We start from the raw sequence: 72089 nt of genomic DNA on the forward strand, positions 1-72089 counted from the left end.
AAATCATGACCCATACTCCAAGACCTACAACCCTGGTTGGAGGAATCACCCAAACTTTGGGTGGGGGAATCAACAAGATCAAAGCTAAGATCAGAGACATCACAACCCCAACAACAATGCAACTCACCAACAATTCACACAGAGAACATATCAACACCACCATAACAACACCTCTCCACATCCATATCAAAACCAAAATAACACTCATCATCCTTCTACCTCCAATCCCAACCTACCATCATCTGATGACAGACTCTCAATGATTGAGAACCTGCTTGAAGGCATATGCAAAGAGATTCAAGACAACAAGGTGTTCAAGAAGGAAGTGCGAGCAAATTTTAAGAACCAGGGAGACACTATCAAGAGGTTGGAATCTCAAGTGGGGTATCTCTCTGAGCAGATTCCCAAACCTACAGAAGGATTCCTAAGTGACACAGAGAAAAATCTGAGAGGTGAAACAAAGAAAGTAAGATGGAAAGATTGCAAGATGGTCACTATAAGTGGTAAGGAGACTGAGGACAAGCCAAATAAGCCGTCAGAACAACCTGGAGATACCTCAGCAGAGAAGAAGGAAAAAGATCACCAAGAACTAAAAATCTCAAAACAGAAGCTGCTGAAACTCTATGCACCCTTTCCCCAACTACTCAATGGTGCTGTGGAGAAGAGAATATACTCAAGATTTCTTGACTTGTTTGCATCTCTTCATGTAAACATACCATTCATCAAGACCATCCAACAAATGCCTTCATACATCAAGTATATGAAGGAACTGCTTTCCAGGAAAAGCTCACTCAAGCGAGGCCAAACTATAGTGATGAATAAGGAGTGCAGCGCCCAGGGAGTTGCCTACAAAAAGAAAGGACCCAGGTAGTTTCTACATTCCTTGTGCCATCAGAGAAACCATGTTTGATAAGGGACTCTGCGATTTGGGAGCAAGCATCAACTTAATGCCCTTATCCCTTATGAAGAGGCTGCAGATCAATGAGATAATGCCCACAGATGTAGTGATCAGGCTGGCTGATAAAACTCAAAAACAAGCAATAGGAGTGGTGGAAAATGTGTTGGTAAAGGTTGGGAAATACTTTCTCCCAACAGACTTTGTCATATTGGACATGGAAGAGAGTCACACTCACCCAATCATATTGGGAAGACCATTCCTAGCTACAGCCAGAGCACTCGTAGATGTAGAGCGAGGGGAGCTAATCTTGAGGATCCATGATGAACAACTCAGCTTTAATGTCTTCAAACTCTCACAAGAAACAGATCAAGAGAACAAGGAACCATGGAAGAATCACAGTGAGATACTGAAGGAAGAAACAAGCACTGAAGCACAACCAGCACATCTGGGAACTCCCTTGATTGATGAACAAGGCAAACAGCAATTGCCACAGCTCAAAGAAAATCAGGAGAAACCCAAACCATCAGAATCATATGAGACTAGTAACCACATTTCCTTAGAGGAGGAGGTCACAAAGATTAAGACAACATCACAAGGAACAAAGAAGAAGGTACCAAGGAGGTGGAGGAACAAGAAGATCCCTACCGAGGACTTCTCTCCAGGGGATAAAGTGATCTCAGCTTACTTCCCAAATATCTCCCCTGATCTCCCCATTGTACCATCTCAGTTACCTAAGGTCTTCACTATCAACAGAGTTCTCTCCGTGGAACATGTAGAGATCATTGATACAACCACTGGATATAGGTCTACTGCCAGAGGAGAAGACTTGAAGCATTATCAACCTCCCTGATGAAGGAGAAACGTCAAGCTAGTGACGCTAAAGAAGCGCTTCATGGGAGGCAACCCATGTTTTATATGCTTTTAGAAAATAGTGAATAAGTCAATATTCATGAATTTCAACCCAAACTTGACAAACACTTGGTGAAATCCTTATCAGGCAGTATATAGTGAAGAATAAGTTTGGTGTTCAAAGCATGCTGGGAGAGCTTGAATGCAAACCAGAGCATGCTAATCTTGGAGCCTTGAATAAAACTTTTTCATCACAGTGCTACAAACTAAGTTTGGTGTCACCCAAGGTGCCACCAATGTGCATATAAGGATACACAGTTAGTTAGTTAGTTGATGTTCATGAATAAACAATCTAGTTCTTTTTCTTTATTATTCTAGCCATAAAGTTTAATTTCTCAATGATATTAATTTTTTTTATTTTATTTTTATAAGAAAAGGGAAAGGAGCATTGAAGGGGATTGATTGGACAATTAAATGAGGAAGGTTCGGACACCACAAGAGGAGGGTACTACACACGTGCATCAAGGAGGGATGCATTGGAAAATGTTGCCATGCAACATTGAAAAGAACGAGACCCTTGAAGACCGAACCAAGCCCCCTCATAAAAACGATGATCCTTGTGCCCATCCCCTGCAAAACCCCATCCGTCCATCCAACAACCACCACATCAATCCATACCCTTCATTCCCTCATCATTTCCCTATATAAGTGAGTCATAGTCCGTACTTTCCTTTCATTGCACTCAATCCTAAACAACCAAAAGTCTCCACACCCTTACCACCTTTACACATTAACTCCCATTCATGGCATCTTCGAGTGCTAAAAGAAGGAAGGGAAAGGAACCTATGGAGCAACACCCGTATGATGAAAAGAAATTTAGAAGCTTGCACCATGCATTGCAGTACGGGTGGATGGTTGATAAGGAAATAATTTATGAACTTGGATTTCAAGTCAAAAAGAATGAGTGCCCGTAAATCACGACGAAGGTAGAAAAGAGGCGATGAGAGCTCCTCACTGATCTGGTGGTTAAGGTAAATGCAAATCTTATAAGAGAATTCTATGCAAATGTGGTCCGATATGATAAGGCAGATGAGTTATATACAAGCTTTGTGAGAGGAAAGATTGTGGATTTCAGTCCCATGAGTGTCATAAGAGCATTAAAGCTACGGTCCATACCGTTTGAAGAAGAGAGTTATCATTCAAGAATGGACAACAGCCCCAATTATGACCAGATTGTGCAAGATATTTGTGTACCCAGAGCTGACTGGGAAAGATATGCAGATAGGAGACCAAGGTTCATCAAGAGAGCAGACCTCACTCCGGAAGCAAAGGGGTGGTTCGAAATTGTAAGGAGGTCCATCCTCCCAGCAGAGAACAACTCAGAGGTGAATCTCAAGAGAGCCACAATGGTGCACTGTATACTCAAAGGAGGAGAGATCAAGGTACATGAACTCATAGCCACAGGCATTAGAAAGATGGCAGAGAAAAGCGACTCAAGAGGAAAGTTAAGTTACCCCAGCACTATTTACCGACTATGCAAGAAAGCTGGGGTGGTGTTTGAAGATGAGGACCCCGTGTGGATAAAAGAGGGAATTCCAATAACCGTTCGATGGATGCATGCTGCCGCATCCCCCCTGCCTCAACGGAAGCAAAGGAAGAGGCCAGCCCCTCAAGTAGTAGAAGGACAAATCTTAGAGGGGCAAGTACCAGCCACTTTGGATATGCACCAACTACAGGAAGCCATTGATGGCCTATCTAGACAATATTTGGAAAGCCAAGGAGCACAGGAAGAGCTTCAACTACAGATAATGGGGCAACAAGAGGAATCACACTCAAGATGGATGACTCAACAAGGGGAGTGGCAAAAGCAAATGAGGGAGCAGCAACTGAGTCAAGGATAACAATGGAGTGAAACATTCCACAGGATAGAACAAAGGCAAAATGAACAACAAGAATCTATCCAGAAGCTAATCAACATCCAAGCACATCAAGGTGCACACATACATGAGATGCATCGAAGACAAATAGAACAGGAAGAACTATTGGACGAGCAAAGGACATTCGCAGAAGGAGTTTACATGAGCGAGACTGGGCATCATATAAACACTCAAGCCAGGCTCAGATACTTAGTAGGACAGCTGCCTATATTGCATCCGGGAATCGCAAGGTATGAGGAAATAAAGGATGAATTAGCACGAGAAGAAAGACAAAGGGTGGAAGAGAGTCATGAATCAGTTAGGAAGGCACTTGAGGATTGGAAGCAAGCAAGATTGGCACGGATGCGAGGAAATGCAAGAGGACACAAGGAAGACAAACAAGGAGGGGAGCATGGGCAACCACATGAGTAAAAAGTGGTGGAGTTCCTTCTTTGGTCCATCTTTTTCTATGCTTTAAATAAGGAAGATCTTGTATGAAATAGAACATGCTTCCATGTTAGTTTGAACCTTTTTCAATTCTGTCTTTTAAACTTTTTGTTAATTAGGGCTGTGTTTTCTAGTCTGAATGTCATTATTGCATCGTTTTCTTACTTAATTGTATGCTTGTCCTTTTGAATCAAATGAAAAGAGAATTAGTGTTTTATAAAAGATCAGAGTGGAGTTCATACTATGGAGTAAGTTCCTGAGTTTGTGGTGTGGTCATAAGTTAGCTAAGTTGGTTCAACCACAAGGTGGGAAGACAACTATCTGTCATGAATCATATGCTTGAACACACCCATGAGACTAGCTAAATAACAAGATCCTAATAAGAAAAAGGGAAAGAACAATCAAAGTTGAAGAATAAAAGAAAAATAGCAAGAAAAGAGGCTAGGCACCAAGGGTTTGAGTCTTGAGGGATGACTCTATGGTGTTCCTGTACCAAGGATCTGCTTGGATTACTAAGCTCTCAGGGCTGCTTTATCACCTGGTAACTTGGGTTAACTAACCCGGAATTATCAGTTGAAAGTCCACTATCAAGAGCAATTTTTGCTACAGAACATTTAGTAACCCAAAGAGGTGCTGGACACCAAGACCTCAAGGAAAGAAAATAAACAAACTATGTGCCTGTGGTGTGTATGTATGGGGGAGAGACTTGAGGAAGTAAGTCCTTAGGGGTGCTTCAACACCTAGCACCTTGAACCAACAGGTTCGGGAGTGTTGGCTGAAAGCTTATTCTAAAGAGTTGACCCCTTACAGAGTACTTAGCCTAAGAACACAAATAAGCCCTGAAATGACAACAAAAGGATCAATGAATAAAAGTCTCATGGGATGCAATCAAGTGAGTATTCTAGAATATGATAAAGGTCTGAAAGCCAGTGAAGGAATGAACCTAAGTTGCTATGCATGAAACCACCATAAAACCAGGAACATGACTTCCACAAGAATGACTCATTTCTCTTGGCATTCCATTCATTATTCTCTTGTTCTAGTACTTGCTTAGGGACAAGCAAGCTTTAAGTTTGGTGTTGTGATGCCAGGGCATTTTGGCCAGTTTTATTGACATTTTCTTTACTGTTTTTAAGGTAGTTTCATGCATTTTCTTAGAAAATAAATTAGTTTTGGGTAGATATTCACTTACATCTTGATTGAAGCATACATTGTGCACTTTACATGATTTCATGAGAATTTTGCATGAATTATATGACAAATTGGATGATGCATGACTCATGACTTGAACTAGAACTTTGATGCACTTTGTTGCTTGATTTCAGGACAAAGGAAGCAAAGAAGAACCACGTTAGCAGTCACGTTAGTCCCACTAACGTGACCTCTAACGTGGAATGGGTGCTAACTTGCAAAGTTAATGAGAAAGGTAATCGCCAATAACGCCCTCGAAGCCATCATAAGCCCACGTTAAGAGTCACGTTAACTAAGTTAACGTGAACTCTAACGTGGAAGAAGACAACAAGGCCAACGTTAGTGACACTCTCCTTTGTCACTAACGTTGGACCAAGCTCATAATTGGCCACGTTAGTTGCCACGTTAACTTAGTTAACGTGGAATCTAACGTTAAGAAGCAAAAGAGAAGCCAACATTAGTGACAATCACCTTTGTCACTAACGTTGGCCAAGCCTCCATAAGCCACGTTAACTCCCACGTTAACTTTGTTAACGTGGAAGCTAACGTGGAGAGAGCAATTGATAGCCAACGTTAGTGACACTTACCTTTGTCACTAACGTTGGGGTGAACCACCAAGAGCCACCATGAGCAACGTTAACTCCCACGTTAACTTAGTTAACGTAGAAGCTAACGTGGATAAGGAGATGATGAGCCAATGTTAGTGACACTCACCTTTGTCACTAACGTTGGGGATGGCTAGCATTACTACGTTAGAAGCCATGTTAACCTAGTTACGTGGACTCTAACGTGGGAAAGGGGCACATTGGAACATTAGGGACAAAGGTAAGTGTCACTAACGTTCTCGAAGAATTGGCACTGCTACGTTAGAAGCCACGTTAAACTGGTTAACATGGACTCTAACGTAGGGACAAGGGAGGACTCTCCACGTTACGGGGAAAGGTAAGTCCCAATAACGTGTGCGAAGGACCAAGAGGCAACGTTAGTGGTCACGTTAGTGCCACTAACGTTGAAGTCAACGTGATCATATTTGGGTTAGGAACGTTAGTGAAAAAGATGATTGTCACTAACGTTCTCGAACCCACACTTTCACTTAACGTTGACACCACTAACGTCCTGAGTCAAAGTCCCTGCCTACTTCACCTTTTCTCTCTGCAAGCAAAGCTAGGCCCAATAAAAAAGATAACTGCTTCAAACTCAAGATTCAGAGGCCCATACCCAAGACTTGAAGAGCCAACTAGAAGATTAGAAGAGTAGTACATATAGGAGTAGCTTTGAATTAGTTAGGGAGTTGGAAACTTTAGGGAGCCTTTGGCATAGAACTACTCTCTGTATTTTACTTTCTCTGCACTTCAAGTTTTACTTTCATCATGTATTCTCCATATTGGTTTTCATTTTCCAGAGCTATGAACAACTAAACCCCTTTCATTGGGTTAGGGAGCTCTGTTGTAATTTGATGGATCAATATTAGTTTTCATTCTCCTTCTTCTATCTTCTCTCTTGATTTTACAAGAAAGCTTTCGATCTTCATCCAATTGGGTAGTTATCTTGGAAAAGAAGCTATTCATACTTGGATCTCTTCTGAACCTTGAAAGAGGAATGAAGAGATCATGCTAGAAATGCTTTCTCATGCTAGACCAAATTGGGTTTGGATGGATATGTGACTATAATCCTACCAACACTTGATTTGGGAAATGCATGTGGTATAATCAGTGACCATACTTCATCTCTTCTCATGAGCAATTGACCAAGGAATTGGCTATTGATCAAGATTTGAGAGATTGAATTACCAAGAAATTGGAATTCGATTACTTAAGATTGCCAAGGAGATCAATGAATGCATTGATTGAGGAAGAGATGAAAATGAACTTGATCCGGAGAATGCAACATCTCCTGAGCCCAATGAACTCCCCATTTCTGATCTTACCCATTCTCTTTAATTTCTGCCATTTACTTTTATGAGCAATTACCCCATTCCCGTTTAAGATTCTGTAATTTACTTTCCGCCATTTACATTCAGCTCTTTATTTCTAGCATTTACTGTTTCTGCTATTTACTTTCCCGCCATTTAATTTTCTGTAAATCTCAAATCAAATTCTGGTTCGCTCAACTAGAACATTCATCTAATTAAAGTTGCTTGATCAATCAATCTCTGTGGGATTCGACCTCACTCTATTGTGAGTTTTTACTTGACGTCAAATTCGGTACACTTGCTGAAGAAAATTTGTTGAGAGATAAGTTTTGTGCGTATCATGCATCTGTCCCAATACTGCACCAATTGCATGGTAACTGGCATCACACATTAGTTCGAATGGTAATGTCCAGTCTAGTGCAGAAATGACTGGTGTTGTGACCAGCTTAGCTTTCAGAGTCTCAAACACCTGCAGACACTCTATGTCAAAGATAAATGGCGTGTCAGCAGCTAGCAGATTGCTTAGAGGTTTTGCAATTTTTGAAAAATTCTTTATAAACCTCCTATAGAATCCTGCATGCCCCAGAAAGCTTCTGATTGCTTTAACATTGGTGGGTGGTAGTAACTTTTTTTTTCAGTTTCCTCTACCTTAGCTTGATCCACCTCTATTCTCTTATTCAAAAGTTTGTGCCCAAGGACAATTCCTTTAGTCACCATAAAGTGACATTTCTCCTAGTTTAAAACCAGGTTAGTCTCTTGGCACCTTTTTAGAACAAGTGCTAGATGGTCAAAATAGGAGCTGAATGAGTCTCCAAATACTGAGAAGTCATCCATGAAGACTTCCAGAAATTTCTCTACCATATCAGAGAAAATAGAGAGCATGCACCTCTGAAAGGTTGCAGGTGCATTGCACAGACCAAATGGTATCCTTCTGTAGGCAAATACTCCAGATGGACATGTGAATACTGTTTTCTCTTGGTCCTGAGGATCTACTACAATTTGGTTGTAACCTGAATAGCCATCCAAAAAGCAGTAGTATTTATGGCCTGCTAGTCTTTCTAGCATCTGCTCTCTATGAATGGTAAAGGAAAATGATCCTTTCTGGTGGCTGTATTGAGCCTTCTATAGTCAATACACATACGCCACCCTGTAACTGTTCTTGTAGGAACTAGTTCATTCTTTTCATTATGAACCACCATCATGCCTCCCTTCTTGGGGACAACTTGGACAGGGGTCACCCAGGGGCTGTGGTGCACGAATTGTAAATTACACTTTTCGCAACTCGTACCACTAACCAGCAAGTGCACTGGGTCGTCCAAGTAATACCTTACGTGAGTAAGGGTCGAATCCCACGGAGATTGTTGGCTTGAAGCAATCTATGGTTATTTTGTAATTCTTAGTCAGGATATCAATTATAATTATCAGTTTGGATTGCGAAAAATAAAAGAGCATGAATTAAATACTTGTTATGCAGTAATGGAGAAGATGTTGGAGTTTTGGAGATACTTTGTTTTCTGAATCTCTGCTTTCTCCCTGCTTTCTTCTTCATGCACGCAAGGTTCCTCCTATGGCAAGTTGTATATTGGTAGATCACCGTTGTCAATGGCTACCACCTGTCCTCTCAGTGAAAATGGTCCAGGTGCGCTGTCACCGCACTGCTAAGCATCTGTCGGTTCTCACTCATGTTGGAATAGGATTCATTGATCCTTTTGCGTCTGTCACTACGCCCAACCTTTGTGAGTTTAAAGCTCATCGCAGTCATCCAATCCCCGAATCCTACTCAAAATACCACAGACAAGGTTTAGACATTCCAGATTCTCAAGGATGCTGCCAATGGATTCTAGCTTATACCACGAAGACTCTGATTAAGGAATCCAAGAGATACTCATTCAATCGAAGGTAGAACGGAGGCGGTTGTCAGGCACGCGATCATAGGTTGAGAATGGTGATGAGTGTCACGGATCATCACATCCATCATGTTGAAGTCCGAATGAACATCTTAGATAGAAACAAGCGAGTTTGAATAGAAAACAGAAATAATTGCATTAATTCATCGAGACACAGCAGAGCTCCTCACCCCCAACAATGGAGTTTAGAGACTCATGCCATCAAAGAGTACAAAGTTCAGACTAAATTATCATGAGGTACAAAATAAATCTCTAAAAGTTGTTTAAATACTAAACTAGTAACCTAGGTTTACAAAAAATGAGTAAACTAAGATAGATAGTGCAGAAATCTACTTCTGGGGCCCACTTGGTGTGTGCTGGGGCTGAGACTTGAGCTTTACACGTGCTTAGGCTGTTTCCAGAGTTAAACGCCAGGTTGTAACCTGTTTCTGGCATTTAACTCCAACTTGTAACCTGTTTCTAGCGTTTAACGCCAGAATGCAACATAGAACTGGCGTTGAACGCCAGTTTACGTCGTTTATCCTTTAGAAAAGTATGGACTATTATATATTGCTGGAAAGCCCTGGATGTGTACATTCCAACGCAATTGAGAGCGTGCCATTTGGACTCCTGTAGCTCCAGAAAATCTATTTTGAGTGCAGAGAGGTCAGAATCCAACAGCATCTACAGTCCTTTTTCAGCCTGAATCAGATTTTTGCTCAGCTCCCTCAATTTCAGCCAGAAAATACCTGAAATCATAGAAAAACACAAAAACTCATAGTAAATTCCAGAAATATGAATTTTGCCTAGAAACTAATAAAAATATACTAAAAAGTGACTAAAATATACTAAAAAGTACATGAAATTGACCCCAAAAAGCGTATAAATTATCCGCTCATCAGGCTGTCAGAAATAGGATAAATAATCCCAGCCTCTAGTAACTTAGTGACCTCTTTTTGCACCACCTTCTTTATGGCTGGGTTTAGCCGCCTTTGTGGTTGAACCACTGGCTTAGCATCATCCTCCAATAGGATCTTGTACATGCATCTGGCTGGACTAATGCCCTTAAGATCACTTATGGATGACCCAAGAGCTGTCTTGTCTGTCCTTAGCACCTGAATTAGTGCTTCCTCTTCCTGTGGCTCTAAAGCAGAGCTTATGATCACGGGAAAAGTGTCATCTTCTCCCAGAAATGTATATTTCAGGGATGGTGGTAGTGGTTTGAACTCGGGTTTATGAGGCTTCTCCTCCTCCAGAAGAGTTTTTAGAGGTTCTTCTATTTTCTCTGGTTCCTCCAGATTAGGCTGAACATCTTTAAAAATGTCATCTAGCTCTGATTCGAGACTCTCAGTCATATTGATCTCTTCCACCGGGGAGTCAATAATATCAGCGCTCAGGCAGTCTTTTGATGTGTCTGGATGCTGTATAGCTTTGACAGCATTCAACTTATACTCATCCTCATTGACTCTCAGCGTTATCTCCCCTTTTTGGACGTCAATGAGGGTTCGTCCAGTTGCTAGGAAAGGTCTTCCTTGAATGAGAGTTGCACTCTTGTGCTCTTCCATTTCCAACACTACACAGTCAGTAGGAAAGACAAATGGCCCAACCTTGACAATCATGTCCTCAATTACGCCTGATGGGATTTTAATGGAGCCATCAGCAAGTTGGAGGCATATCCAGGTTGGTTTAACTTCATCAGTCAAACCAAGCTTTTTGATAGTGGATGCAGGTATTAGGTTAAAACTTGCCCCAAGATCACATAGAGCTGTTTTGGTAGAAGCATCCTCTAATGTACATGGTATCATGAAGCTTCCGAGATCTTTAAGCTTCTCTGGTAAGTGGTGCACGAAATTGTGATCATCAATGGCGCCAACAACTTGGTACGCACAATTGTAATCTCAACTCTTTGTCACAACTCCGCACAACTAACCAGCAAGTGCACTAGGTCGTCCAAGTAATAAACCTTACGTGAGTAAGGGGTCGATCCTACGGAGATTGTCGGCTTGAAGTAAGCTATGGTCATCTTGTAAATCTCAGTCAGGTGGATTCAAATGGTTATGGAGAATTGATAATTAAAAGATGAATAAAATATAAATAGGATAGAGATACTTATGTAATTCATTGGTGAAAATTTCAGATAAGCGTATGAAGATGCTTTGTTCCTTCTGAACCTCTGCTTTCCTATTGCCTTCTTCCAATTATTCATACTCCTTTCCATGGCAAGCTTATGTTGGGTTTCACCGTTGTCAATGGCTACCTCCCGTCCTCTCAGTGAAAATGGTCCAAATGCACTGTCACCGTACGGCTAATCAGCTGTTGGTTCTCGATCATGTTGGAATAGGATCCATTGATCATTTTGCGTCTGTCACTACGCCCAACACTCGCGAGTTTGAAGCTCGTCACAGTCATCCCTTCTCAGATCCTACTCCGAATACCACAGACAAGGTTTAGACTTTCCGAATCTCAGGAATGCTGCCAATTGATTCTAGCCTATACCATGAAGACTCTGATCTCATGGAATAGAAGGCTCAGTTGTCAAGCGAGGCAACCATGCGTCATGAACCAGAAGGCTAAGAGATACACACTCAAGCTATTGCAAGTAGAATAGAAGTGGTTGTCAGGCACGCGTTCATAGGTGAGAATGATGATGAGTGTCATGAATCATCACATTCGTCAGGTTGAAGAACGAGTGTATATCTTAGAGAAGAAATAGGCTTGAGTTGAATAGAAAAACAATAGTACTTTGCATTAATTCATGAGGAACAGCGGAGCTCCACACCTTAATGTACGGTGTGTAGAAACTCCACCGTTGAAAATACATAAGAACAAAAGGTCTAGGCATGGCTGAATGGCCAGCCTCCCAAAGAGGGTTCAATCATCAAAACATGATTCAAAGATGATCAAAAGATGAATTGAAAGATGAAAATACAATAGCAAAAGGTCCTATTTATAGAAAACTAGTAGCCTAGGGTTACAGAAATAGGTAATTGATGTAGAAATCTTCTTCCGGGCCCACTTGGTGTGTGCTTGGGCTGAGCATTGAAGCTTTAACATGTAGAGACTTTTCTTGGAGTTAAACGCCACCTTTTGTGCCAGTTTGGGCGTTTAACTCCAGCTTTTATGCCAGTTCTGGCGTTTTGACGCCAGAATTTCTATGTTAATATGGAACGCCGATTTGGGCCATCAAATCTTGAAAAAAGCATGGACTATTATATATTACTGGAAAGCCCAGAATGTCTACGTTCCAACGCAATTGAGAGCGCGCGAATGGACTTCTGTAGCTCCAGAAAATCCACTTCGAGTGCAGGGAGGTCAGAATCCAACAGCATCTGCAGTCCTTTTTCAGCCTCTGAATCAGATTTTTGCTCAGGTCTCTCAATTTCAGCCAGAAAATACCTGAAATCATAGAAAAATACACAAACTCATAGTAAAGTCCAGAAATGTGATTTTTATTTAAAAGCTAATAAAAATATAATAAAAACTAACTAAAATATACTAAAAACATACTAAAAATAATGCCAAAAAGCGTATAAATTATCCGCTCATCACAACTCCAAACTTAAATTGTTGGTTGTCCCCAAGCAACTAAAAACAAAGTAGGATAAAAAGAAGAGAATATATAATGAATTCCAAAAACATCTATGAAGATCAGTCTTAGTTAGATGAGCGGGGCTATTAGCTTTTTGCTTCCGAACAGTTTTGGCATCTCACTTTATCCTTTGAAGTTCAGAATGATTGGTATCCATAGGAACTCAGAATTCAGATAGTGTTATTGATTCTCCTAGTTAAGTATGTTGATTCTTGAACACAGTTACTTTATTAGTCTTGGCCGTGACCCAAAGCATTTTGTTTTCCAATATTATCACCGGATACATAAATGCCACAGACACATAACTGGGTGAACCTTTTCAGATTGTGACTTAGCTTTACTAGAGTCCCCAATTAGAGGTGTCCAGAGCTCTTAAGCACACTCTTTTTGCTTTGGACCACGACTTTAACAGCTCAGTCTCAAGCCTTTCACTTGACACCTTCACGCCATAAGCACATGGTTAGGGACAGCTTGATTTAGCCGTTTAGGCTAGGATTTTATTCCTGTGGGCTCTCCTATCCACTGATGCTCAAAGCCTTGGATCATTTTTATTTTACCCTTGCCTTTTGGTTTAAAGGGCTATTGGCTTTTTCTGCTTGCTTTTTTCTTTTTCTTTCTTTTTCTTTTCTTCTTTTTTTCTTTTTTTTCGCCATTTTTTTTCTTTTTATTTTCGCAAGCTTTTCACTGCTTTTTCTTGCTTCAAGAATCATTTTTATGATTTTTCAGATCATCAACTAACATTTCTCCTTTTTCATCATTCTTTCAAGAGCCAACAATTTTAACATTCATGAACAACAAATTCAAAAATATGCACTGTTCAATCATTCATTCAGAAAAACAAAAAGTATTGCCACCACATCAAAATAATTAATCTGTTTTAAAATTCAAAATTCATCCACTTCTTTTTCTTTTTCAATTAAAAATATTTTTCTTTTAAGAAAGGTGATGGATTCATAGGACATTCATAACTTTAAGACATAGACACTAAGACACTAATGATCATGTAATAAAGACACAAACATAGATAAACCTAAAGCATAATTTTCGAAAAAAAGAGAAAAATAAAGAACAAGGAAATTAAAGAACGGGTCCACCTTATTGATGGCGGCTTGTTCTTCCTCTTGAAGATCTTATGGAGTGCTTGAGCTCCGTTATGTCTTTTCCTTGCCTTTATTGCTCCTCTCTCATGACTCTTTGGTCTTCTCTAATTTCATGGAGGAGGATGGAATGCTCTTGGTGCTCCACCCTTAGTTGTCCCATATTGGAACTCAATTCTCATAGGGAGGTGTTAATTTGCTCCCAATAATTTTGTGATGGAAAGTGCATCCCTTGAGGAATCTCGGGGATTTCATGATGAGGAATTTCCTTCATGCTCTTGACCATGAGTGGGATCTCTTGTTTGCTCCATCCTTTTCTTAGTGATGGGCTTGTCCTCATCAATGAGGATGTCTTCCTCTATGTCAATTCCAGCTGAATTGCAAAGGTGACAAATGAGACGAGGGAAGGCTAACCTTGCCAAAGTAGAGGACTTGTCCGCCACCTTGTAGAGTTCTAGGGATATAGTCTCATGAACTTCTACTTCCTCTCCAATCATGATGCTATGGATCATGATGGCCCGGTCTATAGTAACTTCAGACCGGTTGCTAGTGGGAATGATTGAGCGTTGGATGAACTCCAACCATCCCCTAGCAACAGACTTGAGGTCATGCCTTCTTAGTTAAACCGGATTCCCTCTTGAATCTCTCTTCCATTAAGCGCCATCTTCACAAATGTCTATGAGGACTTGGTCCAACCTTTGATCAAAGTTGACCCTTCTAGTGTAGGGATGTGCATCTCTTTACATCATGGGCGAGTTGAATGTCAACCTTACATTTTCCGGACTGAAATCTAAGCATTTCCCGCGAACCATTGTAAGCCAATTCTTAGGGTCCGGGTTCACACTTTGATAATGGTTCTTGGTGATCCATGCATTGGCATAGAACTCTTGAACCATTAAGATCTCGACTTGTTGAATGGGGTTGGTGAGAATTTTCCAACCTCTTCTTCGAATCTCATGTCAGATCTCCGGTTATTCACCCTTTTTGAGCTTGAAAGGGGCTTCAGGGATCACCTTTTTCTTGGCCACAACTTCGTAGAAGTGGTCTTGATGCACCCTTGAGATGAATCTCTCCATCTCCCATGACTTGGAGGTGAAAGCTTTTGCCTTCCCTTTTCTCTTTCTAGAGGTTTCTCCGGTCTTTAGTGCCATAAATGGTTATGAAATAACAAAAAGTAATGCTTTTACCACACCAAACTTAGAAGATTTGCTCGCCCTCGAGCAAAAGAAGAAAGAAAAGAGTAGAAGAAGAAAATGGAGGAGATGGAGGGGATTTTGTGGTTCAGTCAAGGGGGAGAAGTAGTGTGTATGATCACTACAAGAATATGGCCGATTAGCTACCACAAAAAGAGTCGTAAAATCATCGCTAATCTGACACAAAATATAATTTGCGATGGATTAGCTACCACTTAGCAACTAATGCTTTCCTCGCTAATTACAAGTCGCAGATCAGTGAGGCAAACACAACAGTCGCTAATTCATCGGAAAGTTTTTTAGCTACCGATTAGATAGTCGCAAATCAATCACTAAAGTAAAAGCTAATTCCATAGAAGAAATGGACTAAACGGTAGTCGCTAATTAGCGATAAACTCTACTATAGCAGACTCATCGCTAAATGCAAGGTAACTTCGTAGACAAAATAGAAAGATTAGTTGACGCTAATTAGCGAGGAATTTTGTTGAACCTAACTCGTCGCAAGTTGTCCGCTAATATGGTCGCAAATCTGTCACATTTTAAAGCAAATCTATAGCTAATCTTTGAAAATCTTTAATCAAATTTGTAGGAATTTTGTCGCTAAACCAAAGCTATTTGAAATGATAAAGTAGAGTTATGAAATAGTCGCTAATTTGCTAGGAAATTATATATAGTCAATTAGTTGCAATACTATCGCAAAATGTCATCGCAAATTCCTTTTAAAATAGTAACAAACCAATAGGTATCTCACAAATATTTCAATCGCAATAGATTCTTTAATTTGCCACCATCATCAATAACGAGTATGTCGCTATACTAAAATAAACCTCATATTTTTTTATTTTAGTCATTAAACTAAAAAAATTATATCACATACAGAATAAACGAGTTTATCAAAATTATACATTTAAAAAAGTTCAAACCATGTTTCAAGAAATTATGTATTGAAGCTTAACCTAATAATAACCAAGCTTTTGGGTCTTGATCAAATGCCTACTCTATCTTTTCAATAGCTCTCAATAACATAATTAGTAAACTAACAAAGAAAAAAACTCACTTATAATATAATGTAAAAGTAAGTATTCACTCACATTTTTAGAGATGTTTCAATCTGGCTACACAAATGTGTTCCTGCTTCTATAAAATTTATTATACATTACACATCTCAGTTCCTCATTGCACACTGAAAATTAAATAAAAAAATAAAAAATACAAACACCTAAGACTTGGCATATCAATTGCACAAAGAACATGTCCACTAATTTCACCTTCAGTTTTACCAATATTGTCATTTATACTGGGATCAAACTGCAAAATACCACAGAAAAATAACGGTAAATAATAGCACATCAGTTAATCAAAATAAAAATAGAATAATAATAAATTAAACGCAAAAAATAGTAGCTATCAGAACAGCAATGAAGATGAAAAAAATTAAAATCAAGAACAAAAAATAATAGAACCATTAAATTAAAATAAAAAACTAACAAATTATAAAAAATAACAATAAAAGCAACCAACAGTGAAGAACAACAAATTAAAAATTAACAAATAAAAAGTTAGCAACAACAAAAAACAACAAATTAAGAACAGAAAATCAAGAACAAGCAAACAATAGCAAGAAGCCAAGAACAACAAATAAATAGCAGTAAAGAACAACAAACTATAGCAAGAACAGAGAAAATCAATAATAGAAAGAAATCAATTGTCTTGAATTAATAATTAATTGATTAATTAATCAATAAAGACCCAATACTCAAGCTAAAGTCAAAATCAAATGAAATCACTATACCCCTAATAATAATCAAGCTAAGTTAAAAAAAAAGTAAATAATTTAATTTCCATTTAAAATTACAAACCTTGCTACATCATAGGCATGTAGAACTTCTGGAGTCTGCCTTGTCTCTAGAGTCATTTTAGCGAGATTAAGGAATAGCTCTGCAGGTTCAACCTAGGATAACTTATTTTCTTAGGTTTTTCTATTGCCAGTGAAACATTAAAGATAAGAGCACAACAAAGGAGAACTTACTTTATAACCAGGATGCTTATCCAATTTAAGGAGAGCATAATAGTCTCAAAACTCTTTTTCGGTAGGCACAAGTATTCCTTTCTTTCTGTGATCATCATACATCTGAAACAATTCAACCGAAGTTATGTTCATATGTTCAATATTGAAGTGAGCATGAAATTCCGCAGAAAATCCTTCTCCTTTTGTGTATTCACATAATTCATTCATTGCAATAATGTGTAATTGGATCTGAAATCACAAAAATCAATAGCTTCATGAGTTTTAAACTTTTAACCATCACTAGATATTGTTCTTACAAACATCATCAAGCAGATGCAGGTTCTTGATAAAAGGCATCAGAACCTTTAGAAAATTATTTTACCAACAAATAAATATGAAACTACTGTATCTGTAAGTAGCCACATTATATATTTGTATTGAGCCTTAATCAATATAGCATATAAAAAACTTGCAGAAAAAATAGATATTATTTCCACTTCAATAAGAGAAAAATCAGGTTTTATTATACTTTTGTTAAAAATAAAAAAATACCATCTGTTCAAGCATAGAATAGCCCCTTGATAAAAAATGTGCTGCATTCTCAAGTCCATTCTAATTGCTCTAATCCTATTCCACAAGAAACCTCTCAACATAGGGCTGATGTAGCAGAAAAAGTAGATAATCAATTGTCTTCTGAATTATGGGCATTGGTAGAATCAAGCTTGCTTCCCTCTCTGCTGTCCTAGTATATTGCCATGAAACATGATAAGTGTTACTAATGAGAAGTGATAATAGTATTTATGAAAAAAAAAGTATAGTTTACTATTAGTAATATGACAATCACTTTAACTGGTCAAGATTGCTGGTTATATTTCTATCCCCATCCAAGCGTTCATACTGGTCAAAATCCCCTTTTTTCCTTTCACGCTCTCACTACTCAGTCTCTAAAATACAGAAATCTCAAGTATTTTTATGCAAAGATCAAGTTCTTTATGCAATAAATTTGTTTAGACTTTAGACATATCTTTCAGTATATATATATATATATATAAAAGACTAGGAAGGGAATTGAATTTGTGTCAAGCATACCTGCAGTACACGCAGAGCAGTACACGCAGAATTCACAGAACCAGCAAAATAAATAAATAAAACCAATTTGAATTGAATCATCTGATTGTTGTGATTTCTTTGTATTTTACAGAACATTGACAACCAATCTAAAAATTATGCACAAACCTTTCATAACCACCAAATCCCCAGCTGCACAAATGGATAATCTTAAGTTATAACTTATTTTACAGAGCTAAGATACTGAACTAAGAAAGTAAAGAATTACTCACAAGTAGACAAAGCCATTCTTATCCACCGCCACTAAACATTCAAAAAGAAATAATGAGTAGATGAACGAAAAGATTAAATAATTGAGATCAAGAATGGAAAAAATAAGGACCTGTGTGATTTGTCCCACATGCCACTATGACAATTGTTTTCCAAGACAGAGAAGCAATTGCCCGAGGATGTGGCTGGGGTACATACACCAATTTCACAGAGCTATCCTTGAAATTATACTGCAAGCAAATGCAAAATATGTGAAGCTTTCTGTTCTTTGTTGCACCTTTCGTGCAAACATTTACTAGGATAACATAATAAAACAAAGCAGAGCCACAACACGAACAATTAAAATACAATAAAAAATTACGCAGCAGCAACAACAAACTTTTCCAAAGATTAACAAGGATTATCAAAATTTCAAGCTTTGAGGACAATTTCAGTCTCAATTTTTTTCAGCAAAGCACAATACAACTGCAGTGAGCAGAGCTAATCATTCAAAGAAAGAACACAGAACAATACAAAGAACAAAAATAGGACTAAAATGAATCAACTAATTAGTAATCATTCAATCCAAAAAATAGCTAATCATTCAATGATTCAAATTTCAATTAGTAGCACTAGCAGAATCTCTAAAAAAATCAATGTTTTGATCAGAACAAAGAACGAATAGTCATTACGGTGTCCAAATCCTCATATCAAGTCTTCTACCACTAGCAAACCCTTAACTCAAAAACACAATAAACAAAACTTTTGATTCTAAAATTAATAAATCTCCAAAAAAATCTAGACCGATTTAAATACTCACTATTTTCAACAAAAACTAAGGCATATCAACCCTTAAATTCACATAAGTTCAACATTTTAGATAGATAAAAAAATTCTAATAAACATGAAAAATCTTAATTCGTTATTTTTTGTTGATCGAGCTAAGACTATAGATTAAATTCGAAATATCTATTTCTTAATAAATCAAGAACCAAGCAATGGAACCTCTCAAATTCATTCTTTTTCTAAATCATATTTTAAAACAGGATCTTAATTTTCATAAAAATTCAGCAGCATCTCCCCTAAAACTTGGACCTTCCCAACTAAACCTTTCCGCAACCCCTTTCTAATGGGTTCAAGACCAAATCAGTTTTCAGTAAGACCAAATTCAAACTTTCAAATATTAAAGATCATTTCAAATCAAAACAATTAGAAATCTCCATTTAACAAAGTCAGACATTATTTCAATTCAACAGACAACCAGATTCATCCAAGACAAATCAGATAATGCATAAGACTTACATAATCACCAGAAATACATTTAGCAAGTCATATCTATTTATAACATTTCCAATTTAAAATAAATTAGTTTGTATAAAAAGCCCCTACCTCGATCGCGACACAACTACGCGGCAAAACTCTATTTTCTTTCGGCCCGCAACGGCGGCATTGCAGCAACCGCAACCTCAGCTCCAAACCACTTTCGCAGCAATCACAGCAACTCTAATCGCAACATACAACCTCGATAATTCAATCCTAAATCATAAATGTCGCGAAAATCCTAAATAACACATAACAGAATACTACCGGCAAGAGTTCCAAACCCGAGATACTTACGGTAATAGCAGAACGAAGCAGCAGCAACTCCAAACTGTCCCGGCAACAGCTCTGGTGATGGCAACAGCTCTGGTGATGGCGAAAAACCTCAGCGGCAGCTGCAATAACATCGCAGTGATAACAATACCTAGAAATTGAAAGAACGGAAACCGAAAGCAAGAATACTCTCTACCAACGGTGGTGGCGGCGACTAGGAACTCCGACAGCGGCAGCAACAGCTCCGGAGTGGCTCTGTCGGTTCAGCAGCAGCAGTGACTCCCTTTCCTCTCTTCCGTCTACGTTTCTGTTTCCCTCTCCTCGCGTCGGATCCTAGTGGTGGCTTGACGGCTTCAGAACAGCGATGGCAGTGGGTGACCCAACGGCGGCAGAAGGTTCCAACTCCAACCGCGATGCCGTTCCTCTCCTCCGCATGCGACAGCTTCGACCTACCTCTCGCACGCGTCCTTCTCTCGAGTCTTGACGGAAGAGCGGCGGCACAGTCGCGTCTTTCCTCCCTCGCGTCGAGCTCCTCTTCCCGATGAACCTCCATTGATGGCGACGACGGAAACTGGGCGCAGCTCCTCCAGCTCGACGCGACCTTTCCTCTCATCTGCCCGATCTCTCTCTCCTCTTCTGGTGTGCGACGATGGCGTGGGAAATGACGACGACGACGATGGGCTCTGCGGCGGCGACACGGCGGTGAACGATAGTGGCTCTGCCGGCGTGCTCTTCCCCCTCTCCTTTCTCTCCTCTTTCTTCTTCCTGTTTCTCTCACTCCCCGATCTCCATTTCCCTTTTCTTCCTTTCTTCAAATCTGTGTGTGAAAGGTGGTGTGTCACTACAAGAGAACCGGGAAATAGCGGCGGTTCCTAGAGTGATTTGCGGCGGTTTTAAACCGCCGCGAAACGGGATTCCAGCGGTTCGTTAAGCGTCGCCTATTAGGGGGTGGTTATATGATTTTGCGGCGGTTCTCAAGAACCGCTGGCACAACCGCCGCAAAATCCAAGATTAGCGTCGCAATGTTTAGCGGGGGTTTAAAATCGCCGCAATCTGGAAATCTGTAGTCGACACGAAATGTTCGGCGGTTTCAAACCGCCGCCGTTTAATGGCCACGGTTTAAAGACTAATGCATTTACCGGCGGTTTGAAAGCGTCGCGGTTTAACGGCCAATATTTTTTGAAATGTAACTGGCGGCGGTTTAAAACCGCCGCTATCTCCTAACCCGAATTTTCAAATTCCTAACGGCTAGTTCGCAACCGCCACTATTTTTCAGTTATATGGCCGCAAAAATACTGTTTTGTACACTGGCAATCACGCTTTTTTTTATTTCAATGTACATTTTTTTCGTTTTTTTTTAATTGTTCTTAATATTAGTAAGTTAAATTATTTAAAATCCCGAAAAATAAATTGCAGGGTAAACGACAATAGCAAAACCATTAACTTAATTAAAAAATTTATCCGAATATCAACTAAGTGTACTCCTTACTAAGAGTTGCATAATCAACAAAATAAAAGTGTATATCTGAAAGAATAAAAGGTTCCACAATCCCAAGAACTACTTTCTAATCTGTCCCTCCAACGCACTCATCCATGTGGCGACGTCTGATGGCAGCTCCCTACCTTGCCCTTGAAGTAGACATATCAAAGCACTCTCCATTGCCTGCATCCTGACCTTCCCAGCTGCTACTTCATCCTCCACTGCCTGTCTTCTGGTCTTTTCGGCTGCTACTTCATCCTCCACTGCCTTCCTTTTCAATTTTTCTGCTGCCAACTCTGCTTGCAGTTCAAGCAGCACCCTTTGGGTCTCCTCCCTTTCAAAACTATTGTTCGGCTGATGGGAATTCATACCAAAGACTTGACTAGAAGTTGGTCCCAACCCCATGCCACGCACCCTACCCGGGCGCTCTTTTCCGAGAGCTTGAGCAAGCGAATCATTCTGGGATAACAGTCTAGAAGATTCATCGCCTTGCTCAATAGCCTCAATTCTTTCCTACACACATAGATAAGCAATTAAGAGCATTTATTAGCTAGTCACTAACCGCACAGACTTCCAATAAAATTTAAAAAACTAAAAACACATTACTTACTTCAATAGCGCGAGCCGCATCATGGATATAGGAGCCATCATCTCTTTTGTGCGTTAAGAGATACAACTCTCCTCTACTAACTCTCCTCCCTTGTCGTTCCGACTGTACCAATAATGACGACAAAGTGAATAAGGTAGAGGAACAAATAATTCTAAAATATTCTCAAAATTAGATTACCTCTTCTTCTCCGAGCCTTGCGAAGCTTTTCGATCCGCCGGTGTGGGTGTAAAGCTGCTTTGATCGATTCTCGGCATTTTTCTTACACTTCTCCTGTCATGCCATCAAATTAAGAGTTACTAGACACTAGTTCTAACGAACTAATTGTAATATAAATAGACTTTGTCTGATATGAAACTAAAACTATATTACCTGTGTCTCTTCGCTATTGCGATAATCGAGAAACTTTCTCCAATGTTCCGCAGTAATTCCATCTGGGCGGTTTTCAATATTTTCTGCAAGTGAAAGTTCTGCGTCATAGTAGCGATGGTATAATCTACTTCTCGTTTCCTTCCAAGCCCTTCCCAGCATCTTGAATATTATAGACTTTATAATTCCTCTACTATCTTCTTCAAAATGGAACATTTCCTGAAACATTAGAATTAAGCTGTGAGTAGTGTTCAAACTATGAGTTTGGAATGGTACGAAGAAATAAAAATAACATTTTACCTTTACTATTTCATTATAGACCTTGTCCCTGGTGCGAACCTTTCTCCAGTCCCTCTCGCTGATTGGGAATTTGGTGTAGTCAGATCCTAGCAGTCCCATAACGCCGCTCAGTAAACCTGCTTCATCCCCAACTGGTTGCAGTGCACTGTTAAACCTGAGTACCACCTTTCTTCCGTTAGGTGGCTTCATAGCTTCCTTCACACTCAGTTTGACTTGTTTGATTGTGCCATCGGATTCTGTAAAAATATTAATAATTAGTTAGCTACCATTGGAGTCAAGCTGCAAATAAATCATAGAAAAATGGAGCAATAAAATGTAGAATTAAATAAGTTTTCTTATACCAATTGTTTTAACATCCCAAAATTCTGTGGTCTTGCGTCCCTTGCGCTTCTGAGCATCCTGTGCAGCTAAAAGGTTATCAACATGTTGGTCAAAAGAATCTACCTCATCTGCCTCGGCGTTCGGCTCCGAGTTTTCAACATCATTCATGGAAGCCTGTGGAGCAGGCAGTGGTTCGGTTCGGGGCGGACGAAAGGGGCGTAAAGACGAGGATGTGGGGGCACTACTGCCAATCGGTGGCGGAATTGGGCAGTCCGCTCTCTGCGAAGTTGAAGCCGCATGACCTCCCACTTGAGGCTGCTGACATGCTGTGTCTACACAGGCTTTCTTCGTGAAACGACCTACCCGAGGCATCTTTCCCAACTGCATTTGAATTATAACGAAGTAATAACAATTAATGTATACATAATAATATAAATTAACATGCAAAAAGGACACCGGCATACCCCAGTTACATGAGGACATGTGTACATGAGTACATGAGTTGAGATAGCATGTTAACAAAGAAATCAAATATGTGGGGCATTAAAAAAATTGATATATTCATAATTTATTCAATTATTTATGTTAAATATAATTAATCCTGTATCATTTTTATCATCATGAATATAACAATTAAAGTGTACATCATAATATAAATTATCAGAGGTCCCAACTGCATTCGATAAATACGAGAGTACATGAGTTTGTCAATTAAAAGAGTATATTAACAAGGAACTCAAATATGTTAGACATAAAACTAACATTGACGTACTTCCAATTTCTCTATAATGCCTAGAACCATAAGAATGTGGTGTACTATTGGAATAGAATTGCAAAAAAGTCTAACTATTAGATTAGTACACATAAAATTCGGGTTCCTCCAAATGTACTCAAAATAGTACAATAATAATACTCAATTTAAAATAGAAAATAGAACTTCAATGTAGAATTGTAGTAAATTCTTGAAGAAGCTTAATTAATTAATCATATTAAAAGAAAATAAATCTAACTAGACATTGCAACGTATGAATGTAAAAGGGACACTTATTCGCATGGTGCAGGGCGGCTCTTCATTAATGAGAGAAATTATGAAAAACCAATAATCGGGGGTGAGAGGGAATCAGAAAGGATATCATTAGCCAAGACGAGAGTAAGATTATGCTGTTTCTTTAATTTTATCCAGGATTAATCGTGCTTACCTCCAGCGGGATGACTGGTTTGAGGGTAAGAGAGGAACCACCGGGGATCGGACAGCGAGAGAAGGGGCTCCAGGACGCTGGCACACCGCAGAAACGGACGTGGAGGAGAGGTACTGGACGAAGCAAGCTCCAATAAGGATTATTGGTATTAGGAAAAAAAATAAGGATTTAAGGGGCGATGACTTATCTAATTTAAAATTTAAATTTGTGTTTTTCAGTTTTTTGTATCTTTTTTAAAAGTATTAGTAGGTATTAAAAGAAAAATTACAATTAAAAAAATAAGTACTTAACGATTATATTAATTTGTTATCTATATATTTATAAACAAATATATATGTTAATTTTATTCTCCGAGCTCGTTAGGTTTATTTTTTTAATTTTATAATATACGCTAATAGTTTTTGTTTAAATATATGCTTTTTATAAATTTATATTTTATTCTTCATCGTTCCTATTATGAAATTAATTTTTTTAAAAAATTAAATTAATAAAAAAATAATCTATTGTGTTATATTTTTAACACTCATTTTCAAACAAATGCCCTTTTTAGATTTATTTAATTTTTCATAATTTTTCTGTTTTTTATTTGTTTTATGTTATTTTTTATTTTTAAAATTTATTAAAGATCGATTTCTAAATTATTTAGATATAAAATTCTAATATCATATCATAATATTATTTCTTTCAAAATTTAAACTAATAAAAAAAACATAAATACTTAACGAACAAATTATTGTGTTCTGTATATATTAATTTTTTAGAAGTATTCGAGACTATTTTGGTTACATATTTGAAGTAATCTATTGTGTTCTTCTTCTCTCTTTTTTTTTTACTTTTATATTTATTAATCATGAGTAGTGTAAACTTGAGCAGATGATGAATTAAGTGAATTGATAAGAAAGGCCTATTGGCTATTTCAAGAAGCCATTCAAATCGAGCTTTTTACTTTTGCTGATTATAATATTCTGACTAGTAAAACTAAGAAATTGATAAATGTTCCACGTATTGGAGTCAATGATTCTCCAGCTTTCAAGAAAATCATTGAAGAATTATATGTGTCTTTGGAATCACCGTTCGTATATTTATAAAAAATGTTTACTATCAAATCATTAACCATTTTTAAATAACTCTATGCTCACTTAATATTTTAATTTCCCCTGCTTCATATATTATTATTATTTCATTTATGTTTATTCAGTGAGATGAAGGAGAAAGGAGGCAGACATATATCGTTGATTATATTGATTCAATCAAAATGTTTATCAAAGTTAAATAATATATTGTTAGCAATATAACTATTCTGTAGTCTTTTTCTACAAGTTAAAAATTTTGGAAAAAATAAATTTATGACATGATATCAAAACTTCATATCTAAAAGGTCTAGAATTTGATCACTGATAAATTTCAAAGTGAAAAACAGAAAGTAGATAAAAAATAAAATCAGATAAACAATAAAATAAAAATATAAACTTATGCATGCAAAACTTAAATAAATCTAATGTTAGATATATAGTAATTTGAGATTAATCTATTCCAAATTCATTATCATTTCATCGAATTCAACAGGCAAATGAATGATCACAAATAGTCACTTTGTTCAGTTCAGTCCTAATATTTCGTGAGATAAGGCAGACTAATAATAAAGAGAGCAGTCAGCAAATATCATTCTCCTCTGGAGTTTTATTGAGGTCAAAGGTTATGATGGAAGGTTGGTGTCCTTTAGAGACAACCTCATCAGAACTATCTGGCGCAACGTCATCTTCGAGCATTGAATCTTGAACTACCTCGCCAGTCTCTTCCGAAACTTCTAGAATCTTTTCCCGAGACAAACCTGACGGATACACCATAGGCAAACAAGTTATTAGAAGTCACAAATTTTCCAAAAATCAAAGCACAAAATAGCGCCATGTTATAAACTGCTGGTTTGGCTTACGTTCCCATAGTTTCGTAAGACGTCTTTCTATAAGAGTGAATTCCTCCCGAGATGCCGTTTCAAGTTCAACTTGCAGACTATTCTGATATCGTGCCTGCACAAGAACATGCCAAAATCAGCCAGACCAATCAGAAATATAGTTAAGTAATGGACATGCTTGACAAATTTGAATTGACATGGTGGTATAGATCAGAAATATAGGTCAGAAATATATACCAAGCTGTTCCTTCATTTCTTTCTTTCTTTCTTTAAATAATATCACTGAAAGTCATACTTAGGAGCGTCCAAGGAAAAGACATGGTATAATACTAGAGTGGTGATTTCTTAGTCGTCACATCAAACCAAATGATGAACTAATTAATTGGTCCTTTGAAACTAACTAACAATTTCAAAAATACAAGAGAGGCTCAATCTGTGACGTCAAATTATTTTAACTAAAAACACTAAACAAGCTTACTTTTCTTAGCGCGAATAAACAATCACAAAATAATTGTGCCTAACAAGTAACAAACATGTTTAGTAACTCAATCATGAAGTCGTCACAATCAAATGGGAAAATGATGGGAAGGAAGATGGTAAACACCTCCCCCTCAAAAGTAACCTACTTCCTCCTCCATTCTTTAATTGGATGAAGAAACAACAAATAAAAATAGATTTCTGAATTCAAGGCACACCCATAATCACGTAGACAACATGTTCAAGAGTTTGAGAATTTTTTTCTTAGGAGGAAAATAAATATACTTATCAACATACAAAAATGCATAAAGAATTATTACTGTAATCTTACAAACTATAGGGTTTTAGGATTGAGTTAACTAGTTGCACTCAATTATGAGTTGTTGTTAATAATCAATAATATGATGATGTCACCAGCATCCCCAACAGAGTCACAAGTCTTCAACCCAATTTCATTCACAACCCCATTCTTCTTCCTAACTCATCGGACAAAATTATTATAATCCCACTCACACTATTTGCTTCTCTTCTCATTCAATTACTCCCTTATTATTATTTTTATTTATTTTCCTTAAATCATACAATCACGTGTTAAAAAGATTAAAAACGGTACCTGCACCTCCTCCAGTATTTGTTGCGAAAGGCGCAGGTTCGTGCTAGTCACGAACCCGAAGCCGAATTTCTTGCGGTACTCTGGTAGGTATTGAAGCAATCCCTGCAATGTCCATTTTTTCAGACAAATGTTAGCCCCTTTCGAAGGTGCCTTTTAATTAAAGACAATAAAACATCTAGATTTGCTACGGCAGGTTGAAATAAAGCCAAGCAGCCTTTAGGCGAGCAGACACATGACAACTTACCATCCTAATATCCCCACGCGCAAAAGTAATAGCATCTGATAAGTGCCTGTGTGCTGAGAATGTGTCCAGCCATGACTGAATGGGCAACGTGTTGAACCACAAGTTTCTTGCGAATGAAATTGCGTGCTCTAGTGAAGAGAACGGGGAGGCCTCGATCATTGCATTGCAAAACAAGATGCTAGAGGCACAAAGAAAGAGGTCCATCTCTTCCAATTTCCCTGGCAAAAAAGATCATGTCAGTCAATATATAGTGTCAATTACAATCTAATAACATCTTACTTGGTTAAATAAATTGAGCCACACATATGTTTAAAAAATCACATTCTCCAGGTAAATTAATTATAAATAAATAGGAATATACATCAGGTGTAACCAAGTTCTAAGAACCTATTACATGCTAGATGCCAATATAATATTTATGCGATCTTATAACCCTCAACAGTGATATACACTACAAAAATAACGCCTATGTCCAGAATTAGTCTCCGAAGACATCTATATATAGGCAGCCTCGTCGCAGTTATCAATGGCATCAGTGGTTGGTTCCTCCAAATCGTCGTCCCGTCTCAATGACAAACCTTCGACGTCAAACTCAGCCAACCCAGTCAGAATCGGTTGGGGAGAAAATTCGAAGTTACACTGTCCTATATCTTCACCCATTTCAAACATGTCCCTTGGGTTCACATGGATTACCACACTCCATTCTTTATCAGCATCATCCTCGACATAGTACACTAGGCGAGCCTCGGATGCAAGAATATACGGTTCATCATCTTCTCGATCACCGGTATGAATTGGATGAGAGAAGTTAACCACTGTGTGTCCCAAAGAGTCCTTTTTTATACCTCTGCCAGATGTGGTGTTTGCCCAGATACATCTAAACAAGACGACTGTGAATTGACCACTGTAATTTAACTCAATGATGTCCACTAGTTTTCCGTAATACGAGACGCTACCAACGGCAACATTACTATCGCGCTTGCTTGCGTAACTCCTAGTGTCAGAAGTGACATACACCCCACTATTTTGGGTTTTCAACCCTTCCTCTCTCGATAGGGTTCTGAACTTAAATCCATTTACGTTGTATGATGTATATTGGCTAACTTGAACATTGGGCCCACATGCAAGCCACTGCAATTCGTTTGGGTGCATGCTGCTTCCCAATGTAACCTGAAAGTGAACAAATTGACTTTTCATTATATTGGGATACGAATAATATGACACCATTTATTAATATGTATGTGTATAAATGAAAAAACGTTTCACCTTACGCTTGAACCAATCGGAAAATTCTCTGTGCACAACACTGTCTATGTGAGACTCTGACCTTGTCCTACTTCGTAACTTTCTCTTTGTGATCGCCCTAAACTCACTACAAACATCACAAAAATGTCACGTCAGGTTCTCCAACCGTCCAAAATCATACGAAGTAGATACTTTCAAATGCACTTACTCAAGATATTTTTCCACGGCCAGGCAATTGACCAATACGTGACGGTGAGCTTGTAATTTTTCAGCTGGTGTGAGGGTGTAAAAAGAAGCAGCCCCGACCGCCTTTCCAACCTCTGGGAACATGGTTGCACTCTCATCAGGCATGACTTCACGCGGTCGATCGTCAACACGGGATGGTCGATTAATCCTACTCTCGACACTATCTAAGTACCTTGAACAGAATACGAGAATCTCCTCGGATAAGTATCCCTCTGCAATTGAGCCCTCTGGTTGTGATCTATTACGCACGTACTGCTTGAGACGGCATAGGTACCTTTGGGAATATAACACGTGTCATAAGCACTAATTAATGGCAAAAATTAATAATTTTGTTTGATAATTACCGTTCAATTGGGTACATCCACCGATAATGCACTGGGCCACCTAGACGCACCTCCTCGACCAGATGCACTGTCAAGTGAACCATCACTGTGAAGAAAGAAGGAGGGAAAATCGTCTCCATGCGACACAGAGTATGAACCACATGACTCTGAAGGAGAGGAAGTTGTTGAGGGTCTATAGATTTGCTGCATAATCGACGAAAAAAGGATGACAAATCCGCCAGGACAGAAGACACTTGGAGAGGCAATGCATTCCTTAACGCGATTGGAAGTAGATATTCCATTAGAATGTGACAGTCGTGGCTTTTCAGCCCCGACAACTTGCGCTGTCGTAAATCCACGCAGCGGGAAATGTTGCTAGCGTATCCATCTGGAAAGACTACGTTCTTGATAGTCCGCAGAAAGAGCTCCTTCTGTGGATTGGTCACAGTAAAGATGGCAGATGGGTACTTTCCATCTTCCCGTGGCCACAAATCATGCTTGATTCCCATCGACTGGAGGTCTCTTCGAGCTTTAATGTGGTCTTTAGACCTACCTTTCTCGTTCATTATGGTGAATACTATGTTGTCACAGACATTCTTCTCTATGTGCATGACATCAAGGTTGTGACGCAATTCATTGTTCTCCCAATATGGCAGCTCAAAGAATATACTCCTCTTCTTCCAAGGAGACTCGTCTTGCATGGGAGTTTGCTGTCCGCGTGTCCTTTTCCCCGTAACCGATTGCACCTTGCCAAATTGGACATGCACACCCTCTAACTGCCCGAGAATGTCTCTACCGGAGACTCTAATAGGCGGACCTCTATCCTCTAACTTTCCATCAAAGGAGTACCGGTCTTTTCTGTATTTGTGGCCATGATTCAGAAAGCGACGATGACCCATGAAACACCATTTCTAGCTGTGTGTAAGGCGTTTAGTTTCAGCATCCAAATTGCACGCAGGACAAGCTCTCCCACCGTACGTGTTCCACCCAGATAAGTTCCCCAAGCCTGGAAAATCACTGATTGTCCACATCAACGCAGCTTGCATCTTGAAGGTTTTTTTCTCGACTGCATCATAAGTTTCAACACCCCTCCATAATTGCTTCAACTCGTTGATTAACGGCTCTAGGTAGACGTCTATGTCATTTTCAGGCATTTTAGGACCAGCAATAATCATAGAGAGGATGAACGAAGTGGGTTTCATGCGAATCCAGGGCGGCATGTTATACGGGATAAGAACCACTGGCCAAATTGAGTACTTCGAGCTCATGTTCCCAAAAGGGTTAAAGCCATCGCTGGCTAATGCTAGGCGAACACTACGCGGATCACGAGAGAAGTCGGGATATCGTACGTCAAATGACTTCCATGCCTCGGCGTCCCTTGGATGCCTATACATACCATCAGAGTTAGGACCTCTCTTATGCCACAGCATGTCAACGGCTGTCTTACTAGACATATATAACCTCTGCAATCGTGGAATAAGGGGGAAGTAACGAAGAATCTTCGCCGCTTGTGGTTTGCCGTTCTTCTTGACAACCATTTTGATCCTCACCCTAGAGTTCTTCTTAGTCTTATGCTTCCATCTCGATGTCCCACACTGCTTGCATTTGGTCAGCTCTTGGTCGTTGCCCTGGTATAGCATGCAGTCATTTGGACATGCATCTATCTTCTTGTACTCGAGACCGAGTCTTCTTATGACTTTTTTGGCATCGTGCACAGTGGATGGAATCCGGGCATGCTCAAACGCATCCGCGAGCAACTCCAATATCATTCCGAAGGCCTTATCGCTCACTCCGCACATGGACTTAATGTGATAGAGCCTCACCAAGAAAGATAACTTAGAGAACTTTGAACATCCTGGGTATAACTCCTGCTCCCCGTCTTCGAGTAGGCACTGAAAGTTGCGGGACTCTCGACTAGGTTCATTGTATAAGTTAGGCAACTCATCCATAGCGCCGCCGTCCGGTTCATTCTCCGAGCCTTCTTCGGGACCGGGAAGTCCTGAGAAGTTGAATGCATCGTGGACCATATCAAGAATCGGGGCGTTAAAATGTTGTTCAGATTGATCTTCTTGTCCGTCGGAAGAGGGCTCGACCCCGCGTCTCTCACCGTGATGGATCCAAAATGTGTAAGTAGACGGGAAAGGGTTGATCACCAAGTGATCGAACGCATCCTCTCTATTTTGTAAGAGGCGGAAACCACACTTCGGACATGGACAACGTATCATCCCATCAGATGATGCATTGGCAAATGCAAAATCTAGGAATCTGGTCAAACCGTCCCTATATTCTGCACCAACTCGTGATTTTGAAATCCAGCTCTTATCGATATCTAGTTTATTGAGAAAATTGGAACGACGACAAATCGAAAAATAAAGTCGGACCACGAGAAAAAAGTAAGTAATTAACACTTGATATAGAATTGGCGATTGATTGTTAAACCGAATAATAAAACCTTTAATTACTAGCATACAGGATAATACACAGGCACCAGAAATGTAGGAGAAATTTGCTTACTCATTGAAAAATGCTGCACTTTCAAAAAAAAAATACTGGAAGAAAGAAACTCTGGGTCCGATGCCAAATATTTGAAATGGAAAATAAAATTCCTTCCTTAAAAAAGAAAAAGAGGAATATTATATTAATATGAGAAATAAAAAAATGAGAAATTAGTATAGCATTAAAATATACTGTATGAGTTGGTGAAGGCACTAATATAAAAATGGAAAGGGGTAAGTCAAAATGGTAAACAACCATTCATCAACCAATTGAGTTGCGTATATAATGTGGTCAACAAGACAACCGCAAATGTTACTTGATCATTACTCACTCAAGTCTAATCAAGACATACACATGATTTTAATAGCTCCCCTAAATTAAAATGACATTGCAGCATCATCACATGAGTTCTAACTAAATAGCCACTCATTCTATTTTTGGTCATGAGTCTTCATCCTCTAAATTAAAACATTAAAATTATATTTGTTTTCCTATGCATCTAAAAGAACCACTAAATCACCTGGATCCTGATTCTAAGTTACCATAAAAATTAAACCCTCTTTAATATAGTAATATCTATTTCTCCATCTATAACATGATCACAAAATTATTTTTGTAAAAATATTTCCTCAACAGAGTCGCTTTTTAAGCTTTGAAGCATGAATACTGTTTTATTTGTTTTGTATTTAATATTTTTTCTAAAATAATGATCAAATTTCAGATTTTTTTTAAATATTATATTATGATACTATGTCATAAAATTATTTATTTTAAAAAATTATTTTTTAAGTAAAAATATATAAATAATTATATATCTAATAAATACAAATAACAATTATATAGTTAATGAAGTTACATATTCTTTTCAAGAGACTTGAGCTTCACAATTTACGCTAAACTTTGTTTTTTTACAGAGAAATAGAGGAAAAATAGAGTTGAGAAGAAAAAAAACTTTGAAAACCTTCTTTTATAAATTAGTGGTAATGACAACGGGAAAACCATAAAAAGGAAAAAGGTCAAAGTATGATCCAGAGTTTACAACACTGACAACGACATATGGATATTAGCATTCAAGGGTGATAACTAATAACTGACCTGCTTGTCTGCTCTTTTAGTTCTAAGTTCTTCCACAACCTCTAAAGCACGAATGTTGAGATCTGTCTTGCCTTCAAAATCTGCATCCAAAATCATTTACACGATGGAAAGATAAAAAAGACTTCAGTTTTCCTCATGGAATACACGTATCAAATAATAACATCTCATATAACCATGCATGTCAAAAGGGGGGAATATAAAAATATCAAGCGTACACAGCTGTCACAAAAAGAACCAAAACAACTCACTCAGAATAAAAAATGAATATTATTCAAAAACTGAAAACTACTTGATTTTGGCATTCAATCAAATAAGAAACAACTCTCTCAGATTGCTAGCAGCAAAAAAATATAAAATACAGTTCACGTACAAATCTGATGCAAAATAAAAAAATAAAATAAAATAGACTAAAAAGAAATGCTGAACACGAGTATACACAATTTTCACATTTAACTAAAATCAAATAACTAAGTAATTCGCTTGATATGCAAAACACAGCAAAATTGGATCAAAGCTATGCACCACAACACAGTTCAACGCAGCATCCATACGCTAACCAGCAAACTCGCAAAAGAATCTGAGTAGTACAAAATACGAATACATAATTAAAGGATGGATAGAAACGAGGGATACAACAGGCCTTTTCACATTCAACTTGTAACAACTAACAGTAATGGAAGTATGGAACCAAATCCACTATTCACTATAACACTCTCCGAGACAAACTATAGTGTCATTTTACAGATACTAATCACCCATTCAACAAAATCCTGATGCCTAGCCTAAGGGGAAAAAATGCAAAAAAAAAAATTAAAAATAATACAACAAAATCCTCCAATTCAACTAAAAACAAAATATATCAAATAAAAATATAAAAATTAATACTTAATAAATTCCCCAAAAGACTTTGTGCAAGACTTATTGGTTCTACTCTATTGATAATACCTGTCACAGCTACAGGTACAGGAATACACCCCAAGTAAATTATTTCAGAGCTCCGATATACCCGCTCGTCCGAGAACCTGATTCAATGCAAATAAATTAAGTTCAGAGAAAGTCAGAATTTAACTCCGAGAATTAGAGGAAACATTTAACAATGGTAACCAAGATATTGATAAGCTGATGAGAGATCTTGAGATTAAAACCATGGAAAATAAACATTCATAACAGATATCAAACTATCAAATATAAACCACTTTACTGCAAAATAAACTCTAGCACTAGCCAAATGTGACGAGGCCTTGGCACATGGTAAACAAAAATGAAAAAAAAAGATTAGAGACAGTCCAACCCATTTGAGAAAAAAAATGAAAAAAAGAGGTCTAGCCAAATCAAACACACTGCACAACGAATATGCATATTTTTTCTTGCAATACCTAAACCATTATTGAAATGCTGTCAACATCTTTGAAAGGACTGGTTAGTGCTTATGGGAAATGGGTTTCATCTTGAGACTAAAGATGTAGGGCTAATGGTGTTGTTATACAAGCACATATTGTAAAGATATTTGTTGTCTAACCATGGAAAGTAAAAGCCAACCAAACGCATCATATCAAAGCCTTGTGTATGCATTCATTGTCACTGTATAGTACCACTACTCAGCATGAACAAAAACACAAATTCTCCAAATGCATGTGAATACACACGTCAAAGTCACCATCACTATCTCTTTTTAATAAGATATAATCAAAGAAATGAATAATTTGTTCTTGAAAAATTGAACACAAACTACTCCTAAACATGTCCCTTTCCTTACATGGTCAATTGAGGTGTTTTACCAAGAAGTCATTTTAGATTGAACAGTTTTTGCACTTTAATTTTTATGTTCTTTCTCTATAGATTCCAAATCTACGACTCCAATAAAAATAAAACTTAAATTCAATATAGCAATCATGTAACATGCAAGAGGATCTATCCATCAACATGAAAATATACCTGCCCATTTTATAGTTACTTTCAAGCAATAATGCAGTCAAACAACAAAGTATGTGGTAAAAAGTTAAAAAAGGAAGAAAAGAAAGACAATAAGAAGTTGAACTTTTTTTGTTACATGAATCAAGCACATAACCGCAATAGCATTGCTTAGTACTACTACTTTGATATGTCTTAGCAGATATATTTTTAGCTTGAAGGTGAACCACTGGTATGTTTCCCAAGATTTGACGGCTGCGGACTAGGAGTTTGCTACAACTTTACCTCCTTATCTTTTTCATTGATGAGCTCAAAAACACAAACATGGAGTGACAAAACAAGAAATAAAATTAAAATACTTAGTACATACATATATAAACCTGCTCCAAACCAAATATAAAAGTTTGATTATGCAGAAAAGGAAAAAAAAGGTGATGCATCTCCGCGTAATTAACCTTATTTAAGAATTAAAAGCTCTTAGTTCCTGAAGTTATAATACATTACCCTAGCATTGGGCTCTACAAATATGAACATCAAACAGATCTTTTTCATTGGTGAGTTCAAAAACACATACATCTCCAACTTCGAAACATGAAGACTATTCAGAGTATGGAAAAAATTAAAGGATTGTAAAATAAATTCAGATAGACAGTGCATGGGTCTTGATACGAAAGAAAGCAATCACAGGTTCCACGCAAAGCAAGCAGGTTTTTCAGCATTTAACAAGTAAATCAACTAACTCCTAAAAACACATCAAGACTCAGGGTTCAGATATTGGGAAAAAATTCAATCTGAGTGTTAAATTGAAGAAAAATTTGGCCAAAATTAATCAACATACGTTGTTCAGACCAAAATTAATGAAGCATAAAGATTAATTGATGCTCGAATAGTTTTCTCAAGAGCCCCGAAACATAAATTGGGACGAGGGAGAGGAACTTACCACTGAGAGGGGAGTCTATTGCAATCGGCAACGCGAAGCACCGCCAAAGGGGAGAAGGCTGCCAAGAATGACACAGGGACGGATGGATTGGGATGACGCCGACGACTTCACACGCATGCACAGCAGAAGGAGAAGACTCCGACGACCCCTTCTACTTCACCTTCGTGCACGGGAGCTACACGGATGAGGGAGGAGCCTGGTGACCGGAACAACGATGGAGCGGACTCGGTTGGATCTGACAGAGGGAAGGGTAAGGACGGCGGGGAAGGAGCCTTGTTGATTGCTATACCTTGGCTCTGAATAAAGGGTTCTCGCGCCAAATACTTGAAGGTTGTGGCGCGAAATCAATTTGCTCTGGGTATTTTAGTGAGGCAAAATCCCCTTCCCCCCAATGTCATCTGCTGCGGTGAGGGCCCATTACCGCCTCCGTTCAGTTTATTTGGAGTGGGGGAGTATTCACGCAGCAGGAATCACAACAAAATAGAGCAATCTGGAGCGGTTGGGGAGAACGGCCAGCAATTTGGGCCGGCAATAAGGTTCTTAGATGCGGACCTTCAAACCGCATGACGAACGGCAGCAGCTCCCTCGAACAGCAGCGCTCTGGAAAAGGGGCTGGTGTTTTAGCGCAGCTAACACCCGGTTCTCTTGTAGTGTGTGGGTGCCGTTGGAGAGGGTAAGGGAGATGAGGGTGTGTGCGGCTGATAGTGAGAGGTGAGTGAGTGTTGTGGTGTGTATCAGGGGAGCGGGTGTGGCGGTGGCTAGTGAATATCAGGGTCAGGGTTGTTTTGGGGGGATATAGGGTTTTGATTTGAAAATTAGAGTTTTATACTTTTACGTATGAAATTTGGAATTTTGGGTTAATATGAAATATAATTAAATCACTAAAATTATTTTAAAATATTATTTATTGTGTCAAAATATTAATTAATTTGAAATCAAATATTTTAATTAAAATTATAAGGTAATATAATTAATTTTTTTATTTATAAAAATATTAGTGTTAAATTCCAAAATCTCACTCATTTAAATCAAATCATATAAAATTCTTATTATTTTACATTTGCTAAGTTTTATAATTTAAATATAGAAAATAATTTGATAATTATAAAATTAAATAAAACCTTAAATTACTTTAAACTCAATTAATCAAAATTTGTTTTAATTATCTTTAATAAAATAATTTTTGAAATTAAAGTACTTAATGAATAATTAAGTCAAAATTAGCTCTTAATAAGTTTTTCTGAAATTTTTGGGTCTTACAATAATAACATTTTATATTATTTAAATTTGATTTAATTAAATTATATGTAAATTATGATATAATCCATACTTTTATATAATACATAAAATAATGAGCAAATATAATAAAAAATCTACTAGTGGCACATATAAAATAATATGGTATATATAATTATAAGCATTACATAAAATAAGATGGGAATTTTTACTCACTCTCAGGTTCAAGGATTGAACCTTAAAAAATCACATTTTGAAGGGGATTTAAATAGATGCTTTTACAGTGATTCACACCCCGCTGGTCTATGTGTGGAGTGTGCGGATCAAGGAGGAAGTGCGGGTCAACTGCCTAAACCAAGTCCGATTCGCAACAAAACTGTCCGATTTCAACTTTTGACCGCCATTGATTGAGTTAATTGCAAGTCCGATCTTAATAATGAACCGAATCGGATAGGACATCAATTCACTGTTTTTTCAGTCAAACCGGTCCGATCCGATCTGATTCGGTTCTAATAATTATGGCAAAGTCATTTAGACTTGCATTTTTTACAAGTTTGATTTTAGAGTCAAATATCCATCTTTTACTCATTCTTAGGTTCAAGGATTGAACCTTAGAGACGCCACTTTTGAATGGGATTCAAATAGATGCTCCTACAGTGATCCACACCCCACTAGTCTACGTGTGGAGCACGCGGGTCAAGGAGGAAGTGCGGGTCATCAACTGCCTAAATTGAGTCCGATTCGTGACAAAATCATCTGGTTTTTAACTATTTGACCGCTATTGACCGAGTCAATTGCAGGTCTGGTCTTAATAATGAACCAAACCGGATAGGACATCGGTTTACTAGTTTTCTGGTCGTACTGGCTGGCCAGTCTAGTTCTGATAACTATGGCTAAGTTGTTTACACTTGCATTTTTACGAGATTGATTTTAGAGTTAAATATCCATCTATTTAAGTCAAGTAAACAAGCTAGTCCGACAAATTTAGCTCATTTTGGGTAAAATACTTAAATAAACAAAATGCATACAAATATTACCAAAATCATCCAAACCAAGAAATGGTATGTGAATCGCCCAAAGGCATTTTGTATAGAAATCGAATTAGGATAATTAGATTTACAAATTTTAGTAGTAAATTGAATTAGACTAAATAGATTTACTAGGTGAGCTTTAACTACACACAAATCGAAACAGATAATATCGATTCACACATTCATATGTTTCCAAGTAAATCTAACCAGCCTAATTCGATTTATATAGTATGGAGAACTTTATATAAATCTAGCTGTCCTGTCTCGATTTACATGCCATTGATTTATTAGGGTGATTTGTCCTACTAATAATAATAATAATAATAATAATAATAATAATAATATTATTATTATTATTATTATTATTATTATTATTATTATTATTAGGATTAGTTTTCTTCTCTGTTTTATTATTATTATTATTATTAGGATTAGTTTCCTTCTCTGTTTTCTTTTTTTCTCGTGAGTGAGAGTTAAAGGGTTGGGTGAGAGTGTGTGCAGCTGAGTGAAAGATGACTATGGATGAGTGAAAAAAGAAGTTTAATGTAAAAATTTTTATAAAATTAGAGGTAGAATAGGAATTTTTTTTTACGATATATGGTCATTTTAATCGAAATGTTTTAATTAATATGGAAGATAGATGATTTTATTGGGCGATTTTAATTTAAGTCATATAATTTAAACTGTCCATTTAAACACATAATTTGAAACGGTCAATTTAATATTAAAAATTTTGTAAGGTTATTTTTATATTCTATTATTTGAAATGTTCAAATTATATCGTTCAAATTATATTAAAATTTTTAAATTTAAATTATATATCATTTAAGTTTTGTTTATCAAAATTTTTAAATTTTTTATAATTTTATTTTTTTGAGTACTAATAGATGATTTCTAAAAAAATAATGTGATGACAGTTTTAAATTACGTGATCGATCACTACAGTTTAAATAGACAGTTTTAAATTACGCATTTAAATGGACAGTTTTAAATTATGTGACTTGAATTAAAACAGCCCATTAAAACTGCCTATCTCTCATGTTAACTGAAACCGTTACCATATTAATTTGAAACGTTTCCATATATAGAAATGAATAATGAATTATTATAAAATATTATTTATGATTATTTTAAAAGAGTACTATATTTAATAAAATTATTGTCTTTTAAGTATTATTGTGTGATATTATTAGATTAATTTTATATTGTATAAATACCATGTTACCAATTAACCCCATCAAACTGGCTAATCTGATTCAGTTTTCAGAACATTGTATATCATAAAAATTAATTTTTATGTTTTTTAAATCATACATTTGAGATAAAAAAAAATTTGTAAATAATACATTATTAATAAATAAAAATAAAAATAAAAAATTTATGAGTTATTTAATTTTTTTTAATGTATAGAATAATAAAATTTGAATTAATTTAAGTATAATATTAAAAACATTACGTTATTATTATAGATAACAATCAAGATAAAAAATTTATAAATGTTTGTTTATTTGTTATTTTTTCAATTTTATTTAATTTGAAGCGGATATAAAAATTTAAATTTAAAGAATTTTTTTTGCATAATTTTAATTGTTAAATTTTTTTTAATTTTATATTTAATATCTTACATCATCCTTAGTTTCATTATTCATTCAAATTTTTTAATTTTTATTTTCATTATATTTTTTTTATCATTCTCCGTACACATATCTATCATTATTTTTTTCACTAAGCATAAGAAAGATAGAAAAGAGTACTACATATACTCAGCAGAATAAGAAAAAAAGCAACAAGAATAGAAGTTATGTGTAAAATAAAAAAAAAAAAGTAACTGTAAGAAGAAGGAAAGAAAATTAACTGATAATTATATTTTTGACCAATTTTTAAGATGACAGTTATATTAATCAGAGACAATAATAATTATACATGTATAAAGAAAAATAAGAAAAAATAATAGTGTATAATATGATGAGATGATATAATAAAAATAAAAATTAATAATTTTAAAAAATAATAAAATCAAAGAAAATTAAATATGTTCAAGATAAGATTGAAAAAATATATTTTTTTAGCTATTAGAATTATGGATGGAGATAAAGAATAATTTGGATATAAATTTTTAAATGTGTTTCTAATTAAACAGGATTGAGAAAATAAATAAATTTAATAATATTTATAAATCACTAATCTTTATATAATATTAGTAAGTGTTTATATTGATTTTGTTACACATAATAACAACAAAATATTTTTTTAATCTTGTTTTTTAATTTAATTTTATTTATTTTATACATTTTACATGTTAAATAATTTAAGGTATTTTATCTTTTTTATAATTTATTTTTAATTATTAATATTAAATTTATAATTTTAAAAATAAAAATATAAAATTAATTTCTTAAACTCAATAGAAAAGTGGCTAAACAAGCACGTGAACCACTAGTTAAAGTAGTGACGAAATAAAGACTAACGTGTTTCCTCACAAATTAGTAGCAACTTGAAATAAGTGAGGAAAGTCTATCAGTTGTTAAGCGGTCGCTAATTCCTCACTAAATAAGCTTTTGATTAGTGACTCAATTGCGACGAGTTACTTCTAACATTTTCTTGGTTAGCTTTGGATTTGTTATAACTTTGCGACGAATTTCCAACGAGATTAGCGAGTAATTTGCTACAAAATAGGTAGGATATAGCTTTTGCTTTGCGACAATATTGCCGTTGCCAAGTCGCTCGCTAAATTAAACTTGCGACAACTTAGCGACAAATGTATTTCGCTCGCTAATCAGCGACTTGAAATCAGCGAACGAAGTGTGTCGGTTGTTAAACGGTCGCAAATTTCTCACTACTTAGGTCCTAGGCATTCAATATCTGTATTTCCCTTTAGCGACTAATTAGCAAGGAACACTTCCCTAGCTGAATGATTTTCCGTTGCGACGGGTTAGCGACGACTGTTTTCTGTCGCTACCCTAATTTTGAATTTTTACAATATTATGCGACAAATTAGCGAGAAACTAGTTGCTCGCTAAAAATAAAAACTTTGGTGACAAATTAGCTAGGAATTTGTCCATCGCAAAATGCATTTCAAGTCTTTGTGACGGATTAGCTAGTAACATTGTTCTTCACTAATTAGCCTTTTCGCACAAAATTTATTTAGCGACGAACTAGTGTGTGAATTATTTCTCGCTAATTGTATATCAAACACTTGCGACGGAATAGTGACAATAATATCCCTCGCTATTTTTCTTTTATTCTATTGAACTTCTAAGTGACTAATTTGCTAGAACATTGTCACTCGCTAATTATTTTGTGACAAATTAGCGAGGAAATTTTTCTCGCTCTTTTTTAGCTACGAAACTGAATTTGCGAGAAATAAACTTACTCGTAAATCTCTCGCTAATCAGTCACTTTTCTCAAGTTCGGACATTTTGTGATCGCTCATTAATTTTGTCGTTAGTGCGTCACTATTTTCTCGCAAGTTAGTGACGGATTAGTGATAAAAAATATTTCTCGCAAAAATTCGTCGCTAATTTATCAAATTCTTGCAGTGGATGTGTGAAAATGAAGGAGTGAAGATGGGTTTATATAAGAGTGGAGAGAGGGGTAGGGTTTGGCCATGTATGGGTGGGTTTGGGAGGAAAAGTGGTTTGAATTTGAATGGTGAGGTAGGTGGGGTTTTATGATGGATGGATGTGGATTGGTGAAGAGATTATGGAGAAGAGGGTAAGATTTGATAGGTGAGGGGTATTTGGGGAAGAGGTATTGAGGTGATTGGTGGAGGGTATTTGGGGAAGGTTGTTATGGAGTGGTGTGAAGAAGAGAGAGAGAGATGAAGTAGGTGGGGATCCTGTGGGGTCCACAGATCCTGAGGTGTCAAGGATTTCTCATCCCTGCACCATGTGGCGTGTAAACGCCCCCTTGATTGCCAATCCTGGCGTTCAACGCCAAGTTGCTACCCATTTCTAGCATTTAACGCCAGCTTTGTGCCCCTTTCTGGCGTTAAACGCCCAGAATGGTGCCAGACTGGGTGTTTAATGCCCATTCTGCTACCTTTACTGGTGTTTAAACGCCAATAAGCTTCTCCTCCAGGGTGTGCTATTTTTAATACTATTTTTCATTATGTTTTTGCTTTTTCAGCTATTTTTGTGACTTCACATGATCATCAACCTGCAGAAAACATAAAATAACAATGGAAAATAAATGGATATGATTAAATAAAATTGGGTTGCCTCCCAACAAGCACTTCTTTAATGTCAATAGCTTGACAGTGGGCTCTCATGGAGCCTCACAGATACTCAGAGCATGATGATGGCCTCCTAACACCAAACTTAGAGTTTGAATGTAGGGGCTCTATTTGACTCTGCACTGAGAAAAGCTTTTCATGCTTCCTCTCCATGGTTACAGAGGGATATCCTTGAGCTTTAAACACAAGGGAGTCCTCATTCACTTGAATGACCAATTCTCCTCTGTCAACATCAATCACAGCTTTTGCTGTGGCTAGGAAGGGTCTGCCAAGGGTGATGGATTCATCCATACACTTCCCAGTGTCTAGGATTATGAAATCAGCAGGGATGTAGTGGCCTTCAACCTTTACCAAAACATCCTCTACAAGTCCATAAGCCTATTTCCTTGAATTATCTGCCATCTCTAGTGATATTATTGTAGCTTGTACCTTACGGATCCCTAGCTTCTCTATCACATAGAGTGGCATGAGGTTTATACTTGACCTCAGGTCACATAGAGCCTTCTCAAAGGTCATGGTGCCTATGGTACAAGGTATTGAGAACTTTCCAAGATCCTGTCTCTTCTGAGGTAATCTCTGCCTAGTCAAGTCATCCAGTTCTTTGGTGAGCAAGGGGGGTTCATCCTCCCAAGTCTCATTACCAAATAACTTGGCATTTAATTTCATGATTGCTCCAAGGTACTTAGCAACTTGCTCTTCAGTAACATCTTCATCCTCTTCAGAGGAAGAATACTCATCAGAGCTCATGAATGGCAGAAGTAAATTTAATGGAATCTCTATGGTCTCTGTATGATCCTCAGATTCCCATGGTTCCTCATTAGGGAACTCCTTGGAGGCCAGTGGACGTCCATTGAGGTCTTCCTCAGTGGAAATCACTGCCTCTTCCTCCTCTCCAAGTTTGGCCGAGTGGGTAATGTTGATGGCCTTGCACTCTCTTTTTGGATTCTCTTCTTTATTGCTTGGGAGAGTACTAGGAGGGAGTTCAGTAATTTTCTTACTCAGCTGACCCACTTGTGCCTCCAAATTTCTAATGGAGGATCTTGTTTCAGTCATGAAACTTTGAGTGGTTTTAATTAAATCAGAGACTATGGTTGCTAAGTTAGAATGGCTCTTCTTAGAATTCTTTGTCTGTTGCTGAGAAGATGATGAAAAAGGCTTGCTATTGTTAAACCTATTTCTTCTACCATTACTGTTGTTGAAGCCTTGTTGAGGCCTCTGTTGGTCCTTCCATGAGAGATTTGGGTGATTTCTCCATGAAGGATTATAGGTGTTCCCATAAGGTTCTCCCATGTAATTCACCTCTTCCATTGCTGGGTTCTCAGGATCATAAGCTTCTTCTTCAGATGAAGCTTCTTTGGTACTGCCTGTTGCTGCTTGCATTCCAGACAGACTCTGAGAAATCATATTGACTTGCTGAGTCAATATTTTGTTTTGAGCCAATATGTCATTCAGAGTGTCAATCTCAAGAACTCCTTTCTTCTGATTCGTCCCATTATTAACAGGATTCCTTTCAGAAGTGTACATGAATTGGTTATTTGCAACCATTTCAATGAGTTTCTGAGCTTCTGCAGGCGTCTTCTTCAGATGAAGAGATCCTCCAGTAGAGCTGTCCAATGACATCTTGGACAGTTCAGGCAGACCATCATAGAAGATACCTATGATGCTCCACTCTGAAAGCATGTCAGAAGGACACCTTCTGATCAATTGCTTGTATCTTTCCCAAGCTTCATAGAGGGATTCACCTTCCTTCTGTCTGAAGGTCTGGACTTCAACTCTAAGCTTACTCAATTTTTGAAGTGGAAAGAATTTGGCCAGAAAAGCATTGACCAGCTTTTTCCAAGAGTTCAGGCTTTCCTTAGGTTGTGAATCTATCCATATTCTAGCTTTGTCTCTTACAGCAAAGGGAAAAAGCATAAGCCTCTAGACCTCGGGATCAACCCCATTGGTCTTGACAGTGCCACATATTTGCAAGAATTCAGCCAAGTTCTGATTTGGGTTTTCCAATGGAAGTCCATGAAACTTGCAATTTTGTTGCATCAGAGAAACTAATTGAGGCTTAAGCTCAAAGTTGTTTGCTCCAATGGCTGGGATAGAGATGCTTCTCCCATAGAAGTCGGGAGTAGGTGCAGCAAAGTCACCAAGTACCTTCCTTGCATTGTTGGCATTGTTGTTGTTTTCGGCTGCCATGGCTTCTTCTTGTTTGAAAATTTCTGTTAGGTCCTCTACAGAGAGTTGTGCTTTAACTTCTCTTAGCTTTCTCTTTAAGGTCCTTTTAGGTTCAGGATTAGCTTCAACAAGAATGCCTTTGTCCTTGCTCCTGCTCATATGAAAGAGAGGAGAAGAAACTATGGAATCCTCTATGTCACAATATAGAGATTCCTTGAGGTGTCAGAGGAAAAGAACAATAGAAGGATAAGGTAGAGAATTCGAACTTATAGAGAGAGAGTCCGAATTGCTGCTAGTGGAGGAGTGTTAGTCCTTAAAAAGAAGGATGTGAGAAGAGGGGAAGAATTTTCGAAAACAAATTAAAAAGATTTTGAAATAATTAAAATAAATTTTAAAAATTTGGTTGATGATTTTTGAAAATTGAAATTGATGTAATAGTTAATTGATTTTGAAAAAGATTTTGAAATTAGAAATAAAAGAGATATGATTGAAAATTATTTTGAAAAAGATGTGATTGAGAAGATATGATTGAGAATCAAATTAAAAAAAGGAAAGTTTTAAAATTAAAGTTGATTACTTGACTAACAAGAAATTAAAAGATATGATTCTAGAATTTAAAATTTGATCCTTTCTTAATAGGCAAGTAACAACTTGAAAATTTTGAATTAAATCATTAATTGTAGCAAGGATTTTCGAAAATAGTAAAAAAATATAAAATGGAAAGAAATTGATTTTGAAAGGATATGATTGAAAAGATATTATTTGAAAAAGATTTGATTTTGAAAAATTATGAAAATTTGCAAAAGATTTGAATTAAAAACAAAATCTTACCTCTTGTGCGATCCTGGCGTTAAACGCCCAGAATGGTATCTATTCTGGCATTTAACGCCCAAAATTCTACCCTTTTGGGCGTTTAACGCCCAGCCAGGTACCCTGGCTGGCGTTTAAACGCCAGTTTTCCTTCCTCACTGGGCGTTTTGAACGCCCAGCTTTTTCTGTGTAATTCCTCTGCTGAATGTTCTGAATCTTCAATTCTCTGTATTATTGACTTGAAAACACATAATTTTGAAATTTTTTTGAATGTTTAATGATGAGAAACAACCAAAATGCAACTAATCATGGAAAACTAAGATCAAACAAACAATGCATGCAAGACACCAAACTTAGAAATTTTCATATTAGAGACACTAACAACTTGAGAATGTTTATGAAAAATAACAAAACACACAAAACAAGAGAGTTTAAAGATCGGAACAAGGAAATCATCAAGAACAACTTGAAGATTAATGAAAAACAAAATTCATATATTCAAAAATTGCAAGAAAATTAAAAATATGCAAGACACCAAACTTAAAAATAGACACTAGACTCAAACAAGAAACACAAATTATTTTTTATTTTTATAATTTTATTTATTTTTTTTGTAATTTTTTCAAAAATTAATTGGAGAAAGAGAAAATAAGGAATTCAAAATTCTTAATGAGAATTCCAAGAATCATGCAATGTTAGACTAAAACTCCGGTCCAGGAATTAGACATGGCTTACTAGCCAGCCAAGCTTTCAATGAAAGCTTCGGTCCAAAACACTAGACATGGCCAATGGCCAGCCAAGCTTTACAATAAGAAAACCCTCGAAAACCCTAGAAAACCCTAAGAAAACCATAGAAAACCCTAGAAAATCCTAGAAAATCTTAGAAAACCTGAGAAAAATCCTAAAAACCCTAGCAAATCTTAGAAAACCTTAGAAAATTCTAGAAAAACCTAAGAAACCCAAAGAAAACCTTAGAAAATACTAAAAAACCCTAGAAAACCCGAGAAAAACCCCTAGAAAACCATAAAAAAAACCCTCGAAAATCCTAGAAAATAGTAATAAAACCATAGAAAACCCTAGAAATTCTTAGAAATCCCTAGAAAAATCGAGAAAAACCTAGCTAGGAAACCCAAGAAAAATTCTAAAAAACCCTCAACAGCAAGATTGATAGAAATCAACAAGCTCTTGTGATGATAAGTTGAAACCTCGGTCCAAAACTTTAGACATGGTTTCACAACCAGCCAGACTTCAACAAATCATCATGAAACTCTAGAATTCATTCTTAAAAACTCTGAAGAACATAGAATAATTTATTTTTTTGAAATTTTTTGAAAATAAAAAATAAAAAGCTTAAACATAAAATAAAGTTACCTAATATGAGCAACAAGATGAACCGTCAGTTGTCCAAACTCGAACAATCCCCGGCAAAACGGCGCCAAAAATTTGGTGCACGAAATTGTGATCATCAATGGCGCCAACAACTTGGTACGCACAATTGTAATCTCAACTTTTTGTCACAACTCCGCACAACTAACCAGCAAGTGCACTGGGTCGTCCAAGGAATAAACCTTACGTGAGTAAGGGTCGATCCTACGGAGATTGTCGGCTTGAAGTAAGCTATGGTCATCTTGTAAATCTCAGTCAGGCAGATTCAAATGGTTATGGAGATTTGATAATTAAAAGATGAATAAAATATAAAATAGGATAGAGATACTTATGTAATTCATTGGTGAGAATTTCAGATAAGCGTATGAAGATGCTTTGTTCCTTCTGAACCTCTGCTTTCCTATTTCCTTCTTCCAATCATTCATACTCCTTTCCATGGCAAGCTTATGTTGGGTTTCACTGTTGTCAATGGCTACCTCCCATCCTCTCAGTGAAAATGGTCCAAATGCGCTGTCACCGCACGGCTAATCAGCTGTTGGTTTTCGATCATGAGGGAATAGGATCCATTGATCCTTTTGCGTCTGTCACTACGCCCAACACTCGCGAGTTTGAAGCTCGTCACAGTCATCCCTTCCCAGATCCTACTCGGAATACCATAGACAAGGTTTTGACTTTTCGGATCTCAGGAATGCTGCCAATTGATTCTAGCCTATACCACGAAGACTCTGATCTCATAGAATGGAAGGCTCGGTTGTTAGGTGAGGCAACCATGCGTCATGAACCAGAAGGCTAAGAGATACGCACTCAAGCTATTGCAAGTAGAACAGAAGTGGTTGTCAGGCACGCGTTCATAGATGAGAATGATGATGAGTGTCACGGATCATTACATTCGTTAGGTTGAAGAACGAGTGTATATCTTAGAGAAGAAATAGGCTTGAGTTGAATAGAAAAACAATAGTACTTTGCATTAATTCATGAGGAACAGCAGAGCTCCACACCTTAATCTATGGTGTGTAGAAACTCCACTGTTGAAAATACATAAGAACAAAAGGTCTAGGCATGGCCGAATGGCCAGCCTCCCAAAGAGGGTTCAATCATCAAAACATGATTCAAAGATGATCAAAAGATGAATTGAAAGATGAAAATACAATAGCAAAAGGTCCAATTTATAGAAAACTAGTAGCCTAGGGTTACAGAAATAGGTAATTAATGCAGAAATCTTCTTCCGGGCCCACTTGTTTTGTGCTTGGGCTTAGCATTGAAGCTTTCACATGTAGAGACTTTTCTTGGAGTTAAACGCCAGCTTTTGTGCCAGTTTGGGCGTTTAACTCCAGCTTTTATGCCAGTTTTGGCGTTTTGACGCTAGAATTTCTATGCTGACATGGAACGCCAGTTTGGGCCATCAAATCTTGGGCAAAGTATAGACTATTATATATTGCTGGAATGCCCAGAATGTCTACTTTCCAACGCAATTGAGAGCGCGCTAATGGGGCTTCTGTAGCTCCAGAAAATTCACTTCGAGTGCAGGGAGGTCAGAATCCAACAACATCTGCAGTCCTTTTTCAGCCTCTGAATCAGATTTTTGCTCAGGTCCCTCAATTTCAGCCAGAAAATACCTGAAATCACAGAAAAATACACAAACTCATAGTAAAGTCCAGAAATGTGATTTTTATTTAAAAACTAATAAAAATATAATAAAAACTAACTAAAATATACTAAAAACATACTAAAAACAATGTCAAAAAGCGTATAAATTATCCGCACATCAGTAAGCTTTTCAGAATGACTGCACTGCATTCTTCAGTGAGGAAAACTTTTTCAGTTTCTCTCCAATCTTTCTTATGACTTAAGATCTCTTTCATGAACTTGGCATAAGAGGGTATTTGCTCAAGTGCCTCTGCAAATGGAATCTTTATTTCAAGAGTCCTGCGATAGTCTACAAAGCGGGCAAATTGTTTATCCTGTTCCGCTTGGTAGAGTTTTTTAGGATAAGGCATCTTGGCTTTATATTCTTCAACCTTAGTTGCTGCAGGTTTACTTCCTACAGAAATGGTTGGAGAGGTCTGCCTAAGGGGGTTGTTATCAGCACTTGCAGGTGTCTGATCCCTTATTGGTGTTTGAATGCCAGAATTGGGTGCTGCATGGGCGTTTAACGCCAGATTGCCACCCTTTTCTGGCATTTAGACACCAGAATTGGCCATCCCTTGTGCGTTTAACGCCACTTTTTCACCCTTTTTTGGCGTTTGAAAGCCAGAATCATTCCTTTCTGGGCTCTTACTGTCCTCAGAGGGGTTTTATGCAGTGGGTTGGTCATCCTCTGTTAGTTGTTCCTTTTTTGGCTTTCTGCTGCTTTGAGTTGAAACATTCAATGTCTTCCCACTCCTTAAATGAACAATTTGGCACTCTTCTGTTATCTGTTTAGATAATTGATGTTTGGTCTTATTCAATTGTGCTTCCATATCCTTGTTAGCCTTTTTAGTGTCTTGTAGCATCACTTTAAATTCTGCTAACTGTTTTGTTATAAAGAGCAATTGCTGATTGAGTTCAACAACCTGTTCTAGAGGATTAAGTTCAGTAGATACTGCTTTAGCCTTTTCTTTCATGGAGGACTCACTACTTAAGTACATATGTTGATTTCTAGCAACTATATCAATGAGCTCTTGAGCCTCTTCAATTGTCTTTCTCATGTGTATAGATCCACCAGCTGAGTGGTCTAGAGATATCTGGGCCTTTTCTGTAAGCCCGTAGTAGAAGATGTCTAACTGCACCCATTCTGAAAATATTTCAGAGGGGCATTTCCTTAGCATCCCTCTGTACCTCTCCCAGGTATTATAAAGAGATTCATTATCCTCTTATTTAAAGCCTTGGATTTTCAGCCTTAGCTGTGTCATCCTTTTGGAAGGAAATACTGATTTAGGAATTTGTCTGATAACTATTTCCATGTTCTTATGCTTGCTGTTGGTTGGTTATTTAACCACCTCTTAGCTTAATCTTTTACAGCAAATGGAAACAGTATTAATCTGTAGACATCCTAATCTACTTCTTTATCATGTACTGTGTCAGCAATTTGTAAGAACTGTGCCAAAAACTCAGTAGGTTCTTCCTGTGGAAGACTGGAATACTGGCAATTTTGCTGCAACATGATAATGAGATGAGGGTTTAGCTCAAAATTGCTGGCTCTTATGGGGGGTATACAGATACTACTCCTATATGCAGCAGTAGTGGGGTTAGCATATGACCCCAGAGTCCTTCTAGACTGTTCATTTCCACTTAGGTCCATGATGGAGAAAGGGAGATGATGTGAATTGCAAATAAAATATATTTTTGTTTTTATTTTATTTAATTAAGGATAAACCGAATTAAAAAGGAAATAAGATAAAAGAAAATAATTAGAAAATAGAATATAAGTTTTGAAAACTAAAAGGAAAGATAAAATAAAATAAATTCGAATACTAAAATGACTAATTAATTAAAAAGATTTGAAAAAATTTTGGATATGATTTTCGAAAATTGAAGAGAGAGAAAGTGGTTAGGAGGTTTTGAAAAAGATATGTCTGAAAATTAAAGATACTTGTAAGAAAATAATTAGAAGAAAAGATTTGAAAAAGATATGATTTTAAAATTTTAAAGATTGAAACTTTCTTAACAAGGCAACACCAAACTTAAAAATTTTTCAATCAAAATAGAAAAATAGGACAAGTAGTTCGAAAATTATAAAGAAAAAGAAAAAGAGTTTGAAAAATTTTATAAAAGATTTTCGAAAAAATATGAAAGGAAATTGAAAAAGTGTTTATTTTGAAAAAGATTTAAAAGGATAAATTTTTTTTTAAATTGAAATTTTAACTTGACTAATAAGAAATTACCAATTTTTAAAATTCTGACTAAGTTAACCTAAGGAATTCTTCGAAAATAATGAGTAAATAAAGGAAAAGATATTTTTTTGATTTTTTGAATTTAATGAGGAAAGAGAAAAACAAGTAAAAGACACAAAAACTTAAAAAGTTTTAGATTTAGGAAGAGTAATTTTCGAAAATTTGAAGATAAACACCAAAAAGACACCAAACTTAAAATTTTTAGATCAAAACAAAGAAAACAAACAAGAACACTTTGATGATCAAGATGAACACCAAGAACAAATTTTGGAAATCTTTAAGAAAATAAAAATACCAAGGACACCAAACTTAAAAATATTTATATTTTGGACACTAATAATTCAAAAATGCACAAGAAAAACAAGGAAAGACAAAAAACAAGAAAAAATAAAGATCAGACAAGGAAAACAAATAAGAACAACTTGAAGATCAAGAAAGAACTAAGAACATGTAATTCAAAAAATTGAAAGAAAAATAAAAACATGCAATTGACACCAAACTTAAAACATGAAACTAAATTCAAACAGAAGACTCAAATTTAATGACTCTAAACCAAAAAGATCAATTTTTCCTAATCTAAGCAACAAGATGAACCATTAGTTGTTCAAACTCGAACAATCCCCGACAACGTCGCCAAAAATATGGTGCACGAAATTGTGATCACACTTTTCACAACTCCGCACAACTAACCAGCAAGTGCACTGGGTCATCCAAGTAATACCTTATGTGAGTAAGGGTCGATCCCACGGGGATTGCCGGCTTGAAGCAAGCTATGGTTATCTTGTAAATCTTAGTCAGGATATTAATAATAAAAATGGTTTTGTTTATGAAAGGTAAATAACATGAAATAAATGGTACTTATGATTCAATGATGAGGAACAGGTTGAGGTTCCGGAGATGCTCTGTCGCCTGAATCTCTGCTTTTCTACTGTCTTCTTCTCCAAACACGCATGGCTTCCTTCAATGGCAAGCTGTATGATCCTCTCAGATGAAAAATACCAGGTACGATCTCTGCACGGCTAATCAACTGTCAGATTTCTTGTCTCGGATGAAAAATACCAGGTATAGCTACCGTACGGCTAATCATCTTTCGGTTTTCACTAGCGTCGGAATAGGATCTCTCTATCCTTTTGCACACTGTCACTGCGCCCAACATTCGTGAGTTTGAAGCTCGTCACAGTCATCCCTTCCAAGATCCTACTTGGAATACCACAGACAAGGTTTAGACTTTCCAGATCCCAGGAATGCTTCTAATTGGTTCTAGCCTATACCACGAAGGTTCTGATCTCACAGACTCGGTCCGTGGATCAGAGACGCAAGAGATATGCACTCAAGCTATCACCCAATGACTACGTTGAGCTCAGGTAGAACGGGAGTGGTTGTCAGGAACGCGTTCATACATGTGAGAATGATGATGAGTGTCACGGATCATCATCCTCTCCAGATTGAAGTATGAGTGAGTATCTTAGAAAACAATAGTAATTGCATTAATCCATTGAGACACAGCAGAGCTCCTTACCCCCACCTATGGGGTTTAGAGACTCATAATGTAGAAGATACAATATGAAATGTCAAATGTCATGAGTTGCAAAATGAATCTCTAAAAGTAGTTTTTATACTAGACTAGTAACTTAGGTTTACAGAAAATAAGTAACTAAGTGCAGATAGTGCAGAAATCCATTTCCGGGACCCACTTGGTGAGTGTTTGGGCTGAGCTTTCAAGCTTTCACGTGCATATACCTCAAGTTGGAGTTAAACGCCACCCTAGGTGCCAAAATGGGCGTTTAACGACAAGAAATGTGCCAGTTCTGGCATTTTACGCCAAAAAAAGGTCTTCGGCTGGCGTTTAACGCCAGTTTGAGACATCAAATCTCGGGCAAAGTATGGACTATTATATATTGCTCAAAAGCCCAAGATATCTACTTTCCAACGCAATTGAGAGCACGCCAATTGGGTTTCTCTAGCTCCAGAAAATTCACTTCGAGTTCAAGAGGGTCAGAATCCAACAACATCTACAGTCCTTTCTCAGCCTCCGAATAAGATTTTTGCTCAGGTCCCTCAATTTCAGCCAGAAAATATCTGAAATTACAGAAAAACACACAAACTCATAATAAATTTCAGAAATGTGATTTTTGCATAAAAACTAAAAAAAATATAATAAAAAGTAAATAAAACATACTAAAAACTATGTAAAAACAATGCCAAAAAGGGTATAAATTATCCGCTCATCACTAGCCATAGTGGGTATTTGACTTCTCTTATGAATCCTGCCTCTAGTAGAGCTTGTACCTGTTCTTCCACAGCTTGCAATCTTTCTGGTCCGAGCTTTCTACGCCTCTGCTATACTGGCTGAGATCCTGGATATACTGCCACTTTGTGGCACATTAGTTTGGGGTCTATGGCCGGCATGTCTGTGGCCTTCCATGTGAAGAGGTCGATGTTATATTTTAAGAACTGTATTAGGGGCTCCTTTACATCTCTTTTTAGGACTGCGCCTATATTGGTTGTTTTATCTGGGACATCTCCAATCTGGACTTTTTCTATCTCGCCCTCAGGTTGTGGACGAAGTTCTTCCCGACCTCGAATTCCCCCGAGTTCGATGGTGTGGATTTCTTCCCCTTTGCCTCTAAGGTTCAGACTTTCATTGTAACAGCGTCGCGCTATCTTCTGATCTCCTTTTATCGTAACAATCCCTTCTGGAGTTGGGAATTTCATGCATAGATGCGGAGTTGAAACTACTGCTGCGAGCTGATTTAATGTTGCCCGACCTATCAGGGCGTTGTAGGCTGAAATTACATCAACTACAATGTAGTCTATGTTGAGTGTCCTTGACCGGCTTCCTTTTCCAAAGGTTGTGTGCAGTTCGATGTATCCATGTGGTTGGATCAGAGTGTCTCCTAATCCGAATAACTTGTTAGGGTATGTTTTCAGCTCTTTTTCCTCTAGGCCGAGTTTGTCGAAGGCAGTTTTAAACAATATATCAACCGAGCTTCCTTGGTCCACCAGTGTGCGGTGGAGGTTAGCGTTGGCCAATATGACCATGGGATCGTTGATAAACCATTATTTTATGGTTTATATTGTGTTTAATTGTGTGGTTTTATCAAATCTTTACCCACTTATTCATATGATTTGCATGTATTCAGAATTCCTTCCTAAAATTGTTCTATGATTGAAAACTTGCTTCCTAGAGACTTTTAATTATCTATTTTAATTCTCCTTTATTCCATTCGATGCCGTGATCTGTGTGTTAAGTGTTTCAGGCTTTATAGAGCATGAATGACTTGGAAATTGGAGAGGAGGCTTGCAAAAATAGAAGGAACACAAGAAATTAAGGAGATGACTAGCGAGAAGTGACGCGGACGCATGGCTCACGCGACCGTGCGAAACAGAGGAAATTGAAGTGACGCGCTCGCGTGCCTAACGCGAACGCATGGTATGGAAACTGCACAAGTGACGCGAATGCGTGGACGACGCGCACGCGTGGCAAGGCAAAATGCTGGATGACACGATCGCGTGACGTGCGCGATCTGCCGAATTTGCAGAATTTGCTCGGGGCGATTTTGGGCCATGTTTTGACCCAGTTTTCGGCCCAGAAAAGCAGATTAGAGCCAGAGAACATGCAGAGACCAAGGACAACATTCATTCCGCATAATTTTTAGTTTTTAGATCTGAATTTACTCCTCCTCTAGGTTTGCTCTCTACACATTCATAGTTCATAGGATTTTGTTTTTATTGCTTTTTGGATTGGGATATTGAGAAGAGTTATTACCTCTGCCAAGACTTCATCATTCTAGTTTGTTTCCCTACTTGTCACTTACTCTTTCATATCCTTAATTTGTTCAGAATTAATATTGGATTATTTTTAGAGTTTATTAATACAAGAACTATTTTCATTTTTAATTGATCTTTTTTATTATTATTTATCATGTCTTCCTTTATTTCCCTTTCTTATTTTGTGAAGTTTACAATCATAATGAGCGAGTAGTTCCATAACTTGATTGGGAGTTGGTTAAAAGGAGAACCTTGAGTTGGAATGCCCAAGAGTAAAATTATAATTGGGTTTATCGTTGGGTCACCCTCTAGTCACTGACACTAGTCCTTCCCAAGGGAGAGGATTGGAACTTGTGAATAGAAACTGACTTCCAACTTGCTTGACTTTCCTTTATCTGGTAAAGGATAACTGAGCAGAACAACCTTCAATTATCAATTAATCTTGGGAGAACTCCAACAAGGATAGGACTTCCGAGTAATCTACTCCTGATGCGCGAAAAATTTCTTTCACGTATAACCGGCAAGTATACCGGGTCGTATCAAGTAATAAAAACTCACATGAGTGAGGTCGATCCCACAGGGATTGAAGGATTGAGCAATTTTAGTTTAGTGGTTGATTTAGTCTAGCGAATCAAGTGTTGGTTGAGTGATTTGTGATTAACAGAAACTAAATTTGCTTGAAACGTAAAGGGAGAAGGGTAAAGTGCAGTAAATTAAAGAGCAGGAAAGTAAATGTGCTGAATCTTAAAGAACAAGTAAATTAAATTACAGAAACTTAGATTGCAAGAAATGTAAATGACTGAATCTTAAAGTGCAAGAAATGTAAATTGCTTGAATGATAGAAGGGAATTAGGAAGTGGGATTGCAGAAATTTAAACAAGAACAAGTAAATTGTAACAAACAGAAGACTAAAGATGAATTGAATTTCAAGTAGATCCAAACAGAAAAGTAAAAATGCTTTGAGAATTGCAAAGACAGAAAGGCAGTGCTTAATTTGCAGCAAATGAAAAGAAGTTGAAGATCTCAGGAGTGGAAGAGACTAGATAACAAGTCTAGATCTCAAATCATTCCTTGATCCAACAAGAACAATTGCAAGAGAAATGAAGAAAAGTGAATTGCAGAAATTGTAGAAGAAGAAGCAGTAAATGGAAATTTAAATTCAATTATGCAGAAAATTAAAACAAGAGATCTCAAGGTGAGATTGAAACAAAATTTCTTCAATTCTTCACCCAAGATCCAAAGCAAGAAAAGTAAAGAGTGCTCAAGCAAGAACCAAGAAGAAGAGAGATCAATTCTCCTTCTATGTTCTCTGAAATTTAAACTCAAAAGCAAAAGCTCAAAATGAAAATATGAAAGTTCAAAGGAAAATTCAAAATAAAATTCAGCTCGCCAATTACATCAAACTAACTCCTATTTATACACTTTCTATTCTTGGATATTGGCATTTGGATGGGCTTTTGATTTGGTGAAGAAATGAATTAAGTTGGAATTTTAAATTTCATTTTCAGCCCAAATGCATCTCCTAGGGGAATGCTCAGCTCACAAAGTGAGCTGAGCTTTGTGCCTTGCATAGCGTGTCTTGTTGGTTGGGAAGCATCAGGGGAGAGCTCAGCTCACTTTGTGAGCTGAGCGCTAGTGTCTTGGTGCCACTTTTGTGTGCGCCTTGTGCTGCCAGGACCGTGTCAACTTTGCACGCTCTCTACTCCCTGCCCGTGTCAAGTGTTGCGCTTCATGCACCAAGGGCCTTGCCAATGTTGTTGCGTGCCTCACTCCCTGACCGTGTCACGTTGCTTTCTTGCATCAAGGAGTAGCGCTCAGCTCACTTTGTGAGCTGAGCTTTGATGCATCCAAGGAAAGGTCCTTGGTTCGAAACTTGGAGGAAGCATGCGCTGGAGCTTTTCCTTGGATTTCTTGTGATGCCTTGCTTCCTTGCTTCCTCATGGTGGTGAGTTCGAACCTTGAGGAGTGCATTTGGCCATTTTTTGCTTATTTTCCTTTGTGAGTAGCGCCTCCCCTTTCCCCCTTGGTCATGAGTTCAAGCCTTGGAGCATGCATTTACAAAACATTTTCCTTGAATTTTTCCTCTAGTGCTCTCGATAGTGCTCACTTTGTGAGCTGAGCTTGGTTCCTTATTTCCTTATTTCTTGGCCTTGTGTTGTGCTCAGCTCACAAAGTGAGCTGAGCTCTGTGCCTTGGTCTCCTGGGAGCAATTGTAGCGCTCACTTAGTGAGCTTTGGAAAGAGCTTCATGGTTTGTTGTACCACACTTCCTCCTTTCTTGGCCACACTTCCTCTTCCTTGAACCACGCTTCTTAGGCCACGCTTTCTTCTTTTCTTCTTTTCTTCACCTACAATTAATCAAAACAACCAATCAAAGTATCACCAAATTCACAAAGTCTATTAATCATTAAAAATCAATTAGATTTAGCCTAAACCTCATGATTTAGCATCAATTTCATGGTGGTTGTTTGATTCAAAGAAGTCATGCATCTTCAATCCAAATTACTTACTTAGAGTGCAAGAAAGTGTATAAAACTAAATAAAAAATAAAGAAAAAGGCTAGTAAAACTAGGCTAAGATGACTTGTCATCACAACACCAAACTTAAAACTTGCTTGTCCCCAAGCAAGCATAAAACATAAGAGAAGATAGAACGAAATAGATAAGTTTATATGTTCTTATTAGCCAGATAGTTGAACTTGGTCTATGGGGCTTTATGCAGATCAAAAGTAGCTCATTTATTACTTGCTGTCAAAACAAACAATGTTCCTTTAAAGGTTCACTAAGGTTGCTGCTATGAATCCTCACTTTTTGCTCATTTCCCTTGTCAGCTTTTCTTGTTTCTTTTGCATTACAGAACTTATTTCTTATTGAATGCTTGGTGTCAAATGTTGCAGTAGCCTTTGGCCTTATTTTACTCAACATTTCTTCACCATAGACACATGGCTCACTTTGTTCTTCCTAAGATCATTGATGCCCAGCATCTCTTTGGATCACTAACTATTCTGTAGCTAGGTTGCTCTTTATTGTGGACTTTCAGTTGGCAATCCCAAATCAGTTGATCTAAGTTGCCAAGTTTCAAAATACTCCTTAGAACTTACTTGTCCAAGCATATCCTAGTACACAAACACCACAGGCATATGTCCTAGGGTCCAAGCTATTGGTATCTAGCCTTATTGTTTTTCTCTTAGCCAACTTTTGGCTCTTTTTTTTTTCTTTCTCTTTTCTTTGTTTTGATTTATTTTCAAGGGACTTTCAATAATTGAGAGATCACAGTAGCAAACTAGCTTAGGCTTTAAGTAACAAGTCATTTTGCAGCATTTATTCTATGAGCTAACAATTAATTCAAACACACACCACCACTAACTTTCATTCTAACTTCTGTGACATTGAACAATTACTTTTCTAAACAAAACATCTCTCTTTTATTCAAACAGCAAGGGGGAACAAAACAAAGTTTTCAAGGCAGTAAGTGACAACAATTATTATGCAAATAACTTTCAAGCAAAAATTATGCTGATAGCTTTATTTTTCAACATATGCTTCCACTTGCAACTAAATAATCATTCCAGCCAGATATAAAGGAATCTCAACAAGGATCAAGTATAACTACAACCTGTTGTGTTGCAGCTTTTCATCCTTCCTTCTGTTTGCTCCTTCTGAGTCATAATGCAAGTGTTCTTCAATTTGTTGGCTATTTTCCTGCATAATCCTCGAAAGTGGCTTGCTTCTCAAGCCCTTAAGGTACCCGGTTAATATGCAAAGCTTATTTGTGGACTTTTGAACTTACTTTGGTGTGTGAACACCAAACTTAGTTCCTTGCCAATGTCTCTCATGCAGTAAATTAGTTATCTGTGAAATCCTTTTTCCATGCTAAAGGTAATAAAACTAAAAACTATGGAACAGTAAATAGTTAACTAGTTTATCTAAATGCTTGAAGCTAGCATTATGCAGAAAGTGAGAATGTGTTTTATGATGAGATTTTGGTGGAACACCAAACTTAGAATCCTTCATTCTCCCTTATATTGTTTTGATGTGAAACACCAAACTTAGCTTCTTGCAATATAGATAAGGCTAATTAACCTTTTTATTAAAATAGCTATAAAAAGAATACTACCTCAGGTTGGGTTGCCTCCCAATAAGCGCTCTTTTATTGTCACTAGCTTGACATCCTTCATGCTTGCTTAGTTCAGATACTGAACTCTTTCTTCCTTGTCCCATTGCCCTCCTAAGTAAGGCTTTGCTCTGTGTCCATTTGCTGTGAAATGATTCTGTGTAGCTTCATCTAGCAACTCAAGATTTCCAAAAGGAAATACCTTTGTCACTAAATATGGACCAGTCCATTTAGATTTAAGTTTGCCAGGGAAGATCTTAAGCCTTGAGTTGTACAAGAGCACTTGCTGTCCTGGCTTGAACTCCTTCTTTGTGATCTTATCATGCCATCTCTTAGCTCTTTCCTTGTATATCTTGGCACTCTCATAGGCTTCTAGCCTGAATTCATCCAACTCATTTAGTTGTAATAACCTTTTCTCTCCTGCAGCTTGGGAATCAAGGTTGAGGAGTTTAGTGGCCCAAAAAGCTCTGTGTTCAAGCTCCACAGGGAGGTGGCATGATTTGCCATACAATAGCTGAAAGGGTGACTTGCCAATGGGAGTTTTGAAAGCTGTCCTGTATGCCCATAATGCATCTTCTAGCTTCCTAGCCCAATCTTTTCTTGTACTTCCCACTGTTTTCTCTAAGATCTTCTTTAACTCCCTATTTGCCAATTCAGCTTGGCCATTAGTCTGAGGGTGGTATGGTGTGGCTACTTTATGGATTACTCCATATTTGTAGAGGAGTTTCTCCATCTGTTTGTTGCAAAAGTGACCACCACCATCACTAACAAGACCCTTGGGCACTCCATATCTTGTGAAGATGTGCTTCTTAAGGAATTGGAGAACAATCTGTGCATCACAGGTGGTTGTGGCTATGGCTTCCACCCACTTTGAGACATACTCTACTGCCACCAAGATATATCTAAAAGAGTAGGAAGGGGGAAAGGGTCCCATGAAATCAATGCCCCATAGGTCAAATAGCTCCACTGCCAAGATAAAATTTTGAGGCATCTCATTCCTTCTTGTCAATCCTCCAGCTCTTTGACATTCATTGCATTGGTGAACGAACTCTCTGGCATCCTTGAAGATAGTTGGCCAATAAAACCCACTCTGTAGTACCTTTGCAGCTGTTCTCTCTGGTCCAAAGTGTCCACCATATGCTGAGCCATGGCAATGCCATAGTATGTCCTTCATTTTATTTTCAGAGATGCACCTCCTAATCATCCCATCAGAGCATCTCTTGAATAAGAAAGGTTCATCCCACAAAAACTTCCTTGCTTCATTGAGTAATTTCTTCATTTATTGCTTGGAAAATTCTTGAGGTATCTTTCTTCCTACTTTGTAGTTTGCTATGTCAGCAAACCAAGGTGTTTGTTGAACTTGGAAGAGGTGTTCATCAGGGAAGTTCTCATTTACTTGCTGTGGTTTATCTTGCTTAGCTTCTTGTGGCACTCTTGATAGATGATCTGCTACTTGATTTTCACTCCCCTTTCTATCCCTCACTTCAATATCAAATTCTTGTAGCAGCAACACCCACCTAATTAGCCTTGGCTTCGAATCCTGTTTAGACATTAAATACTTGAGAGCAGAATGGTCAGTGTATACTATAACTTTTGAACCGATCAAGTATTGTCTAAACTTATCAAATGCATATACAATTGCTAAGAGTTCTTTTTCAGTGGTGGTATAATTTCTCTATGTTTCATTCAACACCTTGCTAGCATAATATATGACATGATGTAATTTGTCCTTCTTTTGCCCCAGTACAGCACCAATAGCAAGGTTACTTGCATCACACATAAGTTCAAAAGGTAAATTCCGATCAGGGGTGTGATGATTGGTGCTGTAATGAGCTTTCTCTTGAGAGTTTCAAAGGCATGTTTATAGTTGTCATCAAAAATGAAGGGGATATCATTCATTAGTAAATTGCTCAATGGTTTTGCTATTTTTGAAAAGTCTTTGATGAACCTTCTGTAGAAGCCAGCATGTCCAAGAAAACTCCTTACTGCTTTCACATTAACAGGTATAGGGAGTTTTTCAATAACTTCAATTTTAGCTTTATCAACTTCTATACCTCTACATGATACTTTATGCCCAAGAAATATTCCTTCCGGAACCATGAAATGGCACTTTTCCCAATTCAACACTAAATTAGTTTCTTGGCATCTTTTCAAAACAAGGGTTAAGTTATGCAAGCAAGTGTTAAATGAATTGCCAAAAACAGAAAAATCATCCATGAAAACTTCTAAGAATTTTTCCACCATATCAGAAAAGATGGAAAGCATACACCTTTGAAAAGTGGCTGGGGCGTTGCATAGCCCAAAGGGCATCCTCCTATAGGCAAAAACTCCAAATGGGCATGTGAAGGAGGTCTTCTCTTGATCCTTGGGGTCCACCACTATTTGATTGTACCTAGAGTACCCATCCAGGAAGCAATAATAAGCGTGGCCTGCTAGTCTTTCCAACATTTGATCAATGAAGGGTAGAGGAAAATGATCTTTTCTTGTTGCATCATTGAGTCTCCTGTAGTCTATGCACATTCTCCACCCAGTCACTGTCCTAGTGGGGTTCAACTCATTCTTCTCATTGGTGATGACTGTCATTCCTCCCTTTTTTGGTACAACTTGAACCGGACTCACCCAAGAGCTGTCTGAGATTGGGAAAATTATTCCAGCATTCCATAGCTTCATCACTTCTTTTTGAACCACCTCTTTCATGGTTGGGTTGAGTCTTCTCTGAGGTTGAACCACAGGTTTTGACTCTTCCTCCAATAAAATTTTATGCATACAAATGGCAGGGTTGATGCCTTTGATGTCCTCAATTGTCCATCCCAAGGCTGTTTTATGAGCCTTTAATACTTCAATCAACTTTGCTTCCTCTTCCATGTTCAAGGAGGAATTTATGATTACTGGTGAGGCTTCTGCTTCCCCAAGAAACACGTATTTGAGGTGAGGAGGGAGAGGCTTCAACTCTTGTTTTGGTTTATCCTCTTTCTTGTCTTCAATAGATATTTCTACCACTTTCTCTCCTTGTTCTTCCTGATGCTCCAAATAGTTGTCCTCAAACATTTCTTCTACCAGCCCTTTTATCATATCCACATTCATGTAGTTCTCTTGCTCAGAGGGGTGTTGCATTGATTTGAAGACATTGATTACCATTTGCTCATTATGCACCCTGAAGGTCATTTCTCCCTTTTCTACATCAATAGTGGTTCTTGCTGTAGCTAGAAATGGTCTTCCCAAGATGATTGAGTTGTTTCCTTCCCCTTCCGTGTCTAAGATTACAAAGTCTGCAGGGAAGATAAACTTTCCAACCTTCACTAGTAAATTTTCCACAATTCCATTGGGTGTCTTGATTGATCTATCAGCCATTACTAGTGACATTCTGGTGGGTTTGATTTCTTCTATAGCAAGCTTTCTCATCAATGATAGAGGCATTAAGTTGATACTGGTACCTAGATCACATAAGGCGTTTTCCAATGTTATCTTGCCTATGGTGCATGAGACTACGAAATTCCCTGGGTCTTTGAGCTTTGGTGGGATACCCATCTGGATCACAGCATTACATTCTTCAGTGAGCATGATAGTTTCCTTTTCTTGCCAACTTCTCTTCTTGTTGAGTAGCTCCTTCATAAACTTGGCATACAGGGGCATTTTCTCAAGTGCCTCAGCTAGGGGTATATTGATCTCTAGTTTCTTGAAAGTCTCAAGGAACTTATGAAATTGTTGGTCCTTTGCCTCTTTGTTAAATCTCTGGGGATATGGTAGTGGAGGTACAAAGTTCTTCTCTGCTTGTTGCCTTTGTTCCTTGGTTGGTTCTTCAATTACTTCCTTCCCTTTTCTTGAAATTTTTGGTTGTTCCTCCCTTTCCTGAGCTTGCCTTGCAGTTTGCTTGCTTGCTGTTGCCTCATCACCATTGGCCTCATCTTTTTCATCTTGCTTCTTTTTATTTTCCTTTGACTTCTTGGTTGCTTCTTCATTCTTCACCAAGATCCTGCCACTCCTTAGCTGAATAGACTTTCATTCCTCTTTTGGATTAGGAATGGTGTCACTTGGGAGTGAACTTAGTGGTTTTTCCATGGAGAGTTGCTTGGAGATTTGTCCTATCTGTCTCTCCATATTTTTCATGGAAGCCTCTTGGTTTTTGGTTGTCACCTCCTGGTATTTCATCATTTTATCCATCAAGAGCTCCAAATTTGTGATCCTTTGGGATTCCTGTGAGATTGGTTGATTGTGGGGTGTTGAGTGTTGAGGGTAAGTGTTTTGATTTGAGGCTTGGTTATTGGATGGATGATGGTTAGTGTTGGGGTGAGTGTTTTGTGGTTTTCTGTATGTGTTTTGGGTATTATTTTACTGGTTATTTTGGTTTGTGTTCTTCTAGCTGTTTTGGTTTGAGTTTTGGTTTGAGTTCCTCTGCCATGGTTGTTGAGTTTGGTTATGGCTGTCTCCCCACCTCAGGTTTGGATGGTTCTTCCACGAAGGGTTGTAAGTATCACCATAGACTTCATTTGACCCAGAATTTTGGTTGTGCATGTACTGGACTTGCTCCTGTTGTTGCTCCTCTTGAGTTTCTTCATTTGTTCCCCATGTGGTTGATGGTTGGTTAGTGCTTATTGTTGCAACTTGGAGGCTATCAATCCTCTTGGCCATTTGCTCAAATTGTTATTGAATCTGCTGCTGCATCAATTTGTTTTGAGCTAGGATTGAGTCCACTCCTTCCAACTCCATCACTCCCTTCCTCTGTGATGGTTGGCGTTGCCTTTGGTGAGCAAAGAAATACTGGTTGTTAGCTACCATATCAATGAGATTTTGAGCTTCTTCTGCAGTTTTCATGAGTTGCAAAGAGCCTCCAGCTGAATGATCCAAGGCCTCTTGAGATTTCAATGTCAAGCCTTCATAGAAATTCTACAATCTATCCCACTCATTGAACATTCCAGGGGGACACTTCCTGATCAGAGCCTTGTACCTTTCCCATGCCTCATATAATGGTTCAGCCTCCATTTGTGTGAATGTTTGTACTTCAGTCTTTAATCTAATAACTCTTTGAGGTGGGTAAAATTTGGCAAGGAATTTGCTCACTAGATCATCTTAATTGTCGATGCTGTCTCTTGGGAAAGATTCCAACCATTGGGTGGCTTTGTCTCTGAGAGAGAATGGAAATAGCAGTAGCTTGTAGCTGTCAGGATGCACTCCATTAGTTTTGACAGTGTCACAAATTCTCAAGAAAGTGGACAAGTGTTGATTTGGATCTTCAAGTGGTCCTCCTCCATAAGAACAATTGTTTTGAACCAATGTAATGAGTTGTAGCTTTAGTTCAAAGTTATTTGCATTAACATTTGGGGTAAGAATGCTACTCCCACAATGTCTAGGATTTGCAAATGTGTAGGAAGCCAAAACTCTTCTCTGTGGTGGATTGTTGTTGTTGTTAGCTACTCCTCCTTGTGGATTAGTTGGAATTGTTGAGTGTTCTTCCATATCTTGGAACTCTTCTTCTTCCGAATCCTCTTCTCCAACAATGTTTTTCCCTCTTTCAGCTCTTCTTAATCTCCTGAGGGTTCTTTCATCTTGTTCACAAAAGGTTGGAATAGCTCTCCTTGTCCCTGACATGCAAACAAGACATAGAAATCAAACAAAACCAGAAGGACAGTAACACTTCAATCCATGATGAAATTGTAGTTAGCTTAAGCAAAAATTCAAACAGTTAGTGGGTTAATCAAAAGTTAAAGAATAGAAAATAAAAATGCTAGATCTAGATCTCCACTTCACTTAATTATTGTCAATCTAATCAATCCCCGGAAACGGCGCCAAAAACTTGATGCGCGAAAAATTTCTTTCACGTATAACCGGCAAGTATACCGGGTCGTATCAAGTAATAAAAACTCATATGAGTGAGGTCAATCCCACATGGATTGAAGGATTGAGCAATTTTAGTTTAGTGGTTGATTTAGTCTAGCGAATCAAGTGTTGGTTGAGTGGTTTGTGATTAACAGAAACTAAATTTGCTTGAAACGTAAAGGGAGAAGGGTAAAGTGCAGTAAATTAAAGAGCAGGAAAGTAAATGTGCTGAATCTTAAAGAACAAGTAAATTAAATTACAGAAACTTAGATTGCAAGAAATGTAAATGACTGAATCTTAAAGTGCAAGAAATGTAAATTGCTTGAATGATAGAAGGGAATTAGGAAGTGGGATTGCAGAAATTTAAACAAGAACAAGTAAATTGTAACAAACAGAAGACTAAAGATGAATTGAATTTCAAGTAGATCCAAACAGAAAAGTAAAAATGCTTTGAGAATTGCAAAGACAGAAAGGCAGTGCTTAATTTGCAGCAAATGAAAAGAAGTTGAAGATCTCAGGAGTGGAAGAGACTAGATAACAAGTCTAGATCTCAAATTTTTCCTTGATCCAACAAGAACAATTGCAAGAGAAATGAAGAAAAGTGAATTGCAGAAATTGTAGAAGAAGAAGCAGTAAATGGAAATTTAAATTCAATTATGCAGAAAATTAAAACAAGAGATCTCAAGGTGAGATTGAAACAGAATTTCTTTAATTCTTCACCCAAGATCCAAAGCAAGAAAAGTAAAGAGTGCTCAAGCAAGAACCAAGAAGAAGAGAGATCAATTCTCCTTCCAAGTTCTTTGAAATTTAAACTCAAAAGCAAAAGCTCAAAATGAAAATATGAAAGTTCAAAGGAAAATTCAAAATAAAATTCAGCTCGCCAATTACATCAAACTAACTCCTATTTATACACTTTCTATTCTTGGATATTGGAATTTGGATGGGCTTTTGATTTGGTGAAGAAATGAATTAAGTTGGAATTTTAAATTTCATTTTCAGCCCAAATGCATCTCCCAGGGGAATGCTCAGCTCACAAAGTGAGCTGAGCTTTGTGCCTTGCATAGCGTGTCTTGTTGGTTGGGAAGCATCAGGGGAGAGCTCAGCTCACTTTGTGAGCTGAGCGCTAGTGTCTTGGTGCCACTTTTGTGTGCGCCTTGTGCTGCCAGGACCGTGTCAACTTTGCGCGCTCCCTATTCCCTGCCCGTGTCAAGTGTTGCGCTTCATGCACCAAGGGCCTTGCCAATGTTGTTGCGTGGCTCACTCCCTGACCGTGTCACGTTGCTTTCTTGCATCAAGGAGTAGCGCTCAGCTCACTTTGTGAGCTGAGCTTTGGTGCATCCAAGGAAAGGTCCTTGGTTTGAAACTTGGAAGAAGCATGCGCTGGAGCTTTTTCTTGGTTTTCTTGTGATGTCTTGCTTCCTTGCTTCCTCATGGTGGTGAGTTCGAACCTTGAGGAGTGCATTTGGCCATTTTTTGCTTATTTTCCTTTGTGAGTAGCGCCTCCCCCTTCCCCCTTGGTCATGAGTTCAAGCCTTGGAGCATGCATTTGCAAAACATTTTCCTTGAATTTTTCCTCTAGCGCTCTCGATAGTGCTCACTTTGTGAGCTGAGCTTGGTTCCTCATTTCCTTATTTCTTGGCCTTGTGTTGTGCTCAGCTCACAAAGTGAGCTGAGCTCTGTGCCTTGGTCACCTGGGAGCAATTGTAGCGCTCACTTAGTGAGCTTTGGAAAGAGCTTAATGGTTTGTTGTACCACACTTCCTCCTTTCTTGGCCACACTTCCTCTTCCTTGAACCACGCTTCTTAGGCCACGCTTTCTTCTTTTCTTCTTTTCTTCACCTACAATTAATCAAAACAACCAATCAAAGTATCACCAAATTCACAAACTCTATTAATCATTAAAAATCAATTAGATTTAGCCTAAACCTCATGATTTAGCATCAATTTCATGGTGGTTGTTTGATTCAAAGAAGTCATGCATCTTCAATCCAAATTACTTACTTAGAGTGCAAGAAAGTGTATAAAACTAAATAAAAAATAAAGAAAAAGGCTAGTAAAACTAGGCTAAGATGACTTGTCATCACAACACCAAACTTAAAACTTGCTTGTCCCCAAGCAAGCATAAAACATAAGAGAAGATAGAACGAAATAGATAAGTTTATATGATCTTATTAGGCAGATAGTTGAACTTGGTCTATGGGGCTTTATGCAGATCAAAAGTAGCTCATTTATTACTTGTTGTCAAAACAAACAATGTTCCTTTAAAGGTTCACTAAGGTTGCTGCTATGAATCCTCACTTTTTGCTCATTTCCCTTGTCAGCTTTTCTTCTTTCTTTTGCATTACAGAACTTATTTCTTATTGAAGGCTTGGTGTCAAATGTTGCAGTGGCCTTTGGCCTTATTTTACTCAACATTTCTTCACCATAGACACATGGCTCACTTTGTTCTTCCTAGGATCATTGATGCCCAGCATCTCTTTGGATCACTAACTGTTCTGTAGCTAGGTTGCTCTTTATTGTGGACTTTCAGTTGGCAATCCCAAATCAGTTGATCTAAGTTTCCAAGTTTCAAAATACTCCTTAGAACTTACTTGTCCAAGCATATCCTAGTACACAAACACCACAGGCATATGTCCTAGGGTCCAAGCTATTGGTATATAGCCTTATTGTTTTTCTCTTAGCCAACTTTTGGCTTTTTTTTTTCTTTCTCTTTTCTTTGTTTTGATTTATTTTCAAGGGACTTTCAATAATTGAGAGATCACAGCAGCAAACTAGCTTAGGCATTAAGTAACAAGTCATTTTGCAGCATTTATTCTATGAGCTAACAATTAATTCAAACACACACCACCACTAACTTTCATTCTATCTTCTGTGACATTGAACAATTACTTTTCTTCTTTTCTTCACCTACAATTAATCAAAACAACCAATCAAAGTATCACCAAATTCACAAGGTCTATTAATCATTAAAAATCAATTAGATTTAGCTTAAACCTCATGATTTAGCATCAATTTCATGGTGGTTGTTTGATTCAAAGAAGTCATGCATTTTCAATCCAAATTACTTACTTAGAGTGCAAGAAAGTGTATAAAACTAAATAAAAAATAAAGAAAAAGGCTAGTAAAACTAGGCTAAGATGACTTGTCATCAACTCCCGGTCAAGGTTTTTTATTTAAATTACATAAATTCTCTGATTTAATTTCCTGTTTATCAAACTCAAACCCTTTTGGAAAACATCTAGTTAATAAAATAGCACATCTTTCTGCAACTCGTTGGGAGATGACCTGGGATTCATACTCCCAGTATTTTAATTCTAATTTTGTGACAACCCTTCTAAATTGACTAGCGGATTTTTATTGATTGAGAACTGTACATGCAACGTATCTCTTATATTAATTTCTTAATCCGCCAATTTCTGCTACGTCAATTTTTGGCGCCGTTGCCGGGGAGTTGCAATAGAGTGCTAAGTTATTGATTGGAATTTATTTATTTGCATTTTATTTTATTTTTGCTACTATGAGCTGCATGTTTCTTTCATTAAATGACGCGTTCACTTCCTGATCCAAGCTTGCCAGTATTTGACCCTGAGATTGAAAGAACTATTTCACGTATAAGGCAAGCTCGGCGTCGGTTAGTCCTCTCCGAGGGCGAACCTGGAACGTCACATAAGGAAGAAACAAGCTCCCTTTCTACTGATTCGGTTGATTTATATACAGGTGACATGGCAGCACCTAGGAGAGTTACTATCCAGGAAGCTAGAGCCCCTGATTTTACAATGCAACCATTTCAAGCGCATCACCCAGCGGTGGCTGCAGATTTTGAAATAAAGATTGCACTACTCAACTTGATGCCTAAGTTTCATGGCTTACCTACTCAAGAGCCTATCAAGCACCTTAGGAATTTCCAAGCAGCCTGTTCTACTGTCAGGCGTGATGGTACAGATGAAACTTCTATTTTGTTAAAAGCCTTCCCATTCTCTCTTGAGGGAAAGGCGAGAGAGTGGTACTACACTCAACCCGCAGCAACTATTTCTGACTGGGATACGCTTAGAAGATAATTTTTGGAAAAATTCTTTCCAGCTAAAGTTACTGATAAACTGAGGAAAGACATTTCCATGATTGTTCAGGACGAATTCGAGACTCTCTACGAATACTGGGAGCGCTTCAACAATCTTCTGGAAGCATGTCCCCACCATATGATTGACAAGATAGTGTTGCTCGGCTACGTCACACAGGGCATGAGGTCTCAAGATAATACCACATTGGAAAGTGCTAGCAATGGGTCTATGAAAAATTACAAGACCACTGATGAGGCATGACAATTGATCAGCAACTTAGCTGAATCTACTCAGAATCACAGGCAGAAACAAAGTCGGTCAAAAGCTGTTGCAAAGGTATCTTCTAGCAAAGAGACTATTGCTCTGACTCAGAGTATATGTGAAATGACCAACTTACTGAAGCAGATGCAATTAAGTCAACAACAAGCGCAGCAAAACCAGCAGTTAGTCCCACAGAGAGTGTGCAGAATCTGTGCTGATTATAGCCATTATATTGATGAATGTCCGCAGCTCCAGCAGGAAGACAACACTGTGGCAGCCACTCATAACTTCTATGACCGCCCCAATCAAGGATACAATTAAGGTGACAGCTACAACCGTGGATGGCAGGACAATTCCAACCAAGGTTGGAGAGATAATTCTAACCAGGGCTGGAGGGAAAACAATAACAGAGGAGACAAAGACAATCAAGGAAATCAGATGTGGAATAATAATAACAACAGGCAGCTGAACCAGAACCAACCTTACAGAGCACCTCACCTGAGGCAATCCCAAGGACCACAGCACAACCAACAACAAGTTCCACAGATCACTCAATCTAATTCCTCTCCGAGTGACGAGGTGTTTCAATCCATTGCGCAAGGACAAAAGAACGTGGAAAGTTCACTTAACGGTCTAACATTCGCTATACAAGCTCTCATCTCTCAGCTGGGATCATCCAATACTTCAAACACTCAACTTGCAAGCTCCAGTGGAATTCCTTTTCAACCCTTACCCAATCCAAAGGGTGGCATCAATGCCATCACCCTAAGGTCCGGAACCATACTGCAAGGGAGGAATCAGGAGGAGCCAATCCCATCAGAACACGCCTCAGCTGAAGAGGTGGTGGAAGTAGAGGATGCTGAAGAGGAAGAGGACATACAAGACATGGTTGAAGAAGAAGAATATCAACCACAGAAAGAAGCACCAAAGGATGCAAACGCTGCAGAAAGCGCCATTCCTATTCCATTTCCACAAATTGCAAGGAAGCCCAGGAAGCAGATGGAATTTAATCCCAAAATGGTAGAAATATTCAAAAAGGTTAAGGTAACTGTTCCCCTTTTTGATGTTATTCAGCAGGTACCTAAATACGAAAAGTTTCTAAAAGATTTATGTATACATAAAGACAAAATTAATGAATTAGAAACTATTCCTTTAGGTAGTTCTATATCTACTTTAATGGGAAGTATACCTGAAAAGTGTAGTGATCCAGGTCCATGTATGGTTAATTGTACTATTGAAGGTGTGATATTTTCTGACTGCATGTGTGATTTAAGAGCGTGTGTTAGTATAATGCCTTTATCTATATATGATACTTTGAGGCTCCCTCCCTTAAAAAGGTCGGCAGCTCATTTTGTGTTAGCAGATAAAAGCATTATCACAGTGGTTGGAATTGCTGAAGATGTATTAGTGAGCATTAAGGGGCTCACATTTCCCATTGACTTCTATATCCTGGAAATGCCCCCTAATGACTCAGGAAGGCCATCATCAATCCTGCTTGGAAGACCATTCCTGAAGACTTCAAAGTTCAAGCTAGACGCATTTTCTGGAACTTATTCTTTTGAAATAGATGGCAGAATAGTGAAATTCAGTCTAAATGGAGCTATGGAGCACCCTCCGGATAATCTTTCTATCTCCCAGTGTGACATCATAGATGAAAGCATGGCTGAAGTTCAACAGGAGGAATTAAAAGAGAAGTACATAGGGCAAGGTTCAAGTGTGGGGACATTCTCGGAGGACAATGAGAGCACTTCACCATTATCACCAGCTCCAGATGATCCAGAGCCTGGCCATGGCAGAAATTAGAATTAAAGCCCCTCCCTCCACACCTCAAGTATGCTTACCTTGAGGACAAGCAGAAGTTTCCAGTTATCATTGCAAGGGAACTCACTTCCCAACAAGAAGAACAGCTACTCAGTGTGCTGAGGAAACACAGGAAAGCAATTGGATGGAGCCTAGCGGATATAGTAGGCATCGACCCTCAAGTTTGTGAGCACAGAATATTTCTAGAAGAGGGAGAAAAGCCTGTCCATCAACCTCAAAGAAGACTGAATCCCACCATCTTAGAAGTTGTCAAGAAAGAAGTGACCAGGCTACTTGAAGCAGATATCATTTACCCTATCTCAGATAGCGAATGGGTCAGTCCAGTACAAGTGGTGCCCAAGAAGTCTAGAATCACAACAATAAGAAATGAGCATGGAGAGCTTCTGAAAACTAGAGTGCAGAATTCATGGAGAGTTTGCATTGACTATAGGCGTCTCAACCAAGCCACTCGCAAGGATCATTATCCCTTGCCATTCATTGATCAGATGCTTGATCGCCTATCAGGTAAATCCCATTATTGCTTTTTAGATGGTTATACAGGCTATTTTCAAATTCATATAGCTCCTGAAGATCAGGAAAAGACCACTTTTACATGTCCTTTTGGAACTTATGCTTATAAGAGAATGCCCTTTGGCTTATGCAATGCACCAGCTACTTTCCAAAGGTGCATGATGAGTCTTTTCTCTAACCTTATTGAGAACTGTATGGAGGTTTTTATGGATGATTTTAGCATTTATGGTGATTCATTTAGCCTTTTCTTGGATAGTTTATCTAGAGTTATAGATAGATGTGTCAGTACAAACCTTGTATTGAATTTTGAAAAATGTTACTTTATGGTAAAACAAGGGATTGTACTAGGACATGTTGTGTCTAATATTGGTATTTCTGTAGATCCAGCAAAGGTGGATGTTATTTCTAGTTTACCTTACACCTCCTCTGTAAGGGAAGTCCGTTCGTTCCTTGGCCATGCAGGTTTTTACCGGAGATTCATTAAGGACTTTAGTAAGGTTGCACTACCCTTATCCAGACTACTGCAGAAAGATATTGAGTTCGAGTTCAGTGAGGATTGCAAACAAGAGTTTGATAAACTGAAGACCGCCCTGACTCAAGCTCCAATTGTGAGAGGACCATACTGGAGCCAGCCATTTGAAATCATGTGCGATGCTTCCAACCATGCAGTTGGAGCGACGCTGGCTCAGCGTGAAGGTAAGGATCCTTTTGTAATTGCTTATGCGTCTAAGACTTTAGACGCCGCTCAGTCTAATTACACTACTACTGAGAAAGAGCTTCTTGCTATTGTTTTTGCTCTGGATAAATTCCAAGCCTATCTACTTGGTGCTAAAGTAGTAGTGTACTCAGACCACGCAGCTCTAAAGTATTTATTAGCTAAAAAGGAGTCCAAACCAAGGCTTATACGTTGGATACTGCTACTACAAGAATTTGATTTAGAAATTAAGGATAGGAGTGGTAACCAGAATCTAGTGGCAGATCACTTAAGTCGCCTTGAGCACATTAGGGATGACTCCACTCCTATAGATGATAATTTCCCATTTGATAACCTGCAAACAGTATCTGAAGTAGTCCCTTGGTATGCACCTGTAGCTAATTATCTAGTTAGCCGCACCTTTCCTCCAAACTTTACTAAGCATCAAAGAGACAAGCTGAAAAATGAGTCCAAATATTATATATGGGATGACACATATTTATGGAGATGTGGTGCTGACCAGGTAATTAGACGGTGTGTGCCTCAATCAGAATTCCAGTCCATTTTAGATGCCTGCCACTCATCTGAGAGTCATCTGAGAGTGGCGGACATTTTGGCCCTCAAAGAACAGCTAGAAAAA

At 37.7% G+C, this 72089-nt stretch overlaps 4 protein-coding genes and 1 non-coding gene across 5 annotated transcripts; 1 reads left to right on the forward strand and 4 right to left on the reverse strand.

The window, feature by feature from the left end:
* Positions 1-22585: 22585 nt before the first annotated feature.
* Positions 22586-23464, reverse strand: LOC112785955 (uncharacterized). The gene is made up of 4 exons (XM_072231106.1): positions 23438-23464; positions 22994-23354; positions 22646-22888; positions 22586-22590 (listed from the first exon to the last, which is right to left on the reverse strand). Exons 1-4 carry the CDS (start codon positions 23462-23464, stop codon positions 22586-22588), a joined length of 636 nt encoding a protein of 211 aa, XP_072087207.1.
* Positions 23465-25657: 2193 nt separating this feature from the next.
* LOC112784516 (uric acid degradation bifunctional protein TTL-like) lies at positions 25658-36405 on the reverse strand. Its single transcript, XM_025827753.3, has 7 exons — positions 35675-36405; positions 33769-33845; positions 32824-32903; positions 27419-27636; positions 27175-27276; positions 26106-26199; positions 25658-26003 (listed from the first exon to the last, which is right to left on the reverse strand). The coding sequence occupies exons 4-7, from the start codon at positions 27620-27622 to the stop codon at positions 25825-25827; spliced, it is 579 nt and encodes a 192-aa protein (XP_025683538.1). The 5' UTR covers positions 27623-27636; positions 32824-32903; positions 33769-33845; positions 35675-36405; the 3' UTR covers positions 25658-25824.
* Positions 27914-30131, reverse strand: LOC140183093 (uncharacterized). Its single transcript, XM_072231107.1, has 4 exons — positions 29254-30131; positions 28872-29183; positions 28685-28790; positions 27914-28588 (listed from the first exon to the last, which is right to left on the reverse strand). Exons 1-4 carry the CDS (start codon positions 30129-30131, stop codon positions 27914-27916), a joined length of 1971 nt encoding a protein of 656 aa, XP_072087208.1.
* LOC140183094 (uncharacterized) lies at positions 30144-31766 on the reverse strand. Its single transcript, XM_072231108.1, has 2 exons — positions 31747-31766; positions 30144-31519 (listed from the first exon to the last, which is right to left on the reverse strand). The coding sequence occupies exons 1-2, from the start codon at positions 31748-31750 to the stop codon at positions 30144-30146; spliced, it is 1380 nt and encodes a 459-aa protein (XP_072087209.1). The 5' UTR covers positions 31751-31766.
* A 7444-nt stretch (positions 36406-43849) lies between the features above and the next one.
* On the forward strand, positions 43850-43957 carry LOC112787454 (small nucleolar RNA R71). Its single transcript, XR_003194868.1, has one exon. It is a non-coding gene; the product is annotated as a small nucleolar RNA R71 (small nucleolar RNA).
* The last annotated feature ends 28132 nt before the right edge of the window (positions 43958-72089 follow it).

Source organism: Arachis hypogaea, chromosome 20, assembly GCF_003086295.3.
Source record: "Arachis hypogaea cultivar Tifrunner chromosome 20, arahy.Tifrunner.gnm2.J5K5, whole genome shotgun sequence".
Classification (NCBI taxonomy): domain Eukaryota; kingdom Viridiplantae; phylum Streptophyta; class Magnoliopsida; order Fabales; family Fabaceae; genus Arachis; species Arachis hypogaea.

Coding starts and splice junctions, on each gene's coding strand:
- LOC112784516 (XM_025827753.3), bottom strand. CDS start 27,622: ATGGACCTCTTTCTTTGTGCCTCTAGCATCTTGTTTTGCAATGCAATG. Junction 27,277..27,418: donor CGCGTGGGGATATTAGGATG/GTAAGTTGTCAT, acceptor TGGACATTGCAG/GGATTGCTTCAATACCTACC. Junction 26,200..27,174: donor AAATACTGGAGGAGGTGCAG/GTACCGTTTTTA, acceptor GTTCTTGTGCAG/GCACGATATCAGAATAGTCT.
- LOC112785955 (XM_072231106.1), bottom strand. CDS start 23,464: ATGTACACATGTCCTCATGTAACTGGG. Junction 23,355..23,437: donor CATGTCCTCATGTAACTGGG/GTATGCCGGTGT, acceptor ATTCAAATGCAG/TTGGGAAAGATGCCTCGGGT. Junction 22,889..22,993: donor TTGGGATGTTAAAACAATTG/GTATAAGAAAAC, acceptor ATATTTTTACAG/AATCCGATGGCACAATCAAA.
- LOC140183093 (XM_072231107.1), bottom strand. CDS start 30,131: ATGGGTCATCGTCGCTTTCTGAATCATGGCCACAAATACAGAAAAGAC. Junction 29,184..29,253: donor TGGATGTACCCAATTGAACG/GTAATTATCAAA, acceptor ATATTCCCAAAG/GTACCTATGCCGTCTCAAGC. Junction 28,791..28,871: donor GCCGTGGAAAAATATCTTGA/GTAAGTGCATTT, acceptor TGATGTTTGTAG/TGAGTTTAGGGCGATCACAA.